Genomic DNA, 60948 nt, shown 5'->3' on the forward strand with positions numbered 1-60948 from the left:
CCAAGGTGGGTGGGGACAGCCAGTGCAAAGACCCTGAGGCAGAGTGGCCCGACCTGACTGAGGAGCAGCAGGGAGGCTAGCATGGCCAGATGGATGGAGTGGAAGGGAGGTGACGGGGGGTAGGAAGTGGGGGGGGCCCGTCGCCACAGCCAGGCCTTTGACTTTGTGCCAAGCAGCCTGAAGGCCGCTTCTGAAGAGTGACGGGGGTGGAAGTGTTGAGGTCACTGCAGCCTCTGTGCAGGGAATGGACTCGTGGGCAAGGGTGGAAGCGGGGGTGAGTCAGGAGGCCATTGCACTGTCCGCTGGGGCCCTGATGGCTTGGGCCGGGGCAGCGGGGAAGTAGAAGTGGTGGGTTCTGGTTTGATTTTCAAAGTCAAATAACAGGATTTCCTGACGGTCGGTGGATGGAGAGAAATGGAGTAGGGATGCCTCCGAGGACTTTGGCCCAGGCAACGGAAGGATGGAGCTGTCATCAGCTCTGGGCGGGGCGGAGGTCAGCGTCGTATTGACATGTGCAAGGGGGACCTCCATCAGTCCCGGGCGGGCGAGGCTGAGCTCCGAGGAGGGCGTGGGCTGGGGGCTAGACCTCGCCCTGACCAGGTGGGTGGTGGCAGCCGGTGGGCTGGGAGGGGAGGGCAGAGGAGGCCAGGCCAGTGCTACACCCGCTGGGGAGATCGGGGGTGGGGGAGGAATGGGGGTTTGGCCCGGCCCTTCCTGCCTGTTCTCTGGAGGGCGCACCTGGAGCCCGTGGCCTCGGGCTTCCTGAGCTCAGTCTCCAGCCGCTTCTCTGCTTCAGCCCAGGACCTGCAGGAAGCAGGCCCGTTAGAGCCCCCGCAGGTCACAGGCACTCGGGGCATGTGTGGGAAACAGCAGGCTCTTGGTGTCCACGTCAAATGTAAATTCAGGGCACCAGAATTGCTCAGAGAGAAAGACAAATGCAGAAATCTCTGCCTCTGTCTCATGCAAAGGCCAGCTGGGGAGGAAGTGGAAGGAACCAGGGAGAGAAGAGAGCACAGCTGGAGAGCGAGAGGGCAGGTGCAGCGCCTCAGCAGGCCGGCTCTGCTGACCTGTGGCCCTGGTCCTGAGGAAGGAACAGGCTCAGGAAGTGCCGTAGGGGCTGGGGGGACGCCGGCAGTCAAGGCGAGGACCCTGCTTCTCCCAGGCTCCAGGGTGAGCCACCCGTGTGGCAGCGTCAGCTGAGGCAGCGGCTGCTCATTTCCCTGCAGGCCCTGCTGGCCTGGGGCTGACGGCTCACCGGTGACATGCAGCCTGCGGATGGGGCTGTTCCCGTGCTCGCGCCGCCAGGCCCCCGCTGATGAGCTGCGGACCCTCCATGTTCTTACTTCTTCATTCATTTCCTCACTGACGCCCTGTCTTTTGCCTAAGAAGGACTTTGAGTGACTGGAAATAGGGTGTGGGGGCGTCGGCACGCAGGACATTGACCTGGGGGTGAGGTGCGCGCAGGGCAGGCGCCCTACCGGCTGGCAGCCTCCCCAGTTCCAGCTCCGTTGCCCCTCGCTGCTAGCCCTGTCCTGCAGGTGGCGGCGTTGAGGTGCAGAGACCTTAGTGGCTGGTCCAGGGCCGCGCACTCAGCTGTGACCCTGAAGCAGAGCGGTTCTGGGCTTTGCTGGGGGTCTGCACCTCGAGATGGCCTCAGTTCCTGCACCCTTCCCAGCTGGCTCACCCGGGTGCAGCCTCCCCAAGCCTCAGTCTCGCCCCTAGAAGGTTGGGGAGGTGATGAACTCCACTTCTTAGGGCTCTGCTGGGCGGCGCCCACCATGGCCCCCATGACATGGCCTGGTTTTCCCCCTGCAGGCGCTTTGCCCTGTCCACCAAGATTCCTGACACCAAAGGCTGCCTGCAGTGCCGCGTGGGTAAGAGCTGGCTGAATGGGCCGCGGTGGGGAGAGTGGAGGGGGTGGGCTCACGGGCCGGTGCCCACCACCTGCCTCTCCTGCAGTGCGGAACCCCTACACAGGCAGCACCTTCCTGCTCGCCGCCCTGCCTGCCAGCCTGCTCCTGCTGCAGTGGTACGAGCCGCTGCAGAAGTTCCTGCTGCTGAAGGTGCGGGGCGGGCGGGCAGGGCGCTGGGACCCTGGGCGGCGGGTGGCTGGGCCATGCTGGGAAAGGAGACCTGACCCCCCTGCTCCCCCCAGAACTTCTCCAGCCCCTTGCCTAGCCCAGCAGGGATGCTGGAGCCACTGGTGCTGGATGGGAAGGAGCTACCGCAGGTGTGCGTGGGGGCCGAGGGCCCTGAGGGCCCTGGCTGCCGTGTCCTGTTCCACATCCTGCCCCTGGAGGCTGGCCTGACGCCTGATGTCCTCATCCCACCTGGTGAGCTGGGTGCGCGTGTGCGCGCGTGCACAATACAGCCAGGGCGCCACACACACCTTGGGGCGGGAGCCCTCGGCCTCTCTCCAGCTGGGCTTCCATAAAAGATTTTACTCTTAGACCAGAGGGCACAGCAAATAAGAAAAACCTGCACCATAGGGGCTGCTGGGACAAAGCCAAACGAGGCAAGGCTGTGCTGAGGCCTCCATGCTGAGCCAGGAGGGGGGCCCTGGGGGTGGGGCAGTGCCGGGGAGCAGAGTGAGTGCCAACAGGCAGAGGAGAAGGCGTGGCACGCTGGACCAAGGCCCTGCTGCGTGCCAGCCCTTGCCAGGGTCCTACACACCATATTTCGTTCTTGAACACGGACGGGCCTACACGGAGGCACGGTCGAGCCTGTGTGACAGTCAGGAAACGGGCCCAGAAAACTGAGGTTGCACAGGTACTGAGCCGCCCGGTGTGGCTCACCTGGCTTCTCTGAGCTTCTGTTTCCAGCTGTTCGGCGAGAATGGCTTTCTTGGCCCCACCAGGCGGTGGTGAGGCTGAGGTGTGTTTGGCCGGCGGGAGCCTAACCCCCATGTCCATATGGGGCCAGAGCGGGGCTGGTGGCTCAGCTGTTCTCCCTTCTCTGTCTGCAGAGGGGCTTCCAGGCTCAGCCCAGCAGGTGATCCAGGTGGACAGGGACACAGTCCTAGTCTGCTTTGACCGTGAGTGCCCCGGGTCAGGGCTGGGCATGGTGGAGGGTGGGGGTGAGGGAAGCCAGGGGGGGTCTCCCTTCCTGCCCACCTGCCCTTTCCCTGTGCAGGCTGCGTGAGGATCGTGGACCTGCTGGGCGAGCCCACGGCCACATTGGCACCCGAGCTGACCTTCGACTTCCCCATTGAGACTGTGGGTGAGTGAGCGACCGCAGCCGGGTGGGGGAGCAGTCTCCAGAGCCCCTCTCAAGAGCCATCCTGGCCCCCTGTGGTCCGGGAGGGCCTCAGCGGCCCCAACCTGGACCTGGAGCGTGGCTGGGGGAGCCAGCGTCCCCGAGGCAGACACAGGGCTGATGGCCACCTGGTCCCTCCTAGTGTGTCTGCAGGACAGTGTGCTGGCTTTCTGGAGCCACGGGATGCAGGGTCGCAGCCTGGACACCAATGAGGTAAAAGGGGCTTAGGAAGTGGGCTGCCCCCTACTGGGCTGTCCCCACCTTTTAGGAGAAGACTCACAGGGGTGGCCTCATGCCCCTCTCCTTCCCAGGTGACCCAGGAGATCACAGATGAGACCAGGATCTTTCGAGTGCTTGGGGCCCACAGGTAGGACGTGGCGTCCAGGCCTCCCCGTCAGACATCCTGGAGGCCAGAGGGACATGCCCGGGGCCTTCCCCACCTCACTCACCTCCGGCCCTCCCCCCCACAGGGACATCATCCTGGAGAGCACCCCCACCGACAACCCAGGGGCTCACAGCAACCTGTACATTCTCACGGGCCACCAGAGCAGCTACTAGCAGGCGCTGGCCAGCGGCACCCCACTCCAGCCCGGCCCGAGTTTGAGTCCTCTTGGGGCAAGGGGCGGCTCCCAGACCAGAGGAGCTCAGGCCCTGCCCTGTCCTCAAAGAAGGGCAGAAATAATCCTGAGAACTGAGGGCTGGGAAGGGAAGGGAGCCCACCCCACGCCTCTGCAATAACTGGACCAGAGGAAGCTGCTGTCCCCTCTCCCCTCACAGGCAGCCCAACCCTGGGGCCCCAAGGCAGGCAGACGCCCTGAGTAGGGCAGGGCCTCCAGGCCATCCATTCCATTTTGTGTCCATTTCCTCGCCTCTTTCTGCCAGGCCTGCCCCCGTGCCCTGTCCTGGGGAATCTAGTATTTAAGAGAGAGAACTATATTCCTATTAAAGCCGTTTAATTTTAATCCACTGATCCCTCTGCATGGGGGGATGGAGCCACTGCCCCCCTTCCCCGCTCCCTCCCTGCAGTTCCTGCACCAGGGAAGGGGCCACCTGCGCTCAGGTGACTCCCTCACAGGGGAGCAGGCAGAGGCAATGGAGGCCCATGGCCCCCACAGGCAGCTCAGGTGCTGGGCCTCCCTGGGCTCCCTGCTGCTCTGCTTGGCAGCCTTAGGCCCCTTTTGCACTGAGCCCTCCATGGAATCATGCAGATGGGGGGACTCTCATCCATGGGGGCCTCCCCCAGATAGGATCTCACCAGGCACCTTGTGGAAGGACGCAGGAGAGGCCAAGAGCTACTGCGCAGACCCTGACTGCAGCCCCGTCCTGGCGCCTCCCTGCTGTCAGGTGCGGAACAGCTGAAATCAGGCTGATCATCAGGCTGCACCCTGCTGAGATGAACCTGGGCCTGGCCCGCAGGTGTTCCCTGATGCACAGAGGGTCACCAGCACTGTGCCCACAGCCCTGCCTCTCTGCGTGTCCATCCACCCAGCTGACCTTGCGCTTTGCTCCTTTGTCCCTCTCACAGGCTCTGTGCTCCCAGCCAGGGCACAGAGCAGGCCGCTGTCGACCTTTGGGCAGGTGAGGCCGAGGAAGCAGGGGCAGCAGCTGGAGCCGGCGGTGGAGAGTGGGAGGGCCCCGGTCTGGGGGAGCTTGGGCAAAGGCCTGTGGGTCGTCAGACCTTGTTCCGCCGGCTCCTCTCCCTCCTGACATCCAGGCGAGGGCTGGAGTAAGAGCTTCTCTACACCTGGCGGCCGTGGGTGGATGTTTAAGAAGCGAATGAAAAGATGAGTGGGAGGTGGTGGGCAGATGGCAGCTGATGAGAAGCCTGCAAGAGCCCTGGACAGGGTTGGGGGCGGCCAGCACCCCTGCTGCCCACTCCACAGAGCCTGACTGCTGTGACCCTACTGTCCTGGGGCTGAAATGGGGAGGGAGCCAGTCCGGGGGCCCGGGGGCCGTGCCCGGTTTCCCCCCCCCCCCCCCCCCAACACACACACACAGGAGGAGAGGCACCTTCCAGGTTCTGGAGGTTTGCCTGAGCCCAACTGAAAGGCATTTGATGGGCCAAATGTGGGGTGCAAGGAGTGCCTTCCAGAACTTGACCTGGCCAGGCTCCTAGAGGATTATGTCGAGGAGTGCAGGGGTGGAGGTAAGGTCCCCTTGGCGCAGGCCCTGACCCCCGGAGTACTGACTTGCCTCCTGCAGAGCCGGCAGCAAACAGCGCCACCTTGTGGCAGGCCGCCTCTGGGCTCGGAAAATGGAGGTCCCCCTGTAATGTGCCAAAGCGCAGGGGAGGGGAAGTGGAGGCCTCTGAAATATTTGCTGCTGGCAGAGGCTGGCTACAAGCCAAAGCAAGGCCAAAGCTGGGGAGTATATGCTGAAAGATGAGAATTGTTATTTTTTTAATGTATTTTTAAATAGGCAGCCCTTGCCCCTGGCGTGGGAAATACCAAATGGATACAATGAAAAGGGCCACCCACCCTGTCATTTTCGAACCTCCTGGAAGTATTTATGCATAGTTTGGCAGCTCAGCTTCCTTAATGCATTATCCTTCCTCCCTTGTCTATGTTCCTGGTCACGGATTCCACTCAGCCTGCTCTGGGCCCCCCCTTGGTTCCTTTCCAGCTAAGTGGTTTTCCATTGTGTGGTCCCCCTTTCATGAATTGCCTGTATTGATGGGCGTTGGGTTGTTTCTACTACTTTATATTACAAAGACGCTGCAATAAATATTCTCACGTGGATGCCACACTACCCTCAAGTGTCCGTGAGGATGACTCCCTGGAGGGGCACTGCCCAGCCGGGGTGGCCGTGTTTGCCTTTGTCGTGGCTGCTGTCCAGTTGCCCTCCCTGGGTGGAGTCGCGGGGGGGGGGTCAACATTTCTTGTGAGCGAGTGGGAGAGGTGTGGGTGTCCCAGGAGGGTGGAAATGGTCAAAGGGAGGAGCCCACAGGGAAGCAAACTTCCGGACCTGGGTGTTGGCTGGGATCCCTGGGGCGTACCCAATACCCGGTGCACTGTAAGCCCTCACTCCCGCTTTCCCAGTGAAGGGATGGTGTCCTGTGGTAGCCTGTGGGCGGGGCCAGGGCCCTGGGAGCCCCCAGTATCCCCCACCCCCCCACACACTAAGTCTGCCTTAAGGGCTGCTGGGAGGATTGGAAATACATCATGCACATAATACCAGGGTACAGATGAATCTTACTGGAGATGTACTACAGAACTGAAACAGCAAACTGAGTACCACCCGCACACAGTATGACAGCAGAAGCAAGCAAATAGAACCATCTACTGATGGTTAGATGCGCACATGACAAAGCTAGATGGGGGGGGGCAGCGAAAGGTTCAAGGTGCTGGGTGGGTGCGGCAGGAGGGCTCAGGGTTAGGAATTTGTAGAGGTATTGGGTTACTAGCCTCGTCCTTGGGTTGGGTGGGAGGTTTGGGGTGTCCAACTGGTGACTGGTTCCTCCTCGCCCACTGGTCCTTTCCGTGTTGTATGAAATACCAGGTGACGCGGTGCAAGTGTTTCGAGGTGGTCACTCAAAAACTGAAACCCAGTTAGGAAAATCCAAAACCTAAACTAAAAGCTAAGAGAATCCTTTCCTAGGTGAGGAAACCCAGAAGAGGTAACGCAAGGGACTGGGCTTCCCTTGCAGACCTATTGGCAGCCCCCCTCCCTTCACTTCCTTCTATTGTTTCTTTTCACAAGCAGCTTGCAGGGCAGGTAACTGGCACACGGTAAAGTGGGTATGTTGCATTTGAAGGCTTCCACAGGCGTATATACACACCCGCAATACCCCAAGTGAGATAGTGAGCGTCTCCCTCACCCCGGTTTCCTCTGCCCTTTTGTGACCTGCTCCTGCTGCTCCTCCGAGAAACCACTGATCTGCCTCCTGCCTCCTGCCTCCGTCATGACAGATGAAATTTGCATTTTTCAGAATTCATGTAAGTCAAGTCACATGGTCTGGACTTCCTTTCTCCTCTGCTGCTTGCACTAAGCACCGCTGCTTTGCAGTCCGGCGCGTGGCTGCACGCAGGAGCGGCCTTCTCACTGCCGGGAGCATTTGTGGTCTGGGCCGGCCAGGGTTTGTTTAGCTGGTCACCCGTGGAGGTCGTGCCGGCTGGTTACAGCGTTGGCCGCTACATATAAAGCTGCTGTCGGCTTTCATGTACGTCTCTGTGGATACAGTACTTCCATTTCCCTGGCGTAAATGCTGGGAATGGAAAGTCGGGGTCACCGAGGGGGGGGACATTTTTAGGGAGCTGCCAGGCTTACACTCCCGGCAACAGTGCAGGGAGCTGGGGTCACTAACACTGGTTGGGGTTCAGCCGCTCACACAGGCGTGCGGTGTTAGCTCGCGGTGGCTCTCATTCACTCTCCTAGTGAGGGTCAGCATCTTTTTTGCTTATTTAGCCTTTACACAGCTTCTTTGACAAAGCGTCTGTTCAAATCTTTCCTTCTGTTTGAAAAATAGCATTTGCTTGCTTCTCGCCGAGTCCTGAGTGCACGCAAGTCTTTTACCAGATGTGACTTGCGCCTGTTATGCTGTTGTTTCCAATTTGAACTTAAGTCACAAATTCCCCTACCCTTCTCCCCCAGTTCAAATTGCCTTTAATAGGAGGTTGTGGATAAACTGGTTTCCCAGGAACAACAAAATTATGTCAAGTACTTGGTGCATCTGGAGGCTCCTTCTGTGGCCTAGAAGTGATTATCCCTAATTTGGGCAGTGGAGTCACTGGCTCCCTGCAGGCTGGACGCCTCAGTCTCCGCTAGCTACACAATCTGATCCTCCCTCTCCAGCTCGCCAGGGCTTGGGCAGAGTCAAAAAATCCAAGGTGGGGCCTCCCCGGTGGCGCAGCGGTTGAGCGCTGGGTTGCGAAGCTGCCCGCGGCCTCTGCGGCGGCGGTTCGATCCCCGGCTGCTCCCCGGCCACCAGAGGAGGGTCCCACATGGCGCGCAGACCTCTCCTGCCTCCCGCTGCTCCCCTCAGCAGTGTCCTTCGGTCCTTCTGCCTGCTCTGCTCCCCGCTCTGGCTCTGGTGAATTCTCTCACCCTCCCGCGCTTCTGACTTTACCCAGTGCTTGTATAAACAAAAACAAACAAACAAATAAATAAATAAATAACATGCCTCTATAAAAAAAAAAAATCCAAGGTGTTGGGGGCAGTTAGCAGGGAAAGGGCTGGAAATATCTCATCCTTTAGGTTCCAACCCCAATTCTTCCACAGTAACTGAATGTTCCACGGTGATTTTTTTTTTTTTTTTAAGATTTATGTGTGCCTCCCCTGGTGGCGCAGGCAGTTGAGCGCCGCGCTGCGAAGCTGTCTGCAGCCTCTGCAGCACCAGTTCGATCCCGGCCGGCCGGCGAGGGTCCCACATGGCGCAACAGACCTCTCCTGTTTCGCCCGCTGCTCCCTTCAGCAGTGGATTTCGTCAGTCTGCCTGTTCTGTTCCCCACTCTGTCTCTGGTGAATTCTCTCACCCTCCCGCGCATCTGGCCTGTACCCCAGTTCTTGTATAAATAAATAAAACTTAAAAAAAAAGATTTATTATGTATACAAGAACTAGGATGTAGTCCAGAGGTGCGGGGGGCAGGAGGGGAGAGGATTCACCTGAGAGAGTGGGGAGCAGAACAGGCAGATTTGCTGAAAATACACTGCTAAGGGGAGCAGCGGGCGAGACAGGAGAGGTCTGCTGTGCCATGTGGGTCAGCTCCCTGGCCAGGGGATCAAACTTATGCCACAGAGGCGATAGCTTGATAGTGCTAGGACTTTAACCCCTGTGCCACCGGGGAAGCTCCTACAGTGCAATTCTGACCTGAGCCACCTGATTTTGCAGACCCCAGTCGAAGAATTCAGTCACAAGCCCTTCAGGCTACCCACACCTCTGTCCAACCTGGCTACAAATTTGAGGGTTCCCACCACTCCTCTTCAGAGTCCACAACTTGCCAGAATGACATGTAGGACTCAGGAAAAGGGCTACATTTATTTTATTTTTTTTTTAAGATTGATTTATTTATACAAGCACTGGGTACAGTCAGAAGCGCGGGAGGGTGAGAGAATTCACCAGAGCCAGAGCGGGGAGCAGAGCAGGCAGAAGGACCGAAGTACACTGCTGAGGGGAGCAGCGGGCGGCAGGAGAGGTCTGCGCGCCATGTGGGACCCTCCTCTGGTGGCCGGGGAGCAGCCGGGGAATGAACCGGCGCTGCAGAGGCTGCGGGCAGCTTCACAACCCAGCGCTCAACCGCTGCGCCACCGGGGAGGCCCAAAAGGGCTACATTTATAATTACTGCTTTACTATAATGATAGAAAGTGAGATACAGAGAGAACAGCGATAATCAGAGTCACAGGGTACAAGAGTGGGGGGGGGGGGGTTGAACCTCCTGCCACATCAATATGCTCGCCAACCCGGAAGCTTCCCAGTTTTTATTGGGGATTTATTACACAGGCAAGGCTGATTACACAGGCTGATTCCATGTGACAGAAGAGCCTCTCCAGCCCCAGAGGTGGGGGTTGGCACTGAAGTTGGTTGGTGTTTCTAGAGACCTGTGACTGTCCTGAGGTATCTCAGGGTCCTCAGTGCTGGCAATAAGTCACCCCGTTTGCTTAAACTCAGCTTCTTAGGAACAATGAGACACTTCTACAACCCGGCAAGTCCTCCGTGCCAGGATCTGGGGGCAAAAGCCAAACAGATATTTACGAATTATACCACACCCCTGTGTGAACCAGGAGGCATCTGAATCGTATAGTTCTTGACCCTGCACCTCAAGAAACACCCCATTAAAATCAACTGTGCCTTATGATCTTATGGAATCAGCACAGTCCCCTGTAGGGTAGCTTCAATGTCCAAATTCTACAAAGAAACTCAAGGCTCAGAGAAGTCATGTGGCTTCTCTAGCTGCACTGGCGGATGGCTGGCCTGGATCTGGAGGTCCCATGTGGCCTCCTGGGAAAGGTTTCTCGGTCCTCAGCTAGAAAGCCATTCCTGATCTAGCCAAACAGGAGCTTTGGTCCAGCAAGCTATACAGGTGGTCTGTGTAGCCTGGACTTAGTTACTTAACCTGTGCGTGTCTTGTTTTTCTCATATCAGAGATAATACCTATCTCTAAAGATTGTTATGAGGAGCTAATACATGTGAAAGGACTCAGAACAGAGCCGGGAATAGCCAACATCCAAACCCTTTGTCTTTGGAACACTTAGAAAAATTGATTTTTTGACCACAGAAAAAAAATGGCATGTTTGGAAGGAGTAGAGATTTTTAAGGCTATGTTCTTCAGAATCTAACAAAAATAGAAATAACAAAAAGACCAAAATATTTTAACTTGGCAGTTTAAAAATACTCATAAAAATCCTGGTTAAAAGAGGAAATTTAACTAGAACCACTAGAAAGCAGTGAGAAGGTCTGCCCCACAAGTCAGTGGCAGTCTTTAATCGAGGTTAGTGTTATGAGAACACTTATCTCTCTCCTTCGCTAGACTATGGTTTTCTGGAAGGCAGGATCCAAGTTTCATTCACTGGGCAACCTGTCACCCTGTTTTGTACTCAGAGTCTCCATAGCACTGAAGAACTCCTCTCCCTCTTCACGGAACTTGTCATTACTGCATAAAGGAATTATCCAACAGACGATTTTAAACCTTTTATATATTTTTTGGTCACAATACTGGTTTTATTTTTACTATCTAAATAAGTCACTCATTATAAAAAATTAAAAAATATAGGAGGGCCTCCCTGGTGGCACAGGGGTTAAAGTCTCAGCACTATCAAGCTATCACCAGCCACTGCAGAATGAGTTCAATCCCTGGCCAGGGATCTGAACCACATGGCACAGCAGACCTGCTGTCTCGCCCACGGCTCCCCTCTGCAGTGCATTTCAGCAGATCCGCCTGTTCTCTTTCCCACTCTATCTCTGGTGAATCCTCACCCTTTACACTTCTGGCCTGTACCCCAGTTCTGTATGCATAAATAAATCTTTAAAAAAAGTATTGGATAACTTCCGGGTACCTGTTTTCTTCTACAATATAGTACCTAATGACTGCCGTGTATCTGTCCATAGCTTTCTCTGTACTCACAGAATCATCATGCATACGGGTACATGTGAGGGTTGGTTAGTTTTATGAAAACAAGAGCCTCGGGCCTCCCCGGTGGCGCAGCGGTTGAACGCTGGGTTGCGAAGCTGCGCGCGGCCTCTGCGGTGCCGGTTCGATCCCCGGCAGCTCCCCGGCCACCGGAGGAGGGTCCCACATGGCGCGCAGACCTCTCCTGCAGCCCGCTGCTCCCCTCAGCAGTGTACTTCGGTCCTTCTGCCTGCTCTGCTCCCCGCTCTGGCTCTGGTGAATTCTCTCACCCTCCCGCACTTCTGACTGTACCCAGTGCATGTATAAACAAAAAACAAAACAAACAAACCAGTAAAACAAGTAAATAAAGCATGCCTCTATAAAAAAAAAAAAAAAAAAAAAAAAAAAAAAAAAAAAGAAAACAAGAGCCTGTAATATATATTTCTCTGCTGCTTTTTTCATTTAATAATAGAGCACAAAATATAGTACCTCAATAAACATAATTTTAAAAAAGAAAAAAAAATGACACTGCACAGAAGTCCCCCTAGGTCAGTTGATATGGGCTGCTTTTCAAAACTGCCTAATGATCCAGGTTATGACAATTTCAGTGATTCAACCATTCACATATTCACATATTGATGGGATTCAGTTTCCAGGCTTTGCCATCACAAACAATGCTACAGGAAATGCCGTAGAGGACTTTGAACATGTTATTTTATACGATCATGTGCCTTGCTGTAGGGCAGATTTCCTGGAGTGGGATTGCTGCATTGAAATGGTCTATTTTTCCTGAAAGGGGTACAATTTTAATAGACAACAGAATTCTTTCCAAAAAAGAAATTTACAGCAGTAGATGTTTGCACAATTTTTTTTTTTTTTTTTTGCTATTGTGATGGTTATATAGAGAGATTCCTCAGCACTTTAATGTGCATTTCTCAGCGGGGGTGGGGTGGATTTATTTCATCTTTTGGCTATTTGGATTAGCTCTTCTGAGACACATCTATGTATAGCTATTGCTCCTTTTCTATTTATTGTTTTTGTCTTTTTTTTCATATTCACTTAAGATTTCTTTGCGTATTAATTATTAGCTCTTTATCATATGTGGCAAGTATATTTTTCTATTATTGTCAATTGATTTTTATCATGCAGTATTAAGTTCTGCAATACTCAAATCTTTATTGATGACTTTCCTGGCTTCAAAAAGTTCATAAAACTGGGCCTCCCCTGGTGGCGCAGCGGTTTCGCGCTGGGTTGAGAGGCTGCCCGCAGCCTCTGCATCGCCAGTTCGATCCCCGGCCACCGGCGAGGGTCCCACACACACAAATAAAAAATAAAAAAACCCAAAAAGTTCATAAAACTAGATTCCCCGGCCGGCCAGGGAGATACCCACATGGCACAGCAGACCTCTCCTGTCTCCCCGCTGCTCCCCTCAGCAGTGTGTTTCAGTGGATCTGCCTGTCCTGTTCCCCCCCGTCTCTGGTGAATCCTCTCACCCCCCAGAATTCTGGCCTGTACCCCAGTTCTTGTATGCATAAATAAATCTTTAAAAAACCACCGACTAGATTCCCTGGTATAGCCCCCAAATTGTATTGTTTTCTTTCCATTTTCTTTAGATTGAGGACTCTCTACCGTCGGCTCAGTCGCGGCCTCACCGCACTCCACCTGAACAGGGGGCTCCCTCCAGCTCCACGAATCTCCCCTACAACACCACGTCGTTCATCTTACTCCGTGACGTCACCGGCAGAGGCAGAGGCTCTTCCTCGCCTCGCTTCCACGCCTCATCACCAGCGTGTCATACTCTACGCGATTTCGCCAAGCCCATTCCCAGAGAGTCAAATAGAAGCAGACGCCACGAGGGCCACTGCAGGGCGATGCCCGCGCGCTCCGCCTGAGCCGCTGTGCCCCCCGCCGGCCCCGTCCCCGCGTCGCCCTCCCCGCGAGAGCCCGCTCGCAGCCGTCCCGCCCACTTTTCATTCCCGAAGAAAACAGGAAGTCCCGTTCCACCTGCGGCGTCAACGGATCCGGGCCGCGAACGCGCGCCGGCCCCGCCCCCGCCGCCCGTGACCATAGGAACGGAGAATTGACGTCACTTAGGGCTTCCGCGCCCGACTCTCGGGGCCGCGAGCGGCTAGGCCAGGTCTGCGCATGCGCGCCCCGGCCCCGCCCCGCCCCGAAATCTCGTTCCGAGAGGCATTTCCGTCGCGATCTCTCGCTCAGCCCCGGCGAAACGGCTGGGGGGGGCGCGTAAAAGAGTCGACCAAGCGACAGCCAATCAGACCACAGGACGACGCCACCGAGCCGGCCTGACTCAATCGGCCCCGGCCAATGGGAGGGCGCCGGGCCCCGGCGTCACAGAGTTCGCCCCGCCCCTCCCCCTTTCTGGACTGCGCTCGCCGTCCGCGCAGTAACAAATGAAGTGCGCGCTGCGACACCGCCCGGCTCCCCAGGCCCCGCCGCCATTTCCTCGCCCGGCCTAACGGTCCGGCCAATCCCAGCGCGCCTCAACCAGGGCCGCGGCTCCGCCAATCGGCGGCCGCCGCCGCCGACCCCGCGCCTCGGCCCGGCCCAATCCCGGGCCCGGCCCCGCCGCCCCCGGCCCGCCCCCGCGGCGCCCGCTCTCCTCCCTCTTTGTGCGTCTCGCGCCGCCGCCGCCCGCCCGCCGCGCGAGGACAGGCTCCGCGGCAGCGCCGTCGGGCCCCCCCGGGAGGTTCGCGGAGGAGAAGGAGCCGCCGCCGACCAGGAGCAGCCGGCGCCGGCCCCGGAGCGCCATGGCGACCGGAGCGAACGCCACGCCGCTGGGTAAGCTGGGCCCCCCCGGCCTCCCCCCGCCGCCCGGGCCCAAGGGGGGCTTCGAGCCGGGCCCGCCGCCGGCGCCCGGGCCGCCGCCCCCGCCCGCGGGCGCGGTGGGGGCCCTGGCCGCGGCCTTCCCCTTCGCGGCGCTGCCGCCGCCGCCGCCGCCCCCGCCTCCCCAGCAGCCGCCGCCGCCGCCGCCGCCCTCCCCGGGCGCCTCGTTCCCGCCGCCGCCGCCCCCCCCGCCGCCGCTCTACCAGCGCGTGTCGCCGCCGCAGCCGCCGCCGCCACCCCAGCCGCCGCGTCAGGACCAGCAGCCGGGCCCGGCCGGCGGCGGAGGAGGTGAGTCGGGCCGGGAGAGCGCGAGAGGCGTCGCGCGGACCGGCCCGGCCGGCGGAGGGGCGCGCGGCGGCGGCGACGGCGGCTGCACGCGGCAGGGGCGCGCGCACGGGGAGGCCCGGGCGGAGGCGCCACGGGGCGCGCGGCCTGGTGCTCGGGGCCTCGGTGCGCACGCGCGGTGGGCGGTGGGGGAAGGGCGGGAGGGGGTGGCTGTGCGCAGGCGCAGTGTGGCGGCTGGGCTGGCCGCCCAGACCTCCCGTGGGGGTGTCCCGGTTGCTTCTCCAGACCCTGGGTGTTGGGGAGCGGGCGGGAGGGTGTCGAGTGGGTGGAAGGGGTGCTGGGGACACGTCAGGAGGGCGTGTTAGGGTCTGCAGATGACGTAGAGCGCTCCTTTGCCTTTAGAGCTCGGAGCAGGGAAGGGTGTCAGGATCCGTCTGTTCCACCGTACGCAGGGTCTTCACCCCCGAAAAATCTTCGGGGGCTGAACATTGCGGCTAGCTCTTCGGGAGGGAATTCTGGTGGTTCCTGCAATTACCGTAGAGACGTCTGATCGCTTCTACCTGGATGACTTACAAGGCTTTCCCGCTGGGGCCGTGCCCTCTGGGAAGTGGAACGATTATTGCATACCCACTGTCTCGGGAGTTGTTGCCTGTGTGTTGGGAAAGGAGGAATTGACTCCTTTTGTATAGCTTGTTTTGTTTTGTTTTGTTTTTTTTTAGAGCTTTTGACATCCATTGAAGAGTTCAGACTCTTAAGTGTCTAACTGACCGGCCATATTGAGTGATACACTTGGCCAAGCTTACGAAGAAAAAAGTGATCTTGTTGAAGAATGGGGTTTTTCACTTAGTAACATGTAACCGTGGGTTTGTGTTCTTGCCCATTTAGAAGGGTGGGAATGAGAGGAGCCAGCAGCCCCTCAGTATTTACAGATCTACCTGAGATCACTAAGTTTACTCATCTGCCTTAGAATTTTTAATGGTTGACTTGTAGGAACTATCCTAATACTTTATTTCATTATCTGAAGCTTTATTCACCGAGAAGTTGCCTTGTTTATATTACATACTTCACAGAGTTGCCCTGGCCAGCATTTAAAACAGGAAATGTTTAACTTTTCAGTCCCAAGTCCATGTGCCTTTGCAGTAGCCATGTGTTTTAATTTTAATCTCTGCCTTCTGAGGTTGGTTTTCCATTCTTGGCCATGTAAGTTTTACGTCAAGTTCAGTTTCACCGTCTGCTGAGGTGGTGTGTATCATAAATATCCTGAACTGTCAATAATCATCACGCTGGCTTTATTTGCGTCTGATGGGTTTTGTCTGTTTTAGACTTCCCCAGTAAGAAGCGGAAGAGAAGCCGCTGGAACCAAGATACAATGGAACAGAAGACAGTGATTCCAGGGATGCCTACAGTTATTCCCCCCGGACTCACTCGGGAACAAGAGAGAGCATATATAGGTAAATACACGTTCTGCATCCAAATTATTTTCAGATTATTCCTATTTTGAGCAATGTCTGTATTTGTTGAAAGCTTGAGGTTTTAAATTTTCTTCTTTGAGATAAGCTATGGTCAGGATTATTTTCATGACTTTGATGTAATTATCAATGTTTGCTCAGTGAGAGTCTTGCACCTGCAGCTCCTTATATTGGTCTGTTCTTAATAAGTGTTCTCCATGAGTGCCAGGAAGATAGAGGGACCCACTTTAAGAGTGAGAGTAGTCCCATGTCCCCCACTGCTCCCCCCTTTTCAGCTGCTGTTCATTGCCAGTTGATGAGGTGAGTGTCTCCTGGTTCTCTGGTCATGGCCCCAGTGGAGAACACAGCAGGTATTGTAAACCAAGTACCTTTTTCACAGCATGGCCTTTCACCATAATTTCATATTCTTCCCTCCCCCTAAAACGTGGTCTTTTACTTTTTATAGGTGCTTTCTGAAAGGGGGGAAGTTTAATCAAAAAGTGGTTCTAAAATTGTGTATACAGTTCACCCCTCTTTATTATTTTGTTGAATTTAACCTTCCCTTCAGCATCTTTTCTAGTCTGGTCTTTGGAGAGCTATCTTAAAGTGAGGGCTCTTGTATTCACTGCTTCACAGTTCTGCTGGGAAAGGGATAATGCTTGAATATGGAACAAGGGGATAGGAAAAACATCTTAACTGTTGGAAATTTCAAGAATTAAGAATGATTGTCCACGTGGGATTGACATTAACTCAAAAACAACCCCCCTTTTTAAGCATAAGGTATTTAATGCAAGTTTTACCTTTATGTATGTATATGTGCAACTTTCTCAGAAAGTCACTTGATAAACATTTCCTGTTAAATAATCCCCTTGGGACCAAATCAGAACAGGGGCCTCCTATGTCTGAGGCTATGGCCTTCACAAATAAAAAGCTTCAAGGCCAGCATGTTAATTTGTAAGGATCTTAATTTCCTGTTTTTTTAGACTGCTGAGAATTTTAAGGTGTTGGACTTATCTATCTCCTTTCGAGTTACTAATATTTCTTCTTTTACCCATTGCTCCTATCCTCACCATACCCTTACGTCTCATGTGGGACTGACAGCCTTATGAAAATGTCCCTAGAGGAGTGAGACCCCAAGAACACAGGCAAATGTAGAAAATGGGGCTGGGAGGGGATCTCATTCTTTACTTCTCCAGTCTTCCTGGGGAGAGGGTTAACGTCCTGAGCCCTAAAGGGTTGTTTTTATAGATACAGTCAAAGCAGAGACTGGTGTAGATCTCTACTCCAAGGGAGAGACCAACCTTTGATCTAAAGTGCCAGGTATTTCCTCAGCTCAGACCCCACACGCCCATTTGAGGGAACTATCTGTGCCCCATGAAAGTGACTCTCACCTTGAGTCCATGAGCTTGATATTAATATTTGATAGGCAAGTCAGGGCTTTCCTGTCATCCTGAGGCTCAGGGAACCCATGTCTTCATTATCTGTCTTACAATACGCTGCCTGGTACAAAGTGCCCCAGTATCTTTTGACGTGGACATGGATTTTCATTTCTTTGGAGTTTGGGTGTGTGGAGTGTGTTTAAAAATAAAGTGTATCTCGGGTTATATGTACGTTAATCTACCTTGGGGCCAAGTCAGTTTTAACGCAGCCCAGTAAGATTTGCCCTATTAGAAGCCTGCACAAAACTCATTCTACAAAGGTAAGAAACAGGTGGTTCTTTAGCACCCTGAAGAAAGTGCTTTGGCTCTGCAGTCCCCGTTAACTTGAAAACCAGCTGTGTGACATTCCTCTGGAGTCACTGAACTTTTTTGAAACCTTCATTGTCTCTCTCTCATGTACAGCCTCATTTGTCAAGGTCTGAGGGTCACACACATTCTCCCTGACTCACACTTTCCATCTTTTACCACCCTTACTTTCACTCCCACATAAGGAGCAAGTCTGAAAACAGACTTCTTGCATCTTGTGTTTATTGACTATTAAGGTATATGGATTGTCATCTGAAATTCAAATAAAAGGTACAGGTACTGGGACAGCCTCACTAGTGGGTCTGGTTGTACAGAAAGTATGCACAAACTTGTGAGGTGTTGAATGGGTTATGAAATGTTTTGTTGAAGGAATTTTAAGCCTGGTATCAATGTAAAATCTTCATTCAACTGGTATTTTTCCTTGTCCCATGTTAATTGGGTCTCATTTTGGGCTATGCTTAATATTTAATGAAAAATAAACTTTGAAGAGTCTTGCCCTCAAGAAAGTAATTGGTGGGAATGGGGTGTTGGTGATACTATGTGGTTTTGGTTCTGGGTACCAATTGTATAGCAAGCCTTGCTGGGGAGGGAGAGGTGAAACACCTCCTGATAATTGCTTTGATGTTAGCCTAGTGGACAGTCTTACTGCTAACTCCTTCCAACAAGTTGTTTGCTTCCTTAATGATGACCACTTTGAAGTGAAAGATACGTATAGATGTAAGTGGACTCCTGCCGCTAGCTGGTTGGGAGTCTTGCCTCAATGTGTTCACTGATCAGTCGTCCCTTTCAAAGTCTCCGAGTTCTTCATGCTTGTTGTTGAGATTTGAGATGTTTTTTGGTAACATTGTCTTTTTTCCATCCTTTTTTTTCTTTCCTAACCTGGTTTCTTCCAGTGCAACTGCAGATAGAAGACCTGACTCGTAAACTGCGCACAGGAGACCTGGGCATCCCCCCTAACCCTGAGGACAGGTTGGGAAACAGTTTTAACCAGCTGACAGTAACGCTTTTACCTTTTTCTCAATATGTTTTACTGGTGGCAACATATTGTGTCAGTTCAATAAAATCCTAGTAAGACGACTGGTGCTCTGACCATTCTGGGGACTAGGATAATTAGCAGTGTGTCTGGTCAGTCATCAGTTAGAAAATTGGAATGAAACAATTAGCAGGATAAAAAGTTACAGGAAAATGGACAACTGGTTTCCAATTGGTAAGCATGTAAATTTTAACTTGATTTACCTGCTTATAGGGACAGTGAGATAGCCTGTTAACCAGCCTTTACAGTATGTGCTTTGGCTGAAAGCCCAGGATATAGAGTTTTTCTCACAGGTACACGGTACAGGGATTAAGAATATTTTTGAGCATCACTGAATTTGAGCAGGCCAGAAACTCATTCCGGTCAGCTCATGCCTGCAGTCTTCCTGCTCATGGTTTTGAGATGGTTTTAAAATAGATGAGATTTCTAACCAACTTCCTTCACTGCCAGTTAATTTTCAGCCTTGGCCATTGCCTGTGGGTGTTGGGAGGGGCCAGAATATTCTCACCTGTTTGGGAAGGCAAGCAACCCACCCTAAATTCCTTTTTCTTTTTTAAAGGGGAGTGTGGTGGTCCTCAAACAGCTGTGGTCATTTCATTAGCATTACAGTTTCTCTCATTTCTCACCGGTAAATTGCTCTGAGGGAAATGAGCTCTCAAACAGGAATTTTATTGATTGATTGATTGATCTTGGAACAGCTAAAATTTGGTCCTTTCACACAAGGACAATAAACCTCCCTCTCAGCGACATTTGTCTTAGTGCATGCAGCATGATTGAAAACACTTTGCTTTAAAAAAAAGTAGTGTTTTTGGCTTTTATTTACCCACTTAATAGCTGGTTAAATCAGGAAGATGATGTAATGGTTTTAGAAGCCACTCACTTAAGCATCTTTCTGTTGTCCTTTGCCAGGAAACTAATGTATTTCTCCATACTGACTTTAAATTTACTTAAATTTTTTTTCACCTGTAAATTTTGGTTGGAGGGTTGTGTTGTGCTTTATATTTCTTTTTGACATTGAAAAGTACACATTTTTTTGCATTGTAGGTTGTAGACCACAACTGTTTCATGCCTTTCTGGCCTTTTTCCCGTTAATAATATGTCTACAGGTTACCAGGCAATTCCTCAAAAGGTTAAATTTTTAACAAACCTTGCTTCCTAGAGAATTGGGATTAGAATTTATTTGAAGTATACAGTGCCTATCCAAAGTGAAGAAGTTGGGCCAATCTAACCTAGAATATTAGCTTTTGCTTTTCCCATCCACAATTTGGAAAAGAGGTTAAACTGTTGTGAGGCCATTAAATGACCAATTTGGTACTGGTAAAACTTGTTTTGGTGACTAGCCAAAAATGCTTATTCTAGACAGCTGTGGGGTGGGAATTAGAAATGTTGAGCATGTTAGAAATCAGAGCAGAGTTTTTTCCTTCCTTGTATTCAGTTTGAAAGAGGCCCTAGTGCCTAATTGGTTTTTGCTTTTGAGCCCAGGTTGGAGGGAAATGCATGAGTTTCTTACCTTGATAAGATTATTTCTTAAGGTGTATTCTCAATATTAAGCCACTTTATGCCATTTTAATGTTGCTTAAGTTGCACAGTTAAAAATGTTTTAAACTTTTTTGTAGACTTAAATGTATAAGATAATAGACTAATGAGCTGGGGTATGTTTGCTTTTGTTCACTATTACTGGATTGTGCTAACAGTTGATAAAAATGCTAGAAACGGAGGTGTCACTAGCCGTCATTAGCCATGAACAAACCTGACCTTTTATTCCATCGTGTGTGTAACGTGGTGTGACATGGTTCCCTTTAGGCTGAAGACAGTGGGAGCAGCCGAGCTCAGTCCTTGCTCACCAACTAGGCAAGGTTCTCAACCAAGCCAAGGGTATAGGAGTCTTGACTACTTTCAGGATGTTTTTTTTAATAACCTGATCCACATGGTCTCTTCCCTTCTTGCAGCTGCTACTAAATTTTCATTCAGAATATCAAGCTATGGTCCTTTTTGTAATCTTAACTCAGAATTCTAGGAATGTAACTTCTCTTTTTTTATTACCGCAAAAATCCAGCTGTGGTAAACTGATCATTTTATCATTACTATTTTTTACTTATAGCAACAGCATTTTACTACTTAAAAAATTGAGAGAGAAAATCTGCTTTCTGGACTTGTAAACTCTGGTGGAGAATCATAGGTTTTCCCCTTGCCGTTTGCAGGTTCAGACCCTAGACAAGTACTTGACCAAATCTACATTTGCAGCCTCTCGAAGAAGCTGCTTTATTAGCACTTTAACGTTTTTCTCTACCCAGACTCCCCAACCTCGCACAGCCAGAAAACAGGTTGCCTCCTGGGCCTTGGACACAGCCAGCCAGGCCATTGAAGGAAAAGCAGAGACGGAAGCCTTGAACCATCTCTCTCCATTGTGGGGGCCAAGTAGCTGCAGTAGCCTTGAGTCCCAGTCGCATTGGGTTAGAGCTCAGACTTCCTACGTGGTAGGGTGCAGCCTCTTCCTGATAGGCTTGAGCTCTGCAAGCGTGAACCTTTTACCTAAATGTGGGGTTTCCATGATTCATGAGGTGGTGATACTGTAAACTTTTTTCAAATGAAGGAAAATCCACATTTGGCAAGAACGCTCCAGAAGACGATACTGTCCTTGCCACGTATATAGTCCAAAGAATTTCCCCCAGGACGACAGACTTTTTCCCCCCCTCATCACTTTTAGAAGCAACACCATTTTTTTCCCCCATTCTCACACACCCCAGTCCCCCTAACACAAAGCCAGCTTCCACATCCCCATTCCACACGATCTTGAGTAGCACACGTTACGGTCGGTTCCTCCGAAGAGTGTTGTGTTAGGGTCTGAGAGGCAGAGGGCTGGGGAAGACTTGTAGCCCATGTGGGGATGAGAGAGGGTGAAGGCAAAGCAGTAACAGTGATCTGTTTCCCACAGGTCCCCTTCCCCTGAGCCCATCTACAATAGTGAGGGGAAGCGGCTTAACACGCGCGAGTTCCGCACCCGCAAAAAGCTCGAGGAGGAGCGGCACAACCTCATCACGGAGATGGTTGCGCTCAACCCTGACTTCAAGCCACCCGCAGATTACAAGTAAGTGGGCGGCGGCGGGGGAGCAGGTTGGGGGGGCCTGGGCCACCCACGGCCGGCGCAGGCAGGTCTCTAGAGGCCTGGTGGTAGGACCGTGTCAGCGTGCTAACATCTCGCCTCTGCCCCTGAGCACTGGCTCATGACTAGCACGCGGCACCCGGGTCAGGTCTGGAAGAGCTGTTGGCTCTGGTGTCTCATAAATGGGCCGTGTCTGAGTCTCTTCTCCCTTAGACCTCCAGCAACACGTGTGAGCGATAAAGTCATGATTCCGCAAGACGAGTATCCAGAGATCAACTTCGTGGGGCTGCTGATTGGGCCTAGGTGAGCAGCTGCCAGCTAGCCTATGGGACAGGAGTCCTCAGAACTGGGGAGGAGGGCTAGTGGGGGGGCCATCGGCTTTACTTCCCATTTGGTGGTAGGGCATTTACTTTGATTTTCTGAGTAGGTCTCTAAAACCATCCTCATTTTACTGCAGAGAAGTCCGTTCTTGAGGATTGCTGTGCCTGACCTTAACTTAGAGGTCATGGCACTTGTGGTGGGCAAATCTCATTCCCTGCACCCATGATGTCCTACCAGTGCCTGATCAGTGTGCCTCCTGTCCCTCTTGGTTGGTTTGAAGTGGCCTGTCAGGATAACAAGCCTGTCCTTTCTACCCGATAGAGGGAACACCTTGAAGAACATTGAGAAGGAGTGCAACGCCAAGATTATGATCCGGGGGAAGGGGTCTGTGAAAGAAGGGAAAGTTGGGCGCAAAGATGGCCAGATGTTGCCAGGGGAAGACGAGCCACTTCATGCCCTGGTCACCGCCAACACTATGGAGAATGTGAAGAAAGCAGTCGAGCAGGTGAGGGGGCCAGAAAGGAAACTTCTTGCAAGCAATCTCGGTGGTGATCCCAGCACTCGCTGAAACTCGTCTGTTCTGTCTCTGCTAGATAAGAAACATCCTGAAGCAGGGTATCGAGACCCCTGAGGACCAGAATGATCTACGAAAGATGCAGCTTCGAGAGTTGGCTCGTTTGAACGGAACCCTCCGGGAAGATGATAACAGGTAGGCCGTTGGCTCAGAGTGGAGCGAGTGGAGACCTGAGGGCCAGTGGAAGTAGGGAGACTATCTTAGCACCTGAATTGACTTTTTTCCTTTCCAACAGGATCTTAAGACCCTGGCAGAGCTCAGAGACCCGCAGCATTACCAATACCACAGTGTGTACCAAATGTGGAGGGGCTGGCCACATTGCTTCCGATTGCAAATTCCAAAGGTGAGGAGTTGGGATGTCCTGGCAGCCCTGGGGGTGCTGTTAACCTTCGCACCCGCCCGCTTTGGGTGGCAAGTACAAGAGGAAGGACATACCTGTTAAGGACGGCCTGGAAGTTAGTTGCTCCAGTCCTTCCATCAAACTGGAAATCTAGGATTTGATGGAACTTTCTTTGTGGGGAAACTCCATGTTTCTGACTGGTGTGGCTGGCAGGGCCTGGGGCTCACTGTGTCCTCTTTTCATGCCCCAAGGGGCTCTGCTGTGGCAGAGTAGAGGCGGTAATCCCAAGTGCAGAGCTGGCCACAGAACTGAAGTTCTGCTGAGGCCGTTCCTAAGGATGTTTGCGTTCCTCAAACATTGTCTGTGGTAATTTCTCAGGGTGGAGGGTTTTGTAATGAGTTTTTTTGTTTGTTTTTCCGTCCCCGCCCCACTCAGGCCTGGTGACCCCCAATCAGCTCAGGATAAAGCACGGATGGATAAAGAATATTTGTCCCTTATGGCTGAACTGGGTGAAGCGCCCGTCCCAGCATCTGTGGGCTCTACCTCTGGGCCTGCTACCACACCCCTGGCCAGTGCACCTCGGCCTGCTGCTCCCGCCAATAACCCACCTCCACCGGTGAGCTTCAGGGACTGGTTCTCGTGGTCTGGCCTCGCTGTCCCTGTTCTCTTTGAGACTGGGGACTATGGCCAGGTGTTTTGGAATAGCAGGTTGATGGACGTGGCTGGCAACATTGTTCTTCCGGGATGATGTCAGGATGTTTGGGGGGGCCTCCCGTTTTAGGAGGAGCCTGTCCTTGAGTTCTGATCCTGCTGCATAACCGAAAGAACAGTGTTGCCACCAGGGGGAGCAGCCAGGGACGGTGGCAGGAAATGCTCTCATGTAGTCTCTCATGTCTACCACCCAGAGCCGTCCACCCTGGATGAATTCCGGTCCTTCAGAGAGTCGGCCCTACCACGGCATGCATGGAGGTGGTCCTGGGGGGCCTGGAGGTGGCCCCCACAGCTTCCCACATCCGTTACCTAGCCTGACAGGTGGGCATGGTGGACATCCCATGCAGCATAACCCTAATGGACCCCCACCCCCTTGGATGCAACCTCCGCCGCCACCGATGAACCAGGGGCCCCATCCACCTGGGCACCATGGCCCGCCTCCAATGGGTAAGTAAGTGTCAGACCAGAAACCTTTGGGCTTCGGGATAAGTAGGGTTGCACCAGGTGACGGCACGCAGAGCGGCTCTCAGAGCGGCTGGGTGTATTGTGCTGGGTCTCCTGCTCAGTCTCTGGAGGGAGCGTGACGCCACTCGGGTTCAAGGTGTGATGTGTGGCGGGTGGGCACAGGCCTGCCTCCATGGGCCAGGTTCCAGAACGGCTCTCGTTTGCGCAGGGACCAATAAGCTGTGGGGGGGGGGGGGGGCGATCGTCTTCTCTGACCAGTTCACATGTCCTGCTAAGTCCCTGCTCTCTCCTTCCATCAAGATCAGTACCTGGGAAGTACGCCTGTGGGCTCTGGGGTCTATCGCCTGCATCAAGGAAAAGGTAAATGGGGTCTTTCACTCGTGCTCACTTTGGGGTGTCCCGGTCATGTCGGCCTGGGAGTGAAGGGGGGCGGGTACAATTTCAAGTCCTCTCCTCCGCAGAGGCCTCACCCTTGTTTCCACGTACCTGCAGGTATGATGCCGCCGCCGCCTATGGGCATGATGCCGCCGCCGCCGCCGCCTCCCAGTGGGCAGCCCCCGCCCCCTCCCTCTGGTCCTCTTCCCCCATGGCAACAGCAGCAGCAGCAGCCTCCACCACCCCCTCCGCCCAGCAGCAGTATGGCTTCCAGTACCCCCTTGCCATGGCAGCAAAGTGAGTGGAGTATTTTGGGCTTGTGGGGGTGGGTGGGATGGGGGGGTTGGGGCTGAGAGGAACAGGAGAACCTCACAGCCCACACAGGCAGGCACCTTGGGAAGAGACTCTGATCTCCGCCGGGGGTGGAAACACAGGGCCTGGCGGCCCCTGGGGGTCTGGGAAGGGAGAGCTGATGTTCGGTGTGGTTGTGTCTGGGGCGAGGTGGGAGGGGCCTGGAGGGGAGCCTGCCATCGTAGGTAGGGGGCCAGAGGGCTCGCGAGGACTGAGTGAGCTGCTGGCTGGCCCGAGCATTGGGCGCATGGCCAGGGCGGGTGGTGCATGCATGTTCTGGAGAGGGACGTGACTGGGCTTCTGAGAGACTGCAGGGATGGGACCTAGATGTGGGAAGAGAGTAGCTGTAACCTTGAGGTTGAATGTGCCGTTCGGTGGTGGCGGCGGATGGGCGGAGGGACGTCAGAGCCGGTGCTTGTGTCTGGTACCTTGCCTTCAGCCCTTCCAGGGGCATTGGTGACAAAGGGCTTACTCTGCTAAGCCCAGAGACCTCGAGGCTGACCCCAGGGTAGTCCTGCCCACCCCTCCACTCCCATCGCCAGGACAGCCCCGCCCGCCCGCCCCCCACCACCGTACCGCATGCCAAGCAAGGAGCAGGCGCCCCTCGCCCCCCCATCCCAAGGCAGCAGCCGCAGAGAGCCGCGGTGTGCCCCCCGCGCGTGTGACCTTGGGCTTCTTTACCACCCCAGATACGACGACTACCACCACGAGCGCTGGCACAGGGTCCATCCCGCCATGGCAACAGCAGCAGGCGGCTGCAGCAGCTTCTCCAGGAGCCCCTCAGATGCAAGGCAACCCCACTATGGTGCCCCTGCCCCCCGGGGTCCAGCCGCCTCTGCCGCCCGGGGCCCCTCCCCCTCCGCCGCCTCCACCGCCTGGTTCCGCCGGCATGATGTATGCCCCGCCCCCTCCTCCTCCGCCTCCCATGGACCCTTCTAACTTTGTCACCATGATGGGCATGGGGGTGGCGGGCATGCCGCCCTTCGGGATGCCTCCAGCTCCCCCACCGCCTCCACCACAGAACTAGACTCGGTTTTTTTTAAGAAAATATATATTATAGAGAGAGAGAATTGGTCTCGTTTAAACACACGCCGAACCTCACCATATGGAGCCAGACAATGGGACGCACGCGTGTGATAGTGTGCACGCGTGTGTGAGTGTGCACGCACCGGGCTGGGCCGAGCGACTGAGGACTCGCTTGGGAACGGGCAGGCGGTAGTAGGGGCGCCAGCTTGTGCTCTCCTGGCGCCCCGTAGCATCGAGTGTCTTCTTTGTCTTTCTCTCCTCACCCGACTCCCTTTGCCTTTCCCAAACCGGGCCGCCAGGATCCCTCCCCGCGGCGGCGATGGCCCGAGCCATGAGAGTGAGGACTTTCCGCGCCCACTGGTGACCCTCGCGGGCAGACAGCCTCCGCAGCGCCCCTGGTGGACGGGATGGTTCGGCAAAGCGGCCTGAGTTATTTTTGTGGACGGAATCGGAACACGCTGGCTCCATATCGTGACATTTTTATTAATTTTTTCTTTTTCCTTTGTTATTTCCTTATCTCTCTTCCTTCCTTCAGACTCCGTCCCAGGAGGTGCTCTCCCCGGTCTTCTGCTGCAGTTAGATTCCTCTTCCCTTTCTCCAGTCCTCGTGCTTTCCAAGGAGAGGGGAACAAATGGCTTGGCCTTTCTTGTCCGGCTCCTTGGGGGAGGGGGGTCTTCCTCTAGAGGGTTCTCAGATTTTCAAGGTGCCACGGCCGCTTCCTGGGGCTTCGCTGGCCTTTCAGCTGCGGTGTTGTCTTTGCCACCCTCCTAGAGTCGTGGCTTGACAGCTCCGGGCCTGGGGTTCCACATCCATCCTGGCGCCTGCCGGCAGCAGGTGGGGCCGCCCCAGACACCGGGCTTGGCTTGTCCGCCAGCCTGAGAGTCCCCGCCACACTCCCTGGGCGCTGAGCGGCCTCACATCCCGTTTGTTCCTCTCCTTCCTGGAAGACCGCCTTCTCCATTTTATTTTCATCCCAAACGTCTGAACGTTTTGCAGTGTCTAAGGGTTTGCGCCCCTTGTTTTTCATTCTGCTCCTTCCTCCCTCCCCTTCATGGAGTGATTATGTTGACAATGATGTGTAACGCGCGTTCTCTTCACTGGTTTATCTGCAGAAATTTCTCTGGGCTTTTTTTTTTTTTCCCCCGTGTATGATTCAGCTGCGTGGACAGGGGGGTGTTCCATTGAATAAAAGAGCAGTGTGGTTTTCTGGGTCTGTTCCTTCTTTGCCCTCCCACCAGCAACACCAAAGTTACTTCACGTTCAGCACCTGGGCCCCGTCGTCCCTTTGTCCCCGGGGAGCCCGTGGGCCCTTCATTAAGGCGGCCTCCCGCGTGCTCGCCGCCCCGAGTGCCTCTGCGGTGGACGCGGAGTGGGCGTCCCTGCCGGCTCCCCCCTTGTTTACTGCTTGGTGGTTGAGAACCGGCTTCCCTCCCTGTCACCCCTCATCCCTGGTCCCTATGCTTTTGAAGGCCTGTGTCCAGGGCTTGGACCCCCACATCTGATGACTTGTGCCTGGGAGCTGCCACCTGGAGAAGGCTCTGGCCTAGGGGAGGCCTCAGCACTAAAGGTCAAGCCCACTAATCCTGCCTGTCGGGCACAGAGCAGCTAAAATTAAAACCGCCAAGTGGCTTTTTCTCTCTGCTGGTGACTCGGAACCTGCCAGCGCTGCAGGCTTTGGGGAGAGGTGAGAGCAAGAGAAGGCCCCCCCACCTGGTGCTGCGTAAGCAGTTCTTTCCCAGGGGGTCCCATCTGGGGCGGTGCACAGCACCCACTGTGGTGGCAGGAAAGCGAATGCCGGGTCCCTGGGACAAGGGCGGTCCTGGTGCCGCTGCTGCCGGACTGCTGCGCCCGGGAGAGTCTGTTCTGCCTGTAGGGACCCTGCAAGCTGTAGCTGCCCCCGGCACCTGCCGGTGGGGACAACATGGGCCTGGGCTGCCTTTCAGCTTCAAGCCGGGGCTGGCCGCTGCTATTATTTGGAGCAGAGCCTGTGTCTGGGCCCCCCGTCCAGCGTGCCTGTCCTCTGCTGTCGGCCCGCAGAGGGTAATGAAGCCTCAGAAGCAAGGCAGCCCTGTGGGTTTCCCTACCCTTCCGTTCCCTGCGGGGAGAGGTCCTTTCTCTTGGTCCTTGACTGATGAGTGGGGCCTGGGCCCGGGGCCTGGCTACCCACTCTGACCTTGGTTTCACCTCGTTGCTTCCCCCACAAGCTTGGTTTCCCTGGTGGGCTCATTGGGCGGTTAATTAGCTCTTTGAAGCTCCGGAAGAGGCAAAGTGGCGCTATGTGGGTTTTAGAAATAAAATCAATAAATGACTTAACCACAGCCCAGCTATCTCCTCCGTCTCTCCCCTGGGGCCAGCTCCATTCCTGTGCTCCCTCCTCTCTGCTCCCTGCCGTCAGCCTTTGTGAAGGGTGTGGAGGAGAGAAACAAAGTGGCTAAGGAAGGCAGGGCCTGCCTTTCTCCAGGCACCTCGAGGCCCTGCGGCGGGAAGGTGTGCCCTGCGGAGCCACAGCCCGCACCTGCCTTTATGGCAGAGCTGAACAAATGAGCTGCCGCGCCGCCCGCCTTGCCGCTGCTTCTGCTTGGCCGTCCTGACGGGCCTGGGCACCCTTGTAGCTGTTTGTGCTGCGGCAGCAGGTCTCCACCCCCTCGAGGCTCGCTGGGGGAAGGAATGCCAGTGGGAAAGGTCAGCATTAGGGCTTTGTTACTGAAACCCAGCCAAGTGCTCTGGAGAAACCCAAGATGGGTCCGGGGAGAAGGCAGGATTTCTGGTTAGACCTGGTCTGACGGTTCAAGCTGCAAAAGCGAGCTTTCAGGGGCCTCCCTGGTGGCCTAGGGGTTGAGCCCCAGCACTATCGTAGCTGCAGCTTGAGTTCCATCCCTGGCCTGGGAGCTGACCCACATGGCACAGCAGACCCCTGTCTCGCCTGCGGCGCCCCTCAGCAGTGTATCTCAGTAGATTCGCCTGTTCTCCCCACTCTGGTGAATCCTTTTACCCTGGCACCTCTGGCCTACACCCCAGTTACACGCAAAAAAAAAAAAAAAAAAAAAAGCTTTCAGTTCCTCACTGTTAACTGGAGGGGCTGGAGCAGAAGACTCGGGAAGAGAAGGTGGTCAGATGGCGCCTGCAGGGTTGCATCATGCAGGGCTGGGGCCTGCAGAATGAAGGGGGCCGCTGGATGGCCCACCCTGGAAACAGGTGAGCGGGGCTGGCACAACCCAAGTGGAAAAGTCGCCAGAAAGGTGGTTGGAGAAGCAAGTCCTGAGGACACGTCTCCCAGCAGGTGCCTGCATGCGGTGCCTGCGTGTGGTGGGAGGGCCAGCGCTGGACGGATAAGCAGGGGCCGGGCGCTGGGAAAGGAGCGGGGTGAGAAGATGACGGAGGCCTGTTGGGGAGGCCCACAGCCGCAGGAAAACCACCGCGCAGGCAATTAGGCGTCAGTACAAAGGCCTGTGGGGCCAGAGCCCATGGCCACCTTGGGGTGTGAGCAGACGGCAGATGCTGCTTCCTCCTCCAGGAGCCTCGTGCTGCTCGGCGCCGTCCTCCAGGACAAGCGTCCAGGCAGGTTGGGAGCTGGGAAACGAGACCAGAGAGCAGCAGAGCGGTTTTTAAACGAGGTGTATATATATATATAAAAAAGCACCAAAAGAGAAGTTGGAAAATACAGGAAAGTTTAAGGCAGTGTCTCGTCCCACTGCATCTGTGAACGTGGTGCCCTTTCCGATCTTTCAAACGTGAGCCTTGGGGCGGGGCCGGAGCAGAGCTTGGGACTCCTGGCTCTAGGCTGGTTGCCCCCCCCCCACCGCCACCCCCCACGTCGAGCTGGAAATTCCAGAATGGGGCTCAGAAAGTCCTGGGAAAAAGCTTCCCTTTCCCAAACCCTGCTGAATAGCACCCTGCAGCTGTCCAGGCCTCTGACCTGCTTCCCTGGCCCTTAGACCAGAACACCCAGTTCTTCCCCCTCAGCTGGCCCACAGCCCCGAAGCCCAGGCAGGCTTTGAAACAGCACAAGGTCCTGGACTCCTTTTGCTCAAAGAACAAAGCAGGAACCAAAGAATGTCTCCACAGATTGGGAGGAAGCGGCTACATGAGGCAGGGATTTATACTCTCACTGGAGAATATAAATTTGATGACGGAATTCAAAGCTCAGAAGAGGAAAGCAAGCAGTGAACGGTCACACAGCCAATCAGCACTGGCGCCAGGACACGTGCAGCAAACTGGGGGGGCAAGCAAAGCCCAAAAGGAAGGTACTGAAGCTGTCTGCCCATGCAAACAGTAAAGTCCCAGAGTTTGGGTGCGGCAACTCCCATTTTGCAGGGGAGGTCACAGCTGTGAACCCCGGCTCACTGAGCCCCGGTGGGAGGAGTGAGTGGGAAGAGGCCATCAGTCACTCACCTGGCAGCAGCTGCACAGGAAACCTAATACCATTGGCTGATGTTAGGGGGCCCGTGGGGGCTGTGGGCCCCATAAGACTACAATTCCCAGGGGCCCCTGCTCCAGGCTGGCAGGCCCCTGGCCAAAGGTGGCCTGTAATCTGACCTTCCCTCTCAAAAGGTCATTTTGGAGCTGCTTGAGGGACAGCAACAGGGGCAGCTCAGCGTGGCTGAGTTTGGTGGGGGTGGGGTGTCTTTAGGCCACCTGCCCCATACCACCCCCTATAAAACAGGGTCCCGGTCCCCCTAACTCTCAGCCACCCAGAGTCCTCTGCTAGCAGCACCTCTTCTGTTCAGGGATCCTGGCCCCTGGTGCCACAACATGAGGCTGCTCCACCCAAATGCAGCTAATGACCGCTCCCCCATCCCGCTGCCCCCCGGGGAACAGGGCTATCACAGAAGCCTGCCCAGAGCTCACACATCTCGGGGGTTGCAGTCTCTGGGCAAATGTTTAAGACAGAGACTCAGCTACTCTGACAGGCTGGCCTCCAGCTCTGCCCCTTGCCAGCCCCCCTGGCCTCTCCAAGGGCCCTGATTGAGCGCAAGATCTGGCCCCACCCTTCTTCCTTCATCTAGAACCTAGGAGAAGGGCCTAGATCATGGCAACCTCAGCCAGCCACAGCCCATCGACTCCCCCAAGCCTCAGGCCTGTCAATCCAGCACTCTGCCCGCTGCGTCTGCAAAAGGCTGGGACGGGGCAGACACCCTGCGCGCCAGCCTGGAGGAAGTGGGTCAGCACGGGGTTGTGAACGAGCTGGGTTGGGCCTGGCCAGGCCCCGCTCTCCCAGCCCTTCTCTCCTCCTCTAGCCCCCAAAATAGCTCTCTTGAGCTGCCAAGACCCTCCCATGTGGGGAGGTGGGGCGTGCTGCCCAGAGCCTGGCTTTAAATCCCCAGGCGGCTGGGGTTCTCCACTCCCTGGCTGGAGGCACCTCCGAGGCCGCCTGTCCACCGCTGTCAGTCCGGCCCGCCCTCCGCAGCCATGTCCCAGCCCCTGTCAGACCAGGACAAGAGGAAGCAAATCAGCGTGCGTGGCCTGGCCGGCGTGGAGAATGTTTCCGAGCTGAAGAAGAACTTCAACCGGCACCTCCACTTCACACTCGTGAAAGACCGCAATGTGGCCACCCCGCGGGACTACTACTTCGCGCTGGCCCACACCGTGCGCGACCACCTCGTGGGCCGCTGGATCCGCACCCAGCAGTACTACTACGAGAAGGACCCCAAGGTGCCGCAAGGGGCACCCTGGGTGGGGAATGGGCTGGGGGCCCCACCAGGGGCTGGAATTTCTGCACCATATGGCAGCCCCTTCCAAAGCAATATGGGCTTTTCCAGGGTTTTCTGCAACAAGATAAAGGGTCATCCTAGATTCTTGGTGCTGGAGGGTTCAGGGATGCCAGGGGCAATGGCGGCTGGGGCAACAGGGGGTGGGAAGGGAATGGGACAGGGGTAGGTCGGGGGGCTCTGGTGGGCGGGCAGTAAGGTCCCAGTGCCAGTCAGAGTGGAGGGCTGCTGGTGGGCAGGAAGACCCCTGTGGCCAGGGGAGGCCCCTAAGTGGAAGGACTTGTTATTGACCGTGTGTTGTGGTGCATCTGTGCTGTGGGTGGGGTGTGGCTGGGGCAGCTGGGACTTGGAGATCAAGTGTCTGCTGGGGTCACTGGTAAATGTCAGCAACCTGACACCCCAGGGTGAGATGGGGGAGGGCCGGGGAGGGGATTTGGGAGACCGGGCACCATTCACATCTCAGGGCCTGGGGCCTCTCCGTCCCCTTCTTGGGACTGAGACGTGAGGGTCCAGGCCGCACCGCAAGGGTGGGGGTGGCCGTCTCTAGCCGTGCTCATTATGTGACCTTGAGCAGATGACTTTTCTCTCTGGCCCTTGGCCTTCTCCACTTGGGGAGCACTTGAAAGAGCTGCTCTGTGTCCTGACTCGCTGAGGGGCTATGGGGAGACTTGTGGGGTGTTCTCCCTAGTACTTCCGTCGCTGAGGTGCAATGGCGAGATATTTCCAGGTGAGGAAACTCAGGTTCAGAGATGAAAAGTGATATGTGGGCCTCCCTGGTGGCGCAGGCAGTTGGGCGCCGTGCTGTGAAGCTGTCTGCAGCCTCTGCAGCGCAGGTTCGATCCCGGCCATCCAGGGAGATTCCCACATGGCGCAGCAGACCTCGCCTGTCTCGCCCGCTGCTCCCCTCAGCAGTGTATTCCAGTCAGTCTGCCTGTTCTGTTCCCTGCTCTGTCTCTGGTGAATCCTCTCACCCTCCTGCACATCTGGCTTGTACCCCGGTTCTTGTATAAATAAATAAATTTAAAAAAAAAGAAAAGAAAAGTGATTTGTCCAAAGTCAGAGGCAACAGAACCTGACCTGTTGGGTCCCAAAGCCTGAGAAGGGCATGGACCAGGGGAGACAGGGCTGGCATGCGGGGGCTGAGAGCAGCAGGCCAGGAGGCGGGTGAATGCCGGCGCGCAGCCCTGACCCCGCCCTGCCCACCTGTCTCCGGGCAGAGGATCTACTACCTGTCCCTGGAGTTCTACATGGGCCGGACGCTCCAAAACACCATGGTGAACCTGGCCTTGGAGAACGCCTGCGACGAGGCCATCTACCAGGTGCGGGCATGGGGGTGTGCCTCAGGGATGGGGGCTTGCCTGCTGGCCCTGGCCTGAGCACTGCCACCTGCTCCCCCCTCTAGCTGGGCCTGGACATGGAGGAGCTCGAGGAGATCGAGGAGGACGCAGGGCTTGGCAACGGGGGTCTGGGCCGGCTGGCCGGTGAGTGGGCAGGGGCGGGGTGGGTGAGCAGACGGCCCCTGTGTGCGGGTCCCTGACACCCATCTCCCCGCGCACTCTAGCCTGCTTTCTGGACTCCATGGCAACCCTGGGCCTGGCTGCCTATGGCTATGGGATCCGTTATGAGTTTGGCATTTTTAACCAGAAGATCTGCGGGGGCTGGCAGGTAAGCGGCCTGGACCCTGGCCTTGGGGTCATGATGGAGAGGACCCCCGCCGGGCCGGCCATCCCCGGAGAGATCCAAACCAGCCTCAGTTTTGGTAGAAGCACTTTGCCCCTCCTCCTGGGCTCCAAGCCACCTGACCGCTCCTGGGAGAAGTGTCGACCTGGGGCGCCCCTCAGGCTCCCACACACACCCGCGTCGCATTGGATACTCTACTAGGCCGGGGCCTGCCCCAGAGTCCTTCATTTACACCCTGTCTGGGGCGGGGCCCCTGCTCCCGCCTTCCCCGCAGCCGCTGGGGGGGAGCCTGGCTCTGACGTGGTCTTCCTTTCTCCCCTGACCTGTCTGGGGCTCAGATGGAGGAGGCCGATGACTGGCTTCGCTATGGCAACCCCTGGGAGAAGGCCCGCCCCGAGTTCACGCTGCCTGTGCACTTCTACGGCCGAGTGGAGCACACCAGCCAGGGGGCCAAGTGGGTGGACACACAGGTGAGGGACAGTGAGGGTGAGGGGGGTGGATCCACTGAGGGGGAAGGGGCGAGATGCTTCTAGAGGAAACAGAGGACCTTCCCTGGTGGCCCAAGGGGTTAAGACGCAACCTATGAAGCTGTCCGCAGCCTCTGCAGCACGAGGTCAGTCCCCGGCCAGGGAGCAACCCACATGGCCCGGCAGACCTCTCCTGACTCCCCGCTGCTCCCCTCAGCAGTGTGTTTCAGCCAGTCTGCCTGTTCTGTTCCCCGCGCTGTCTCTGGTGAATCCTCTCACCCCCCACCCCCGCCAGCCCCACACCTCTGGCCTGTACCCAGTTCTGGTATGCATAAAATAAATAAATCTTAAAAAAAAAAAAAGGAAGCGGAGATCCAGGGAAATAACCTGGAGGCTGCGGGCCCAGTGCTGCTTTACACAGGACGTGGAGGCTCAGAGAGGTTAAGTGGCTTCCTTGAGGCCACACAGCTGGAGTCAGGGGAGACTGGAGCCCCAGTCGCGGGGAGCCAGGCTGAGCGCAGAGCCTGGGGGGAGAGCGGCTGCCGCGCTCCAGCCGTGCCCCTTCCCTGGCCTGGCTCCTCGCCACCCTACAAGACTCAGCCAAGAATAACCATGTTCAAGACTTGATTTCCTCCCCCCAATCTGTTGTAGGGTTGTTTTTTTTTTTTTTTTTCTTTTTAAAGATTGATTTATTTATGCGTATAAGACCCTGGCCTTGGGGGCCCGGTCATGATGGAGGGACCCCCGCCGGGCCGGCCATCCCCGGAGAGATTCAAACCAGCCTCAGTTTGGGTGGACGCACTTTTGCCCCTCCTGGGCTCCAAGCCACCTGAGCTCCTGGGAGAAGTGCCAGGGTCCTGCACCTCTGGGTACAGGCCAGAGGTGTCGGGGGTGAGAGGAGTCACCAGAGACAAGGTGGGGAGCAGAGCAGGCGGACGGACTGAAACCCACTGCTGAGGGAGCTTCTAGCCTTTCAGAATTGGGCACCTGTCCTGGAGAAGGTCCGGCAGGGCCTGGCTCTGCCTGCTTAGCCGTGCGCGCTGGGGCCAGTGCCTCCAGCACAGGCTGCAGCTTTCCCTCCACTCCAGTTGGGTCCCTTGGTGGGGGGAGATGGGAGCCCCACAGCAGCAGGCGACTATTTGTGATGTCTGCTAATTGGGGGGCAGGGTGGGACCAGCATTAGTCACCTCGAATTAGCTCTAGCTGGGCCGGGCATGCCAGGCATAAGCCCTTTGGGTGGTCTTGACCTCTGTGACCCCTTTAGCCTGGCCTGGGGCGCGATTCCTTTCACGAGCTCAGAGTGTCTCCAGTTGTGTTTGGCAGAATGGCCACCACCAGAGCCCACCGTGTGCCCTGGGCTGGGGACCCCGCCTGGAGTTGGGCAAAGCAGCGCTGGGGAGGGGGGACACACAGGCGGGGGGTCCTCTCTCATGGATGAGGTGTGGAGAGGGCGAGCGGCTTGCTCGAGGTTCCCCCCGGAGCTGGGCTTGGTTGGGCTGGGAAGCTGGCAGAGCGCAGCGTTCCGGCCCCAAGGGCCCTGGGAGTCAGACCGGGGAGAGCCCAGCCCTGCTGCCACGCCCGCTGGCCCGCAGGTGGTGCTGGCCCTGCCCTACGACACCCCGGTGCCCGGCTACCGCAACAACATCGTCAACACCATGCGCCTGTGGTCGGCCAAGGCCCCCAACGACTTCAACCTCAAGGACTGTGAGTCTAGGCGTGTGGTCACAGCCCCGCCCATCCCCCCAACAGCCGCCCGAGCCTAATCCGGCCCCCACTTCCGTCCCTCAGTCAACGTGGGTGGCTACATCCAGGCTGTACTGGACCGAAACCTGGCAGAGAACATCTCCCGGGTCCTGTACCCCAACGACAACGTATGGCACCCGGGCCTGAGTGGCTGAGAGGGCAGGAGGGAGGGGGACACTCAATGGCACCCTAGTCACGCTCAGGCCATATTGTCAGCCCCTGCATGTCCTCTTCAGTCCCCCAGTTCTTTAAGTGGGGGCCCCGGGGCAGCAGGGTCGGGGCTTTGGAAGAACCAGTTTTCCTGGTCCTGGCATGTCCCTTGCACACACACCATCCCCATCACAGCTTCCTGGGGGAGAGACCCCTGGGTCGAGGTGGGCAGCTCAGGGCTCCGCGTGGGGTGCGGGTGGCCAGCCCTCCACTCCGGCCCGCGCGTGACCTGCCCTGTCCCCAGTTCTTCGAGGGGAAGGAGCTGCGTCTGAAGCAGGAGTACTTCGTCGTGGCGGCCACGCTCCAGGACATCATCCGCCGCTTCAAGTCCTCCAAGTTCGGCTGCCGGGACCCCGTGCGCACGAGCTTTGACACCTTCCCAGATAAGGTGTCCGCCGCGCACCCCGCACCCCTGCACCGCGCGCCTTTGCTTCTCCCCTCCAGCCTCAGCCTGCTGGCCCTTGGCGCCTTTCCTAGAGGGGGAGAAAGTGAGGGGGCGGGTGGTGCGTGAGAGCACGAAGGGCTCAGGGGCCTCTGGCAGGGGTCACGGAACCTGGTTCCTCCTGCCCCACAGCTGCCCTCCAGGGCCTCAGCCGTGGAGCCACACCAAGCCGTCGGGGCCTCTGTGGGGCAAAGAGCCGAGCCCATAGCCTTGGTCTGGGGCCGACTGACCCTTCCCGCCTCCCCACAGGTGGCCATCCAGCTCAACGACACCCACCCCTCCATGGCCATCCCCGAGCTCATGAGGATCCTGGTGGACCTGGAGCGGCTGGACTGGGACAAGGTGGGCTCCAGCGCCGGTGCTCCCTGCCTGAGCCGCTCTGCTGGGGGCTCCCTTCCCAGTTTGGGGAGGGGAAAGATGTGAGCAGAGCCCCCTCCGACCAGGAGGCAACATGAGGCTGGGGGGGGGCGGGTGTCTGAGCCCCTGGCTGGGCTGTGGCCCCTGGATGCCCACCAGGTGAGGAGAGTCCCCGAGAGAGGCCCGGGGTGCTGACCGGGGGCGCGTCTGCCAGGCCTGGGACGTGACGGTGAGGACCTGCGCCTACACCAACCACACGGTGCTGCCCGAGGCCCTGGAGCGCTGGCCCGTGCACCTCATGGAGACGCTGCTGCCCCGGCACCTGCAGATCATCTATGAGATCAACCAGCGCTTCCTGAACGTGAGGCCCGGCGGGAAGAGGGCGCGCCGGCGTGTGCGGGGAGCCCGAGCTCCAGTGGGGATGGCAGTGGGCAGAGCTCTGCGAGTGCGGGCCGGGCACCCGGGTTCTGGGCCCCCCGTCCTAGCTCTGGGCTCTCCGCACAGCGGGTGGCGGCCGCGTTCCCGGGGGACGTAGACCGCCTGCGGCGCATGTCGCTCGTGGAGGAGGGCGCCGTGAAGCGCATCAACATGGCGCACCTGTGCATCGCCGGCTCGCACGCGGTCAACGGCGTGGCTCGCATCCACTCGGAGATCCTCAAGAAGACCATGTGGGCCCCCCCTCCCCAGGCCCGCCCGCTCCAAACGCGCTGACAGGCTCGCCCCTCGCGCCCCTGGCCAGTCCCGGCCTCTCCCAGCTGCCCCCTCCCTAGTCCACATGGGTTCAGCTCATCCAAGTGGCTGGCCCTGTCCCCAGATGACCCGCCCTTACGCACAGCACCACCAGCCCCCATGCCACCCCCACCCCTGGCCCCTTGATCAAGAAACCAGGGTAGCAGCCACTGAGGTAAGCAGAGACCCTCCCACCCGCTTCCTACAGTTTCAAGGACTTCTACGAGCTGGAGCCTCACAAGTTCCAGAATAAGACCAACGGCATCACCCCTAGGCGCTGGCTGGTCCTCTGTAACCCTGGGCTGGCAGAGGTCATTGCAGAGGTGAGAGGTCCCTGCAGGGATCCACTGGGTGTGGTCATTAGGTGGCCCCCTGTGGCGGAGGAAGTCAGCCTCGCTCTGTCCTGCAAGTCTTGCATGGCCTGGAGGAGGGAGCCTCTCTCTTTGCACGTGGCTGTGGGAGGCTTGTCTGTGGAGGTCCCTCTGGGGGAGTTCACAGCCTCATGGAGGGGCTCACCCCCAGGTGGAATGTGAAGGGAGACTGGAAGGGAAGGGTCTGGAGATCACTGCCCGTCTGAGGAAAGACCAGAAGGAGGGCCTGCTGGGTCAGGTGGGAGGGAAAGAAGCCAGATACCCACATACCGTGCCCTTCTCTGGAGTGGGGCTGGGCTGCAAGGAGGGGCGGGGAGGGGCTGGGCCCAACTGACTATGTTCCTGCAGCGCATTGGGGAGGACTACATCTCAGACCTGGACCAGCTGCGCAAACTGCTCTCCTATGTGGATGATGAAGCCTTTATTCGGGATGTGGCCAAAGTGAAACAGGTGGGGAGGGGCTGCGACCTGGAACGCCTGTGCCAGGTCTGCAATGGAGAGTTCTGGGGGGGCAGGTGTCTGAGTCAGGAATGGCCACTCGAGCTCATCTCTCCTGCAACCTGGGGCTTTGGTCCGAGTTGTGTGAGGGGAAGGCATCCTCTGACCTCTCTGGAAGAGCACTGCCATCGATTAGTAATGTCTGTCCTTGTGCAGGTGTGGATGAAGGTGGCAAGTGAGCCTTCTGTCCTCTACCTTCCTAGGGATAAAATGAGACCTATTGGTGGGCTCTCCCTCATTTCTCTGCCTCCAGGAAAACAAGTTGAAGTTCTCTGCATACCTGGAGAGGGAATACAAAGTCCATATCAACCCCAACTCGCTCTTCGACATCCAAGTGAAACGAATTCACGAATATAAACGCCAACTCCTCAACTGCCTCCATGTGATCACCCTGTACAACCGTGAGTGGGTGGCAGGGGTGTGCTGTGTCTCTTGGTTCTCTCTGAACCTCCCAGCAGACCACATGCTTCCTAATCAATGTCGCCTTTGGCCTTGGGACAAGGACTGGTCCCCATTCACAGATGGGCAAACAGGCTCTGAGTGGGGGAGGTGACAGATTGGTGGTCCCATAGCAAGTGAACCATCCAGGTCAGTCCACTTGGGCAGGCTGGCCCTGGAATTGGCAGGAGCTGCAGCCTGGGCGGGGCAAACCTGGCCCACTCACTCTTGCTCTTTGTCTACAGGCATCAAGAAGGAGCCCAATAAGTTCATTGTACCTCGAACTGTGATGATTGGAGGGAAGGTGAGAAGCAGGGCCATAGACTGTGGCTCTGCTCCTTGGGTGTCCAGGCTGAGGTCTGCCGGGCTGGGTAGCAGGAGAGGAGCAGAGGCCAGGCTGTGGCGCTGACCCGACTGTGTCCCCACAGGCTGCCCCTGGGTACCACATGGCCAAGATGATCATCAAACTTATCACGGCCATTGGGGACGTGGTCAACCACGACCCGGTGGTGGGAGACAGGCTCCGAGTGGTCTTCCTGGAGAACTACCGGGTCTCCCTGGCCGAGAAAGGTGGGTCGCTACGGCCAGGGGCCCTCAGAGGCTCGGATTGGTTCAGGCCCAGGCGGGCATTAGTCACCTCTCTTGGCTATTTGAGCTTTAAAGGAGATTCTGGAGAGGGTGATGCTTAAACCCCCAAGGATAGCTCCCTAAGGGTGGAGTTCCAGGCAGCACGGGGTGAAGTAAAGGGGGAGCTGGGCCTTGTTGGTGCCCTTGAAGTCACCCACAGGAGTGGGCAGAGGGTGGGGGGTCCAGCTGAGAGCCCAGATGGTCAAGAATCACTAAGAGGAGGGCGGGTGGGGAGGAGACTCCGCTGGCGAAGCCTGAAGCGCGGGGGTCCAGGCCCACCTACCTTGCTGGGGTCTGCCTCTTGCGGGCACCGACCTTGCCCCTGCTGCTACCCGCAGTGATCCCCGCCGCCGACCTCTCGGAGCAGATCTCCACCGCTGGCACCGAGGCCTCTGGCACTGGCAACATGAAGTTCATGCTCAACGGGGCTCTGACCATTGGCACCATGGACGGGGCCAACGTGGAAATGGCAGAGGAGGCGGGAGAAGAGAACTTCTTCATCTTCGGCATGCGAGTGGAGGACGTGGACAAGCTTGACCAGAGAGGGTAGGGTCCAGGGCTCCCAAGGTCACGGTGCCTGGGCAGGAGGCCCTGAGGTGTGGCTGCTGGCGGGGAGCACTGGAGGGAGCCTCGAGGCCTTAGCGCCATCCGGATCCTGGAAACCTTTTTTTTTTTTAAGATTTATTTTTATTTATGCATAGAAGAACCAGGGCGTAGGCCAGAGGTGTGGGGGGTAAGAGGATTCACTGGAGACAGAGTGGGGAGCAGAACAGGTGGATCTACTGAAATCCACTGCTGAGGGGATCAGCCGGCGAGATGGGGGAGGGGTTCTGCTGCGCCATGTGGGTCAGCTCCCTGGCCGGGGATCGAACTTGTGCTGCAGTGGCTGCGGATAGCACTCTGCTGCTGAGACTTAATCTCTTGTGCCACTAGGAAGGCCCAGAATCTTGGAAGCCTTTTGAGCTAATTCAAAACAAATAAGGTTAATGAAATGGGAACAGAAAGAAGTAACACAGGAGGAGAAAAGGTAGAGAAAAATGATAACAATGTAAGAAATACTGTTATTTCTAAATTGGTCATAAAACTCTGGGTTCCCTAGCAGCCATGGCAAAAAGGGGAGGAGTCTCATAGTTAACTAAGCTTGCAGTTCAGAAAGGCAGTTTTTCAGAGGAGACATGTTCTTGGCATTATGTTTCAACTCTTTATCTTAAGATACGATTTTTTCTTATCATAGACACAGTACATGCTCATTAATTGGAAAAATACAGGCCACAAATGATAACTCTCACCCGTAATTTCCTCTACCCGGATTCGGTGTCACAGTTCTGTGTTTCTATATGTTTTTATTTGTGTGTGTGAGGAGTTTAAACAGTTGGGAATAACATATGTACATTTTGAATCCTGACATCTTATTGAACACTGAAGAAGCATTTTCTGCTGCGGACCAGCACAGCAGTAGACGATGAGGCCACCTCAGGGTTGAGAGAAGCGTGCAGGGTGGTCAGGGCGTCGGTGAAAGAAATGACAAACAGACACACTTCAAGAGTGAAAATCTGAGTGTCATTTTCTTTGAGTTTGTGACCAGTATATATATGTTTTCCAAAAGCACAGGAATGAATATCAAAGAAATCAGCTTGCTCATGGGCTCAGTCTATCGCCATCAGGGAGGTGATCTACATAACAAGCAATGACCATTATAGAAGAAAGAAGGAAGTTTAGAAAGACAGCTAAGGGATTAAAGTTTGTAGTTCTAGAAAGACGGGATAAGATTTTTAGCATTCTTGTAGTGGTTCTTGGTGGTCGTTATCTTTTGATAAGCTTCTGCCTTTTCAGGGAACTTCCGCTGCACTTCCTCTGCTTCAGGCTGTCCCCCCCCCCCCCCCCCCCCCCCGCGCCGGTTGCCCAGCCGGATCTAGGGACCGTGGCGAAAGCCATTCCTAAAGATCACTGCGGGGGGAGGTGCAGCAGGTAGAGTTTTGCTGTTCTTCCTCTGCGCGCTGGTTGCCCAGCCGGACCTAGGGCCGGTTAGCCCTAAAGGTCACTGCAGGGGGAGGTGCAGCAATTTTCTATGTCATTAGTTTTCAAAATATTTTAAATATTTATATAGCATCCCATCCTATGCCAGAACATAGTTAACCAATTTCAAATGATTAGACAGTAAGGACGATTTCCTTTTTGTTAGTATAAATAACACCCCACCGTGATGACCAACTTTTTACATTTCTGTCCATGTCTGTTTCCTTAAGATACTTACTAGAGGGCCTCCCTGTGGCGCAAGGGGTTAAGCTCAGCACTATGAAGCTATCCACAGCCTCTGTAGCACAAGTTCGGTCCCCTGGCCAGGGAGCTGACCCACATGGTGCGGCAGACCTCTCCTGTCTCCCTGCTGCTCCCCTCAGCAGTGGATTTCAGTCAGTCAGCGTGTTCTGTTCCCCACTGTCTCTGGTGAATCCTCTCACCCCCCACTCCTCTGGCCTGTACCCCAGCTCTTGCATAAATAAATAAATCTTTTTTTTTTTTAAGATACTTACTAGAAAGGGATATTTCTGAGTTAAGGCTCTTGATTCATGTTGCCAAGTTGCTTTCCAGAAAGTTGGTACCAGTTTACACTCCCACCAACAGCTTACGAGAGTGGGCATTAAATGTTGAACGGAATTTCTCCTGTGAGAATTTCGCCTGCACTAAAAAGTGCAGACTTGGTCCTTTGGACAGGAGAGAGATGGGAAGTGCTTTGAGCAAGGTCTGGCCTGTTCAGAACTAGGCTCCAGAAGGACCTTTTTTTTATTTAAAGATTTATTTAAGTATGCATACAAGAACTGGGGTGTAGGCCAGAGATACAGGGTTGAGAGGATTCCCCAGAGACAGAGTGGGGAGCAGAATAGGCAGATCCACTGAAATCCACTGCTGAGGGGAGCAGCAGGGAGACAGGAGAGGTCTGCTGTGCCACGTGGGTCAGCTCCTTGGCTGGGGATTAAACTCACAGTGGTGACAGCGCTGAGACTCAATCCCTAGGCCACCAGGGAAGCCCCAGAAGGACCATTTGGGCTGCAGAAGGAGTCTTGATTGGAGGGGGTGGGACTTTGGGGGCTGATGCTACAATGTAGGGGGGTTACCAGCAGCAGCTGCGCTGGGAATAGGGAGCAGGGCCGTCGGTGAGGAGGAGGCCTGGGTCTCTGGGCTGGGAGAGGGGAGGAAAGAGATGAGCTTGCCCTTGGCGAGGGTGGCTGGGGGATGGGCTGTGGCAGGGACCACAGTGAGCTAGTCGCTCGGTGTGAGTTTAAGGTTGCTTCCAATACTGGACAGTTGGCTCTTCCTGGATGCTGAAGGCGAGGCTAGGGGTGGACTGGGGATCATGGGGAGAGAAGAGCCACTCATGCAGGAGACAGTGGTGATGTGGGAGCAGGTCTGGCTTCAGGCTGTGCCCTGGCATCTACCTACTTACTCTCCACTCTCGGTCTCCTCAACCACAGTGGGGATGGAAAGCTGAGCAGAGAAAGGGGACGACGTCCTGGGAAGGACCTTTGCGGGGTGGATCTGGGTTTTGACCCTGGAGCTTGGGACTCCCCATATTTTCTCTGGAGGAGGAGCTGGGAGCCCCTGACCACGCTCTTCCCGCAGGTACAACGCCCAGGAGTACTACGACCGGATTCCCGAGCTCCGGCAGATCATGGAGCAGCTGAGCAGCGGCTTCTTCTCCCCGAAGCAGCCTGACCTGTTCAAGGACATCGTTAACATGCTCATGCACCATGACCGGTGAGCTGACCTGTGGGGGAGCCTGGCGAGGTGGGGCTGCTGGGCTGGAAGGGCGCCATGGGGGGCTGGGCAGGGGTCCTGCACAGTTGGGACCAAGCTCCTTTGGAAGCAGCATCATTCTCCAGGTCCCCAGAAGCCCCCTGGGACAGGGTAGGCTTGGCTCTTGCCTTCATGCAGCTCCCTGTCTCCCCATTCCCCGCCAGGTTTAAAGTCTTCGCAGATTATGAAGACTATATTAAATGCCAGGAGAAAGTCAGTGACCTGTACAAGGTGAGGGTTCCTGGGCCAGGGCTTGGCACGGCTTTGGTGGTCTTGGCTGGGATGAGGAGGGAGGTGGGGATACCCTGCCTCCCCCAGAGTGAATCCAGAGCTCCCTTTTGGCTGGCAGAACCCAAGAGAGTGGACGCGGATGGTGATCAGGAACATAGCCACCTCGGGAAAGTTCTCCAGTGACCGCACCATTGCCCAGTACGCCAGGGAGATCTGGGGTGTAGAGCCTTCCCGCCAGCGCCTGCCGGCTCCTGATGAGATCTGAGCCTCATACCAGAACCCCGGCCCTTGGCAACCCCTTGGGCCAGCCCCAGCTCCTCATGGTGGGGGGCACTGGAGTTGGATCTCTTCTGAACCTCTTCCTGGAAGCCCCAGTATCCCAGCCTGAACTTTCTTGTGTCCCGAGTGACTAGCACATGGTCCCGTTCGGCCCTCGGGCTCCCCGGCCCCCCCTATTTATGGGTCTCACCAGCTGCACCCACTCCTCAATAAACCGAGTTTCCTTGGGAGCCTCCTCAGTATTCTCTTGCCGGGAAATATTTTTAGCTCTTGACGGGCCTGACGGCAGCTGCGCAGTCCCCCGCGCACCGCACCCGGCAGGTGCGTCCCCTCGGGGGGCGGCCGGGGGCGGAGCCCGGGGCTCCCGGCGCCGCCCCGGCCGGCCTCCGCCTCCGTCCCCGCGCGTGTCCATACTAGGCCAGCGGCCGCCGGGCGGGCCGGGCCGGGGCGGGGCGGCCGCCGGGGTGGGGCCCCCTGGGGCCGCCGAGGACCCACGCTCCGGGGCGGGGCCTGCAGATGCGGGGCGCCCTGGGCCCCGCCCGCGCCCCGCCCCACTGCGGCGTTTGGGGGTCGCCGCGCAGGTGGCGGCGCCGCGGGGCCGGGAGGCGCGGGCGGGGCGCTCCGGGCGGCCGGCGCTGCTCGCCGCACGCGGGGGAGACTGAGGCCCGGGAGGGCCCGTTTCTGGCCTCTCGTCGCGAGGACCGGGGTGTGGGGCGCCCGCGCCTCCCCGGCCGGGGGCAGGGCGGGGCGCGTCTCAGGCGCGGGCTTGGGGGCGGCGGTTTCACAGTGAGTGTGTCTGGAGCAAACGGCCGGAAATCGTTACTGGGCCCCCCAGGCCTGACTCGGGGGGACCCCAACCGCCCGCGGCGGCCGCTCCCAGGCTCCCCCCGCCCGGCCGGGCCCGCGTCCCTGCGCGGAGCCGCTCGCCGCCGCCCCCGCCGGCTCGGGGGAGCCCGGCCCCGGGCCCAGCCCCCGCGGGGGGAGCCGGGCTCGCCCCGCACCCCGGCCTCGGGCGGCGTCTCTGGGGAGCCGCGTCCCCGTCCCCCGCAGGCCCCTGTCCCCGAGACGCTCCCGTTTATCGCCGCCCCCCGCCCCCCCGCCCGGGCCCGCCCGGCGGAGCCGCGAGGGGCGCCGGCCCCCCGCCGCGGCAGCCCCGTGGGAACCGCCTGCCTCGAAAACAGGAACCCGGCGTGGGGGCCGGGCGGGGCGCCCCCTCCCCCCGCAGCCCGCTTCCTGCCCCTCCCGGCTTCCTCGGCCCGGCGGGCGGGGGGCGCGCGGGCCGGGCGGGGCGGCCCTCGGCTTGACCCCCCGCCCCGCGGGGCCGCCCCGCGCACCCCAGGGCGCCGCCCGCCGCGGCCGGCTCGGCGGGGGGGGCTGAGCCGCCGCGGGGGCCGCGCGGGGCGAGGAGCCGGGAGGCGCGGCCGGCGGCGGGGCGGGGCGGGCGGGCGGGCGGGCGGGGAGGGGGCGCGGGGCGGGGCGGGGCGGGGCGGGGGCTGCGGCGCGGAGCGCGCCCGGGAGCGGGAGCCGCAGCCGCAGCGAGGCCGGCGGGCGGGAGCGCGAGGTGGCGCCGGCAGAGCGGGCGCGGGCTCCGGCCGCGTGGGTCCCGAGAGTGAGTGCGCGCGGCGGGCGGCGGGCGGCGGGCGGCGGGCCCGGCCCTCGGGGCGCCCAGCGCCGCGCGGGGGGTCGGAGCGGCGGGGGGCGGGCGGGGAGCTGGGCCGGGGCCGGGGCGGGTGGGGTGAGCTGCCGAGGTCGCGGGCCCGGCGCCCGGACAGCCCGCGGGGGGGGCGGCATCGCGGCTGAGCTGGCTCTCCCGGCCGCGTCTCCGTCGAGCCCTCCTCCTCTGGCACCCCCATTTGACAGATGAGAAAATCGAGGCTCCCAGAGGCCAAGTGGCTCTCAAGGTCACAGAGAGGCAGCCACTGAGCCGGGTGGGGGCGGCTCGGGACGGCTCCACGGGAAAGTCCGCCAGAGAACCCCGTGGAGGCGCCCCCGCCCCACCCCACCTTTCAGCGGGGGGGGGTCTGTAGGGGCGGGGGCCTCTCGGCGGGACCCGGCCCTGAAGGCCCTGCGGGCGGGGGGCGACGGCGCTGGGGCCGCAGAGCCGCCCTGCCCCTCCGATGAAGTTGTCTGCGGCGGGCTGCGGCAGGGGCGTGTGCGCACCACGGGGGCGTGTGCATGTGTGGGGGTGTGCATGCGTGTAGGTGCACTGTCTTGCGTGTGTGCACACGTGTTCGGATGTCAGCGAGCTGCAGCGGGGAGCTCGGGGCTGGGCTGGCGGGGGGTGGGGGGGGCGGCGGCCCGCCCCCTGGCGGGTCTCGCTGGGGGTGGAGAGCCGGGGGGCGCGCCAGAGGCTCTTCGCTGCAGGTGCGAGGGGCGCGCGGTGCCGCGGCATCCGTGGAGAGGGTGAGAGGCGGTTGTCCGCGCCGTGTGCGCGGGCTGCGGCATCCTGCAGCACAGCGTGGGCCGCTGGTCTGGGGTGCAGTGAGCGTCCCCGCCTGGAGCTGCGGGCGCCACCCGGGACGGGACCGGCTGTGGGGTCACGCCGGCATTCCCCCCCCCCTGCCACTAGCGCCCCCTTCTGAGCCCTGCTGTGTGTGCCGAGGGGGCGGGCCGGCGCGGCGCGCGGCCGGACGGCGCAGAGTGCGCGGCCGAGGGAGGCCCGCGCGGGGGCCCGGGCCGGCCCGGGAGGGAGACGGGCCCGCGGAGGCCGAGACCTTCCTGGGGCCTTCGCGGAGGAGGCGGCGTGGGGGCGCTCCCAGGCTCAGGCTCCCCGCTGACGCCCCAGGGCCCCCGCGGGCCGCCCCCCCCGGGAATGTTCCGCACCACGGCCCGCCTACCCGAGGGCAGGCCCCTGGGGCCCCCCCCGCAGCCCCGCGGCTCCGCCTCCCTCCCCGGGAGCCCTGGAGGGGGTGCTGCGGGCGGGACGCCTGGGTCCCCCCTCCCATCCCAGGGAGAAATTCCTCCGAGGTCCCCTCAGGCTCTGGGTTCCCAAAATAACCCTGCGGGGGAAGGGAGGCTGTGCAGGGAGGGGGCGGGGGGCGCGGCGCCGCGCTGCGGGGCGCTGCAGGTGTCTGGGGGGGCGCGAGAAGCGGGCCCGCGGGGCTTGGGGCACCGGCCAGGCCTGCGGCTCCGGCTCGCCTCCATCCGGGGGAGCCGCCGCGCCCCCCGCGCCCCCGAGGGCGGGCCGGAAGCCTCCGGGCCGCCGGTTTCCCAACTGCGGTTGCACCACCCGGGCCGGGCCGGACCGTTATCCCCGGAGCGGCCGCCGCGGCGACTCCGCCCCTGCCCAGCAGGGGGCGTGCCCGCCCCGCCCCGCCCGGTCCTGCCCCGGCGGCTCCGCCGCCCGCGCCCGCGCCCCAGCGCTGCCTCTCGCGCCCAGGGGTCCGGCTCGAGCCCCGGGAGGCGCTCGCGGCGCCGCCCGCCCAGCCTGCCCGCGCGCCATGGCGGGCACCCTGGACCTGGACAAGGGCTGCACGGTGGAGGAGCTGCTTCGCGGCTGCATCGAGGCTTTCGGTGAGTGGCGGGGGGCACGCGCGTCTGCCCCCGCGCCCCCTCCCGGGACGGGCCCGGCCGGGCCCCCGAGGTCCCCCTCCCGCAGCCCCCGGGGAGAGCTGCTCTTCCACGGGGCGGCAGCGCCCGCGCGCTTCGGAAAAGCGGCGCGTTCCCCTCCCCCAGCGCGCGGGGCGGCCGGAGGGGTCCCCAGGCCCGGGGGCGCGAGGAGCGCTATCTCCCTCCCGGGGGATCCGGAGGAACTCCCTGTCTCCGGCCTGGGAGCTGTTTCCGGCTGATGGGGGGCAGCTTATCTGGTGGAGGGGTGCCCCCTCCCCCAAGCACTCAGGAAATGACCTCTGGATTCTTGACCCCGGGGAACCCAGGCTCCTTCCGCCCAGCTGGTTCCCCTCCGGACGCGGAGCCGCTCTCCTCCCGCAGCTCCTTGGCCCCCCCGCCTTCCCTCGCGCACCCCACCTTTCCTCTCCACCCGCCTCCTGGTCCTGCGAAGGCAGGAGGGTTGGGGAGCAGACGCCCCGCGCGTGGCCGGGGAGGTTTAGGGGCCGCGGCTGCAGGACCTGCGGTCACCCGGCTTCTCCTCGACCCCCCGGAGCTAGATGACTCCGGGAAGGTGCGGGACCCGCAGCTGGTGCGCATGTTCCTCATGATGCACCCCTGGTACATCCCCTCCTCTCAGCTGGCCGCGAAGCTGCTCCACATATATCCTTCGCGGGCCTCGCCCGGGCCCGGTACCCGAGTCCGGGAGCGACTCCCCCGCCCAGGCCCAGGCGGAGAAGGGGCTTCGCGCCCCGGCCGTGGGCACCTCCCGCGCCGCAGGCTTCAGCTCGGGAGCCGCCCGACTCCCGCCCGGGCCTGGGCCCCGCCCCGACGCCTCGCGGCTGAGGCCTCGCTCGCCGCCCCCGGGCTGGGACCTGCCCCTGCTGGCGGCTCTGGCCTGACCTCTGGCCTCTCTCCCAGGACACAGGCCCTGCCCGCGGCCTCCCCTCGAACCCAGCCCCTTCCCGCCCAAGCCCTCGCCCCAAGCTGCCCGGACCCCAGCCTTGGGCCCCGCCCCAGCAGCTCCCCCAGAAACAGGCCCCGCCCTCAGCCTCCCACCTGAACTGGGGCCCCACCCGCGCCTCCCTTTGGAAAATGAGACCCTGCCCGGGTTCTCCTTAACTCTCCTTCACCTACCAACAATCCCGCAAGGACCACTCCAGTTCGCTGCAGGTGAAAACATGCCACCTGGTCAGGTGAGTCTCCTGGGGGCTCTGTCCCCTCCTGACTTCCCTGTTCTCGGGCTTCAGACGTCCCTGAGAGTGGAAAGAGCGGGTTGTGGGAGTGGATGGCGCGGGGGTGCTGCCGCAGGCCGACTCCTGCCTGGGATCTTGATCCCCCCAGTGTGGGTGGGGAAGGAAAGCGCCCCGGGGAGGAGGAACCTAGGTTTGAGACTCTTTCCCACCCACCCTTTTCCCCAAAATGGGGGGACCGCAGTCCCAGGGGATGGTGCGGGAGGGCCCCTCGGGTGACTGCGCTCCGCCCCCAGGTACTGGATCTCAGCATTCCCAGCGGAGTTTGACTTGAACCCGGAGCTGGCGGAGCAGATCAAGGAGCTGAAGGCGCTGCTGGACCAAGAAGGGAACCGGCGGCACAGCAGCCTCATCGACATCGAGAGCGTGTGCGTGGGGGGCCTCGCGGGGCTGGGGGGCACTCAGCGTCCTCTACCACCTGCGCTTAATAAATGTTTATGGAATTGACTGAGTGAGGGTCATGTCACTCTCTTGCTTAAACACCTCCTGGGACTCCCTGTCGCCTTCAAAATGCCTCAGTTGGGGACAGATGCCTCTCAGCGTCTCCGGCTCTTCCGCCTGCCTGTGCCATCCTCCCCAGCCCACGCCATCCCACTCCCTGGCCCTGCGGCCCAGGCCCTCTTGCCATCCCCAGGCCCCTGCATCTTTCCACCACCTCGCTCTGCTCATATTGTCCGGCTTCCTCCTCCTCGTGTTGTCTAAACAGCTCAGTGTGGGGTGTCCATGGGCTCAGGACTTTCGTGGGCAGTTCCCTGTCCCGTTTGTTCCCTCACTTTGTGCGGAGCCCTGGGCCAAGCGCTCTGCTCAGCAGCCCTGTCCTGTGATGGTTCGCATGTGTGTCTGTCTCCCTCAGTAGGCTGTGAGCCCCTCGAGGGCAGGAACTGTGTCTTGCTCATCTCTGTCCCCCCCCCCGCCCCCACCACAGTGCCTGGCCCAGGGTCCCTCTTCCGCTGTGTGTGTTGAGGCCTGATGAGGGGCGGCTGCAGGGGTGGCAGCGGGGACATCAGGGCCTCGTTGCTCAGGTCCTCAGGTGGAGTGGGACGTGTGCTGGTGTGGGGCCTGAGGGATGGGGCCTCTCCCACCAGGGGCTCACTACCCCCGCCCCCCCCCAGCCCCACCTACAAGTGGAAGCGGCAGGTGACCCAGCGGAACCCCGTGGAACAGAAGAAGCGCAAGATGTCCCTGTTGTTTGACCACCTGGAGCCCCTGGAGCTGGCGGAGCATCTCACCTTCTTGGAGTACCGCTCCTTCTGCAAGATCCTGGTGCGGGCGGAGGGCCTGGGCTCCGGTGCAGGGCAGTGGGGGCGGGGGGCCAGGAGGAACAGGGTCCCTGGGGAGACACAGGGTCCCAGGATGGGTCAGGGGTCCTGGCCTGAGGCCGAGGGGAGGGGCCGTGGGGCCTGAGGCCACTCCTCCCCCAGTTCCAGGACTATCACAGTTTCGTCACCCATGGCTGCACCGTGGACAACCCGGTCCTGGAGCGCTTCATTGCCCTCTTCAACAGCGTCTCCCAGTGGGTGCAGCTCATGATCCTCAGCAAGCCCACCGCCCCGCAGCGGGCCCTGGTCATCACACACTTCGTCCACGTGGCAGAGGTGCCCCCCACCTCCCCCCGGCCCCACCCCGCCTGTCCTCCCTTTCCACTCACCTGCTGCCTGCTCTCCGGAAAGGCCGGGCCAGATCCTGGGCCCACGTGGTGACTCGCTGCTTCCCTCCTCCCCGTGTCCCTAGAAGCTGCTGCAGCTCCAGAACTTCAACACGCTCATGGCGGTGGTCGGGGGCCTGAGCCACAGCTCTATCTCCCGCCTCAAGGAGACCCACAGCCACGTCAGCCCTGAGACCGTCAAGGTGCCGAGGGCTGGGGGGCTGCCCTGTTTGGCCTCGCCTGGGCATTCCTGTCCTCGTTTGACAGATGAGGAAACTGAGGCTCTCGGGGTGAAAGGCTTGTGCTGGGCTGCACAGTGGAAGTGACAGTGGGCTCTGCCCAGCTCCAAAGCTTGTGCTTTCTTCCTCTTCTTATTTTTTAACATATCGACTCACAAACAGAGAGAGAGGAAAATGTAGAAAACGTGTACATGGTTAAGTTGTTAAGAAAACACCCGTGTAACCGGCACCAGGTCAAGCAATGGAATATTGCCAGCGCCCCCCGCGCACCCCCCCAGCTTAGGGTGGCGGGCTCCCTCCCTGTCAAAGGTCAGAGGGAGTGACGCCTTGATTTCTGTGACGACAACCTTGCTCCTCTGTAGAGCAGCACCCCAGAACCTTTGGAGGGGGTTGTTGCCCATTTTTGAACCTTGTACATATGGAACCCATCGACGTGATTCAGAGTCTGGCTTCTTTCGTTTTGTAGCGTGGGGCCGTTGCTTGCTTGTGTTTTGCTGCCACTGAGTATTTTATTACAAATCTGCCCCCAGCTGCGTGTCTGCCCTCCTAATGGGCATTTGAGCTTTCCCTGTTTGGGTTGTTACAAATGGTGCAGCTGAGAACTTCCTTCTAGACTGTCGTCCTGTGCTGCTTTGCTGCCGAGCCTCAGTTTCTCCTGTTAAATGATGGTGAAATCTGTGCCCAGGCCTGGTGCCGAGGTGTGGTATTCGGCCGTGGGTGTTCCCCTGAGCTCAAGACTTAGGAACTCTGACCCTCAGGCTGGGGGAGCCATGGGCAGTGGGGGTGGTGGTGGGGGAGGATGTTAACCCCTCACCCTGCCCTGTCTGACTCTCCCTCAGGGCTGAGGGGCTGGGGAGTTGAGCTGAGGATGTGCGTGTGACTCTCTGCCCTTTACCTGCAGCTCTGGGAAGGGTTGACAGAACTAGTGACGGCCACGGGTAACTATGGCAACTACCGACGCAGGCTGGCAGCCTGTGTGGGCTTTCGCTTCCCCATCCTGGGCGTGCACCTCAAGGACCTGGTGGCCCTGCAGCTGGCCCTGCCTGACTGGCTGGACCCGGCTCGGACTCGACTTAATGGGGCCAAGATGAAGCAGCTCTTCTGCATCCTGGAGGAGCTGGCCATGGTTACCAGCCTCCGGCCGCCCGTGCAGGCCAACCCCGACCTGCTGAGCCTGCTCACGGTGAGGGACTGGGGCAGGCATGCTAGAGGGCTGGCTACCAGGTGACCCCCCACACCTGGTCCTGGGTTTATCAGGCGTTCTAATCGAGGAACTGAGATCCAGCTTTGCCTCTAGGGTTTGGAATGAACTGAGCTGGGTTCAGGCTCTGGATGGAGCCTGCCTGTGGGCTTGAGGCAAGGCCTGGGGCCTGGGCTGAGGACCTGGTAATGAGTTGTGTTCAAGGTTTGGGGTCGGGCTCTGGACACTGGGTATAGGTGTGGTTCCTAGGCTCTGAGGTTCTGGGCTTGGCCTTGGATAGGAATTGGGTTCTAGTCCATATTTGGACAAGGACTGGGCTGAGGTTTGGGTTTGGTGTGAATTCTTTGCTGCTTCTAGGGCCTGGACTGGGGCCAGGCAGCATTGAAGTCTGAGGTGGAGCCTGGACACTGGGTCAGATTCCAGGTTAGGGGTGAATCTCAGAGTTCTTGGCTTGGTTCTGACTTGGACTCTTGGCTGGGATCTTGATAGAGTGTCGGGTGAGGGTTTGGGGCCAAGCTGTGGGTTCTGGTCTGTGCGCCAGCTGCTGTGTGGGCATGTTTGAGGCTTTGTCCCGAGTCTAGCGTCCGGTCTGGGCTTGGAGCGGAGCTGTGGCCTTGGTGGATCCTTGACCTTGGGCTCTGGGCTGTGGGCTCCTGAAGCAGCCGGGCCAGGGGGGTGAGGTCATACCCGTGCGTCCCAGGTGTCTCTGGACCAGTATCAGACGGAGGATGAGCTCTACCAGCTGTCCCTGCAGCGGGAGCCGCGCTCCAAGTCCTCGGTGAGGCCAGGGGTCCCAGCTCGCCCCTCTGCATCCTCTTCTGCCCAGCCTGAGAATCCCAGATGTGAGGGAATGTGGGAGGCTTCCTCAGCTGTCCTGCTTGTTGGCCAGCCTCCCTTCTCCCTGGGCCTCCCCTCACTGCTTTGCTAGACTCTGGGCTTCCTCTCCTCTGGCCCTCACTCAGGCCTGCCTGTTCCCACAGCCCACCAGCCCCACAAGCTGCACCCCACCTCCTCGTCCCCCAGTGCTCGAGGAGTGGACCTCAGCGGCCAAACCCAAATTGGACCAAGCAGTCATGGTGGAGCACATCGAGAAGATGGTGGAGGTGAGACACTGGCCCGTAGTGGCCTGTGAAGGTGGGTTTGGCCAGGCTCTGCCCTGGGGCCTCCAGCAGGGCCACAGTCAAGGGTCAGCACCCAGTCTTTGGGTGCACGGGCACAGCCATGGGGTGGGCCTGGGGGGTGAGGTGGTGGGAATGTGGGCAGGACAGGCGATGAGCCCTTTTTCTCCCCGGCCTCTCTGTAGTCTGTGTTCCGGAACTTTGATGTCGACGGGGACGGCCACATCTCTCAGGAAGAGTTCCAGATCATCCGAGGGAACTTCCCTTACCTCAGCGCCTTTGGGGACCTCGACCAGAACCAGTGAGGAGGGCTGGGGGCTGGGGAGAGGGAAGGCAGTCTCACTTCCCTTTCAGCGTTGGTTCCCTCAAGTGCAAGGCTGAGATGAGGCCTCTGAACCAGGCACCACGGCTGAGGGGGCTGCCGATGGGGGGTGGGCGCCTGGGGTGGGGGTGACCACCTGCGTGGAGGCTCAGGGTCAGCTCACTCATTCAGGCAGAGGCGGGTGGGGGGTTCCACCTGAATCTTGCAAAGCAGTGGGCGGGGGTGGGGGGCCGCGGCGGCCACATCAGGGCTGTTTTATTTGTGGTGTGCACAGCTGGCCGAGTGTAGGCAAGTGGAGCTCCTGGGCAGCCCGCTTTAATGACTAGATAAGAAAGGCCCGTAATGAGCAACACCCACTTGCTTATCAACAGTTCACATGCTGACGACTGGGACAAACAGCTGGCTCTGGAAAGTAGGTTAAATGAGCCCCCTGCCACCCCAGCAGACCCCTGTTTTGCTGAGCGGACAAATTCCAGTCAACATTGTCCTTCCATCCCAGGTTGATGTGTTTTTTAAATGTTGGCTAGATTTCAAAATTCTGGCTTTTTTCCATGTGACAAAGATCTGTGGTTCAAAAAAAATCCAGGTAATAAACTGGGTTTACAGTGAACAAAGTGTATCAGGTTGTGAAAAGCCCCTTCCTTCCTTGCCGCCCAGAGAGGTTTCGTCAGTGGCACTTAGCAGCGCTGCTGGCGGGTGGGCACGCGAGCATCCTTCCTCCTCCTTTTCCACGCATGTGCAAATTGAGAAGGATTTTGCTCGTCTGTGTCTGTCTCACGGACAAACAGGATTAGAGTATAAATCTTGCTGTGCCAGGGGCATGAGTTGTAGTAGCTTTGTCCCTCCCTCTGCCCCCCAGTCGAGCCACAGCTCCTGGTTGGCTCTCCAGTGGGTGGGTGTTTTTTTTCTCCAGGCCCCACTTATGGGGTTCAGCCTTTGGAAACCTCTGAACCCTCAGCTTCATGCTGCGGGCCCAGCCTTAACTCCCCACCTCTCATACACCTCAGACCTTGACCCAGCACCTAACTCCCAACTAAGAAGAGGGAGACCAGCACCCCATCCCCTGTAACTGCTGTGTCCAACCCCCACCTTACTGTCTCAGCTTTAAACTCCCTCTTTGTTGCTGAAACTTGGGGGTTTCCATCTCTTTCTTGCAAACTCACCAATGCATTTAAAGCCACTTTGGACATACTTTAACCAGGCAGTAGGTATTTCTAGCAGTTTGGTTTCTGGTGTTTAATTTACAACATTTTGGCACTGCCTCGATGGGTCTGCACGCCCGGCCTTGCTTTTGTTTTTCACTTAACCCTTTGTTAAGGGCCTCTCCCCCGGCCGCTGCCTGTGGTCTACCAGCGGTCTACCTCGTTCCTCGTTCGTTAGAAGCGAGTAGCCTGCCGTGTGGCTCGGCTGTCATTTACCCCGCCATCCTCCTGTTTTCCGCTATTAATATCTGCCAGGCCGCTGGGAACAGCTTTGTGCCGATGCGCTCAGGCCACTATTTCTGTAGGAGAAATTCCTAGAAGTGGGATAATTGGATCAAAAGATATGCACATTCTAAATTAGGAGAGAGACTGCCAAAGTGACCTCAGGCAAGGTTGTGCCAGCCTGCACCCCCATCAGCAGTGTGTACCAGGGCCCATTTCCTGGCTTCCTTGCCAACGCTGGATGCTATAATAAGCTTTACAATTTTGCCAGGCTAATTGGCAAAGGGTGTCTTGGTTAAATCCGCATTTCTTTAATACTAGCAGGGGCAGATCTTTTCATATGTTTGTTGGCCACTGATAGGTCTTCTGTTAATTGCCTGTTCACATTCTTTGTCCATTATCCCACTGGGTTTGTTGGTCTTTTTCTCATTGATTTTTTAGAATCGCTGTTAATGGATATTAACCCTTTGCTGTTGAATGTGTTTGCAAATATTTTCTCCCAGTCTGTCATTTATGTTGTCTTTTTCCATATAAAATTTGAAAAAAAATGTTGTGTGCTCAATATGTCAGTCTTTTCCTTTGTGTTATGTGTAGAAAGACTCTCCTTCCTCAAGATGACAAAATTATTCTCTTTCAGATACTTTGATACGTTTATTATTCACATTAGTGGGAATCTGGATTTCCTGCCCAGCATGGGAAGGGACTCTAAGTTTATTATTTTTTTTCCTAAATGACTGGTTGTCTCATTGATTGGAAAGACCATTTGCATTGTTATGGGTCCCCAAATTCAATGATGGGGGTTCCAACAAGGGCCAACCCTATGGAGATAACTCCCTGCAGGTTGTCCATTAACCCATAGACGCTATGGTAAATGCCTCATCGTCACTCTCTCAATCCCACAAAATCCCTTCTCTTTATCTCCATCTCTGGAAGAGGAAACTGAGGCACAGGGAGATTAGCCAGCTGAGGTCACATGGCCAGGAAGTAGGAGAGGTGGGATTTGAGCTGAATCTGTCTCCGCAGCACATACTCACTCTTTCTCCAAAATGTGTTGATAGGAGAGAAAGAGGTTCCCGGGAAGCCCCCCAAGCCAGGTGTCCTTTGGGTAGGATAATGCAGAGGGAGACCTGCTGCTTCCCCTGAGCTCACCTGGGGGTGGGGGGGGATGCATCAGAGATCTAATCCCCAGGCCTCCCGACTGGGGTTCCACAGAGCTCACTTTGGGAAAGGGAGGCTGATGATCATCCCATGGGAAAGTGCACAGTTTACACCCTAACTCGGTGGAAGTGAGCGCCCAGGAAGTATGACCCCATTTTTCAGGAGAGGAAACCCAGGGAAAGTGACTTGCCCAAGATCAACCATAGCTGGTAGCAGTTGCCACATCCGCCTGACTCCAAGCCTAGTGCTCTTTCTCTTCCTTGCATCTGGGCTCCGGACACAATTCAGCTGGGAGTTGGGGTGGCCTTTTATTTGGGAGGGGGTTTGCCCAGTAGAATGGTTGTGGAAGGCCCCCTCCCCGCTGAGACGGCCCTGCCCCGCAGGGATGGTTGCATCAGCAGGGAGGAGATGGTCTCCTACTTCCTGCGCTCCAGCTCCGTGCTGGGCGGTCGCATGGGCTTCGTACACAACTTCCACGAGAGCAACTCCTTGCGCCCCGTTGCCTGCCGCCACTGCAAGGCCCTGGTGAGCTCCCCAAGCCACACCCCAGCCCTGGCCCCGCCCGCCGGCCCTATAGACCCCGCCCACCACACCCGCCCACCTGCCGGCCCCACCCCAGCCAGAGCCCTCGCTGGCCAACCTTTGTTGCACCTGCCTCCTCTGCTGTTCTGCTCTAACCTGGAGGGACCTTGAGGCCACAGAGAGGGTCACTCACAGTCCCTGCCCTTGAGACGGAAGAAGTTGAGTCTCTGCCTCTAAGTCCCTCCCCCTAGTACGGACCCTCCTTTATTTCAGATCCTGGGCATCTACAAGCAGGGCCTCAAATGCCGAGGTGAGATGGAGAGATGGAATGGTAGGACCACTGAGGTTTCATGCCCCTCCCCAGGCCTTCCCTCCCCACCCAGGCCCCGAGATACTGTCTGGGTGGGACCCTTATCTTGGTGGGACATTTGTGAAAGAGTGAAGTACCTTGCAGACAGGCATGATGAGGAGCCTTTAACAGGACTTTTGTTTGGGTGACGCAGCTGGTCAGGCACAGAGAGCTTTGGAGAGGGCATATATAGGCAAGTAGGATGGAAAGAGCACATCAGCAGGATACTCTTATTTTGGTGGGGCAACTGCTCAGGAGCTAAGGAACCTGGGGAGAGGTGTAGACCTGGAGAAGGGGATGTGGTGTTCTGACCGATGACCTTGGCTGGCTTCCCCTCTGACCCCACCAGCCTGTGGTGTGAATTGCCACAAGCAGTGCAAGGACCGCCTGTCAGTCGAGTGCCGCCGCCGAGCCCAGAGTGTGAGCCTGGAGGGTTCTGCACCCTCACCCTCACCCACACACTCCCACCATCATCGAGCCTTCAGTTTCTCCCTGCCCCGTCCAGGCAGGCGAGGCTCCCGGCCTCCAGGTAAGAGGGAGGAGTTCTCATTCTATACTGGACTGTGGAAGGATGGGGAAGGGCCTTTGTGGCAAAGTATTAACTTATTCAGAATAGAAGTCATTTCACAGTTTGAAATTCTTTTATTTTGGTGGAGTGACAAAGAAGGGATGGTCAGGTAAGGGGCAAGAATGTGGCCAGAGACCTTGACCTTTTGAAGTTGAGGAAGAAAGAGACTGATATATAAAAAAGAATAAAATGAAGAAAGGTTCACGATTTCAGTAGACTCTTATTTTGTTAGGGGGATTGACAGTGGATTGGAGAGGGAGTTATGTGAGCCACTTGTCTGCATTATCCTATTTGACTGCTTTGGAGGCTGCTCTAAGAAAAATTCCTTGGCCCCCAAGTCTCCCGTGGCTCTCTTGGGTTCTGCAGTGGTTTTAGGTCAGTTTGCTGAATGACAATTTGCCAAGTGATTATTTTGCTGAGAACAGACTGAATGACTATGTTAAACCGGGGTCCAATGCAGTGACCACAAAGGTTTGGATTGGCATAAATCCTCAAAAACAGACAGGCACACATGTAAGTCCTCAAATACAGAAAAGATAAAACCATTTGCATCAAGCCTCCCAGAAGTGCTGGGGTCTAAACTGTGAAATACACACAAAATTGACATCTAAGCAAACTGCACTGACAAATCCGTGGCTGCAAAAAAGCTGCGGCAAAATAAAAACGAAGAATGAGCCTCAAAAGCTGGGCCGTTTGGTCATTCAGTGGATTGATTTTTGGTGGATGGCTCTGCTTCCGGGATGGGGTGGGGTGCCTCCTGGGGGGGTCTGTCAAGAACACATGGACCCAGGAGTTGGTCTGGTGACCCCCGCCCCCCATAGAGATCCGAGAGGAGGAGGTACAGACGGTGGAGGATGGAGTGTTCGACATCCACTTGTAATTGATGGTGAGTCCTTGCTCAGCTTGAGCTAGGCACCCCCCCCCCCACACACACACAGAGGGCTGGTGATCTGGGGTCTGGGAAGTGGGTCCTCTGGGGTCTGGGAAGTGGGTCCTCTGGCCAGATGGCCCTGGGCAGGTCGACTCCGACTTGGGGGGGTGGGTCTTCCTCACAATCTCTGTTTTTCTCTTCCCAGCTGTGACTGGATCAAGCACTCATGCCTGCCTTGGAGAAAAGTCTCAGACCAGACCAGGGAGCTGGGGTGCTGGGGCAGCAGGCTGGGGCCAGGTGTGGGGTTGAGGGTGGCATGCGGCTGAGGGCAGGGCAGGGCTGGTCTCCCTAAGGTTGTACAGATTCTTGTGAATATTTGTATTTTCCAGATGGAAATAAAAGGCCGGTGTCGTGAACCCTGGACCATAGAGCCTCGAGTCCTCGGGAGAGGGGAGCTGGTGCAGGGCCTAGAATCTTGGAGTCTAGAACTTTGTAGTCACAATCTTGGGGGGTCTGGGATCTCATGTGTCGGAATCACGGGGGGGACTGCAATCTTGGGAGAAACAGCCTTAGAACCAGAAAGCCTTGGAACATGACTCTAGGGATGTGTCCAGAATCTTGGGGGTCTGAAGTTGACACTAGCATGTCTTTGCACCCAGAATCGCTGGGCTCTTCGCCTTCAGGCCTCAGTGAAAAGCCTTGCGTGACAGGTGGCCTCTCAGTCCCTGCTTGAGCACAGCCAGCGATGAGGAACTCTCTGCTGAGAATGGGGGGGGGGGGCAGGAAAGTGCTGGCAGTGGGGGAAGGGCGCAGGGGCCAGGACAGCCTGAGCTCCCGCTGGTCTTGGGTACCTCTGGGTGGGGGCCACACTCTTAGGGCGTTCTGCCAGCTGGAAGGACAGTGACTTCCAGAGGAAATGTATATTGATCCTGCTCTCAGCCTCCGGCTGGCCTCTCCCAACCCGGCTCTTCCCTCCTGTGTTTGCAACACAAAGGTTTTGGGGGTCACAGCTTTCTAATGGAGGCTAAGGCCACTTCTAAGGTTTGAAAGGGTGGGCTGGGGGTCTTCTAAAGGTTTTGAAGTTGGATCAAGCCCCTCCTGGGGTTTGAAGACTCCTTACAGCAGCCCTGAGAGTGGGAGCTACCTCCAGCATTCCCCCCACAGCTGGGTTGTGCCCCAAAGCAATTGTAGGACTGTCCCAGCGTGAAACCTGAGCATCCCAGCACCTACCTGCAAAGCAAAATAATCTGTGGATCTGGCAGTGGCCTCAGCCCCCTCCCTCAGGGTTCCCAGACCCTAAGCCCATCTCTCCCAGGGGGACCCTGCTCCCCCTGGCCTACTCAATGTGGGGTCACCTGTCCTTTCACCCTGTGACTTCTCAGCAGCAGCCCTGCTTCCTGCTAGGCCCCCCCCCGACCTAATGGGCCCCCAGTTCTGGCCCTTCTCCTATCCTCAGCCCCCTCCTGCCCTTCCCCCTCTGGAGGCTGTAATATCCGTTTCACGATTTGGGGGCTGAGTTGCTATAACAACAGACGGCGATTGTGTTGTGAAGAGCAGCTAGCTCCCTACGCCACCCGCCTGCCTCCCGCGCTGCCTCCATCCCTGCAGCCTGGTCGGCCCTCCTCCCAGCCCCCCAGCTCCCCCTCCCCCAATTCCAGCCTGGACGCTACCCAGTGTGTGTGCGCGCACGCGTGCGTGTGTGCGTGTGTGTGCCAGGGTCCGCTCGGCCCCGAGTGATGTGTGTCAGTCTTGCATGGTTGCATGTGTGAATTTGTTGTTTGTGTGTATTTGCCGCGTGTCCTCCGCACAGTGTGGCCCTGCTGGGCTGCGTGGGAGAAGGGCCACTTTGGGTGGGGCCTGGGGAGGGGGCCATGAAAAGATGAACCTGGACCTGGGGGGAGAGCCCTGAGGCTTGAGGGAGGGGCGGGGAAGTGCAATAGCTGCCAGGTGACCTTTCCTGCCCTTGATGGGCAAAGGTGGCCCAGGGAGTGGGGCGGGCACAGGAGAGAAGTGTTCACTCGCACTCCTCTCTTCCCTCCCCTGCCTCTACCTCACCCCTGCTCATCTATAAGGGTCTGAGAGGGTCTCTGTGAGTCACTGCACCTGTCTGTCTGTCCATCTGCTCCCTGGGTACCTGGATGGACAAGTCTATGTGTGTGTGCGTGTGCCCGCAGGGAGAGGAGCAGTGGGGGCTGGGGGGGCAGTGGGCTGTGGGCTCCGAGAGGCGATTTCACACCCACAGGCCCTGACTCAGCAGTTCCCATATTCTGGCTCCTCTGTGGCCTTGGCAGGGCCAGTCTGAGGGTCTCTCCAAGGTCAAAGTGGGCCCCAAACCTGGGACCTGTCTCAGGACCTCTCTTCTAGAACCCAAGGAAACACCCCCTGCAGCCTGGGCCACCCGCTCACCCCTTCCCAGGCCGGGGAGGGAGACCTCTGGTGAGGGGGTGTCCTCTCGTGTGTCTCTAGTTGCCCACCCTGTGCGAGGTTTCTCAAAGGGCCGGGTGGGGGCAGGTCCTCTGCACCTGTTTGCCTGGGCACGCCTTTGTCTCCACGTGTGAAGGTAGCGTGGACACAAGTGTGTGTGTGTCTTGAGCAAGCATGTGCTTCCTGTGGGTGTCTCCATGTGGCGAGTCATTTCTACAAGTGTCCCCGTGTGCCCCTCTGGGAACGCCTGTGTGCACAGGACAGGTGTCTGTGGCTGTGCGTGTGCCCCCTTGGGCCACGCATGCGTTCATGGCTGAGTGTGTGTTCTTCCATGTGGGTTCTTGTGTGTTTTACTCTGGCTAAGGAAGCACCAAGTCCCGGGGCTGGTGCTGATCGCAGACCCTGCAATGGAAACCGGGGGTCCTGGAGTGAGCAAGGGGGAGGGATGGTGTGTGTGTGTGTGTGTGTGTGTGTGTGTGCAGGCGCGCGCACGCGCACACACCGTCCCATTCAGAAACCCCTGCCCAACTCTGGGCTACACATTAGGGGCCAGGCCCACCTTTCATTGGCTGAGAGCGTGGAGGGGTGTCCCAGTCTCCCCCACTGGTGCACATGCACAGCGATGCCCACGCACTCGCAGGAAAGGCCTTCACCCCGGCACCGCACTGCTCAGAAGCTCGGCTGCGGGGAGGAGAACAGGAGGGGGTGCTGCCGCGCCCCCCCCACTGTGCAGCAGTCCCCCCCTAAACCTACTCCTAATCCAGGCCAGGGTTCAAACTCTTGTTTCCCAGGCAGGACTGGGAAACCCCAAGCCCAGG

General features: G+C 58.0%; 4 protein-coding genes across 20 annotated transcripts in view; all 4 read left to right on the forward strand.

Annotated features, from left to right (window-relative positions):
* MAP4K2 (mitogen-activated protein kinase kinase kinase kinase 2) overlaps positions 1-3813 on the forward strand; it is a gene marked incomplete at both ends in the record, with an annotated part of 11298 nt that extends 7485 nt beyond the window's left edge. For both annotated transcript variants that reach the window (XM_084238143.1, XM_084238144.1), the window contains 8 exons: positions 1816-1874; positions 1960-2063; positions 2156-2333; positions 2966-3034; positions 3133-3219; positions 3398-3468; positions 3567-3622; positions 3726-3813. In XM_084238143.1, coding sequence (XP_084094269.1) covers positions 1816-1874; positions 1960-2063; positions 2156-2333; positions 2966-3034; positions 3133-3219; positions 3398-3468; positions 3567-3622; positions 3726-3813 — 712 coding nt within the window. The remainder of the gene's footprint in view (positions 1-1815; positions 1875-1959; positions 2064-2155; positions 2334-2965; positions 3035-3132; positions 3220-3397; positions 3469-3566; positions 3623-3725) is intronic.
* Positions 3814-14065: 10252 nt separating this feature from the next.
* Positions 14066-26757, forward strand: SF1 (splicing factor 1; the record flags this gene model as incomplete). Of its 14 annotated transcripts, none has more annotated exons than XM_084243478.1 (14): positions 14066-14429; positions 15749-15877; positions 18513-18588; positions 21588-21740; positions 21969-22058; positions 22398-22581; positions 22670-22785; positions 22886-22993; positions 23426-23606; positions 23875-24148; positions 24467-24526; positions 24659-24838; positions 25582-25786; positions 26218-26757. In XM_084243478.1, 14 exons carry the CDS (start codon positions 14066-14068, stop codon positions 26345-26347), a joined length of 2250 nt encoding a protein of 749 aa, XP_084099604.1. In that variant the 3' UTR covers positions 26348-26757. The 14 variants fall into 14 exon arrangements, with proteins under 14 accessions (XP_084099604.1, XP_084099607.1, XP_084099605.1 ...); XM_084243481.1 differs by having other exon boundaries at positions 14066-14096; XM_084243479.1 differs by lacking the exon at positions 25582-25786.
* Positions 26758-31327: 4570 nt separating this feature from the next.
* On the forward strand, positions 31328-43703 carry PYGM (glycogen phosphorylase, muscle associated; the record flags this gene model as incomplete). 3 transcript variants are annotated; one of them, XM_084230248.1, is made up of 20 exons in its annotated part: positions 31328-31570; positions 32844-32945; positions 33029-33107; positions 33188-33291; positions 33645-33776; positions 35366-35477; positions 35562-35644; positions 35971-36114; positions 36418-36510; positions 36740-36886; positions 37030-37193; positions 37463-37577; positions 37974-38075; positions 38377-38524; positions 38807-38865; positions 38990-39131; positions 39527-39734; positions 42807-42941; positions 43145-43211; positions 43330-43703. In XM_084230248.1, the coding sequence occupies 20 exons, from the start codon at positions 31328-31330 to the stop codon at positions 43474-43476; spliced, it is 2526 nt and encodes an 841-aa protein (XP_084086374.1). In that variant the 3' UTR covers positions 43477-43703. The 3 variants fall into 3 exon arrangements, with proteins under 3 accessions (XP_084086374.1, XP_084086375.1, XP_084086376.1); XM_084230249.1 differs by lacking the exon at positions 32844-32945; XM_084230250.1 differs by lacking the exons at positions 32844-32945; positions 33029-33107 and having other exon boundaries at positions 33271-33291.
* Positions 43704-45807: 2104 nt separating this feature from the next.
* Positions 45808-58050, forward strand: RASGRP2 (RAS guanyl releasing protein 2). The gene is made up of 17 exons (XM_084235797.1): positions 45808-45854; positions 46870-47003; positions 47597-47699; positions 48170-48232; positions 48526-48657; positions 49402-49552; positions 49711-49884; positions 50021-50137; positions 51075-51356; positions 52075-52152; positions 52355-52477; positions 52678-52793; positions 55780-55921; positions 56192-56228; positions 56617-56796; positions 57657-57721; positions 57912-58050. The coding sequence occupies exons 2-16, from the start codon at positions 46931-46933 to the stop codon at positions 57713-57715; spliced, it is 1830 nt and encodes a 609-aa protein (XP_084091923.1). The 5' UTR covers positions 45808-45854; positions 46870-46930; the 3' UTR covers positions 57716-57721; positions 57912-58050.
* Positions 58051-60948: the final 2898 nt, after the last annotated feature.

Source organism: Talpa europaea, assembly GCF_964194135.1.
Source record: "Talpa europaea genome assembly, chromosome: 1".
Taxonomy (NCBI): Eukaryota; Metazoa; Chordata; class Mammalia; order Eulipotyphla; family Talpidae; genus Talpa; species Talpa europaea.

Excerpts from the sequence above, each read along its gene's own strand:
- RASGRP2 (XM_084235797.1), top strand. The coding sequence starts at position 46,931 with ATGGCGGGCACCCTGGACCTGGACAAGGGCTGCACGGTGGAGGAGCTG. Across the intron at positions 48,658-49,401 it reads CTCATCGACATCGAGAGCGT|CCCCACCTACAAGTGGAAGC; the intron begins GTGCGTGGGGGG and ends GCCCCCCCCCAG. Across the intron at positions 51,357-52,074 it reads ACCTGCTGAGCCTGCTCACG|GTGTCTCTGGACCAGTATCA; the intron begins GTGAGGGACTGG and ends CGTGCGTCCCAG.